This window comes from Melopsittacus undulatus, chromosome 13 (genome assembly GCF_012275295.1).
Source record: "Melopsittacus undulatus isolate bMelUnd1 chromosome 13, bMelUnd1.mat.Z, whole genome shotgun sequence".
NCBI lineage: Eukaryota > Metazoa > Chordata > Aves > Psittaciformes > Psittaculidae > Melopsittacus > Melopsittacus undulatus.
In genome coordinates, this window is record NC_047539.1 from 7,891,680 (window position 1) to 7,963,768 (window position 72,089).

General features: G+C 47.4%; 1 protein-coding gene across 1 annotated transcript; it reads left to right on the forward strand.

Annotated features, from left to right (window-relative positions):
- Positions 1-27,797: 27,797 nt before the first annotated feature.
- WSCD1 (WSC domain containing 1) lies at positions 27,798-50,638 on the forward strand. Its single transcript, XM_034069061.1, has 9 exons — positions 27,798-28,577; positions 36,252-36,910; positions 38,816-38,930; positions 39,330-39,514; positions 41,715-41,836; positions 46,088-46,253; positions 47,011-47,175; positions 47,774-47,974; positions 49,181-50,638. The coding sequence occupies exons 2-9, from the start codon at positions 36,502-36,504 to the stop codon at positions 49,531-49,533; spliced, it is 1,716 nt and encodes a 571-aa protein (XP_033924952.1). The 5' UTR covers positions 27,798-28,577; positions 36,252-36,501; the 3' UTR covers positions 49,534-50,638.
- The last annotated feature ends 21,451 nt before the right edge of the window (positions 50,639-72,089 follow it).

Below are 72,089 nucleotides of genomic sequence, written 5' to 3' on the forward strand. Positions count from 1 at the left end.
ATCATAACAAACAACATGTTTTTGACTACGATTGCTCTGCCCTTGAATACCTTTTTGTTACTTGCTGCTGCAAAGCACCAGCTATTGTGGAGAAGGCAGTAACCTGAACCTGCTCCTCACTTCTCCCACTGCCCCCCACGACCTGGTCCTCACCTCACAAATACGCACGGACACAAGAAAGAAGCCATCTCCCTGCTGCCATGAAAATAAAAAGGATACCTTATCAAGTGAAAGCACCGAGAAAGGTGGATGGGAAACAACAGGCAACAGTCGGTGTTTGTGCAGTGTCACACTGACTCCCTGTCACAAGAGATTTACTGAAGGAAGGGGAGGAATAACCAGTCAAGGTGAGAACACCCAGGAAAGCTGAAAGCCAAAGAGAAACTGGGGCTTGGAGCCGGCAGAGGAGCTGCTGGTGATCAGTATGTGCCACCATATGCTTTAATAAATTCCATTTCTTGCATGTCCCTGGGGAACCTCGCAGGGGTTTTCATGCTCTTCACTCAGTTTTCAGACTTATGGCTGCTCACATCAGTAAAAGAGTTGGTTTACTCACTGTGGCAACCGTATAATGAAACCCAGGTGCAGCTGTATAATATTTCTCTTTAATTACTATTTGTGGAGTGAAAAAGAAGAATTAATTACTCTGCATTGTTAGAACAAGATGAACCACCTACTAATTACAATCCTGGTTTTAATTCAGGTGTTGTTGCACAACATTCTGTTAGTCCAAGTAAATATTAACACTAGTTTTAATCATTTTTTGTCTTCCTCCTTGCATGAAACATCCACCTGATGGGGATAGACACGAGTTACAGTTGTGGCTTTTTCCACTCAAACACCTCATCCAGACACAGAACTTCTTTTTCCTCCTTAGAATGAAAGAGCTATCTGTCTTTTTTCCCCCTCCTGTCCCCCTTAAGCTATTTTCTCTAACATCAAGTTTGTTTTTATGACTTATGGGTGAAAAGTGTGAATTCAAGGCAAGCGGAATCTGCCATTATTTATTCATACTCTCCTTCAAAGTCAACCCACTCAAGAATTCACAAACATTTCTTTATTTTACATGGGTGTCTGTATGAATGGATGCGTCTGTTAAGCATTAGCCCTGCTAACAAGCTTCTCAGTGGTTAATTTCTAATTCCTGGCAGGGGTCTGATGTCCAAGTCTATCCAAAATCACCAAGAAACACAGAGAAATCCCTGTCCACAAAGGGGCTGTGTTAGCACTCACTGAATGCAAGTTTGTGATGAGACGTGCAGAAGGCTCTGGCATCACTAAATTATGCATGCTAAGCCTCCGCTTTATTTGTGAGAGTTTCACTTGCCAGAGCACTCTGGGGAGGAAGGGGAGGCTCTTGTCAAAGTGAATAGAGTCAGTCAGAGAGATGCTTTCACCAATTAACTGATACCCTTTCTTTGTGCTTTTCTTTCTCTTCTTTATCCCTCTTCCCCACCCCAGGGGACTGCAGGGGCAGCGAGCAGCAGGCTCAGGCTGCAGACAGCACTGGCACTGGAACACAGGGCTCTACCTACTTCCTCTTTCCAGTGTGACACAGAGCATGTGAACCACATGAGTGTCCCCAGTGCCACTGCTGCTGGGCACTGGTACAGGCAGGAGCCACTGTCCCAGCACTGAGGACATTCCCCACTGCACAGGGACAGCCACTGCCCCGGATGCAGGACACCAGGCACAGCTATGGCTATGCTGGGCTGTGCCTGCCAGGACACCACGTGCACCAGAACCCACAGCTCATCAGCCACAAAAAGCAATGTTTTTTCTGCTGGAAAATGATGTCTGGCTGGAAACAAGACTCTGGCTATTGCTGATGAAAAAAATGTGTTTGGAAAAAACCCTTAAAACACAGAACCTTGAGTCTGTCAAATGGCTCTGGTTTGACTTTATCGAACAGGAGAACCAGAGGGGGTTGTCTTTGAAACAGCTTCTTTCTTTGAAGCTGCACTGTTAGTTATCATTCAGACCATTAGAGAACACAAACCAGTACAAAATAGTACCATGTGCTGTACAGATATCAATATTCATGTAAAATACAATCGAATGAGGCACTGATTTAGTCAAACAGAATGATTTTGCTGCAGCAAAGCAACATGGTTTAGAAACATTAATAGCGCAGTAAATCTGGGGGTTTGCTGTTTTGTTCAAGTTTGGAACATTTCAAGGCTGCAAAACCCCACGAACCCAACTCTCTAAACTGTTTGTTTAAACATTTAAAATTGAGCTCCCAGTCACATCCTGAAATTGCCATCAATCAATCCAGTCACTCCAGCATATTCACCAGCTGTATGGGATACCAGCCCAGGCTGTTCAAGGATATAACTAGCTGTTAAAAACCATTTGGAAACCTCTCCACAGTCCTAGACCAACCTTCCCAATTATTAAGAACAGAGTCATAACCTTGCTTCCTCTTCCTGACATCAGACCTGAAAGGAACTGTAAGCAGTCACTGTTACCTTGGCTCCCAGGGAGATGTCAGGAGATGCCTTGGGACAAAGGAGAGCCAGTCTCTGCTCCCAGCTCTGCCCAGCACAGGCAGAAGAGCCACATCTCCCTGGTTCTCACTTCCACATCTATTAACATTCCAGTTTCCCAGCTGCTTGGCCTCCCTTCAAACCATAATCGCTTCAAAGCAGGGCCCATCCTCACAAGCTCCCTGTGATCTCGGTCGGGGATGGTCCCACTGCCCCAGGTTCACACCTCGCAGCAGGTTTCATCACTTTTCTCTCCCTGTTCCACATTCCAATCCCATTTCTCTGGCAGCCCTACGTGACTTGCTGCGCTAAACTCCTCCCACCACACAGGATCAGGATCCCAGCTTCTCAGCAGCCGTCAGCAGTTCAGAACAACTTGCTTTTTGATCCAAACTTTATAAACCTTGAGTGCATGTTCCTGGGGCTCCAAGTTCATCTCACATCGAGCCCAGCTCACACTCCTGCCTCTCAGCCGAGTTTCCTGCCTTGGATTCCTCAGATCCCATCCATCCCAGCGCTGGGGCCAGCAGCTGCTGACAGAGCGGATCTGGCTCCACTGCAGCTCCGCTCCCCAGCAGCGGATGTGGCTCATTCCGGCTAACAGAGACAATGCCCACATTGGCGGCAGGCTCCTGGGTACAGCCTTAACTCCTAATACAGATTTTATGTACAGGGAAAGCTAAGAAACACCAGGAAAGGAGGGGGAAACCCAAGTGCTCACTTGGATGGTTTGAAGCACGGTGTAGATTGATCGCAGCTCTCCAGTGCTGGAAACTCTACCCTATGAATACATAATCATCACAGTTAACTGCTGAACAAAACAGCTGTTCAGGCTCCCCATTGCACGCATTTATCATGGTGGCAATCCAGAGAACAGGATACTGCTTTACAGAGGGAGGTAAAAGTGATGCAGTTTGCAACACACACATGCATTAAACAACCATAAAGCTCCCCCACTGCACCAGCGCCGTGCTGTAATGTATGTTGGCATTATGTCAGGAAAAGCAGTTTCCTAGATTCAGCCACATTAATGTTCATCCTAATGAACTCTCTGGAGGAACTGTCATAAATGACAGAATATCATAAAAGAGCTTCGCTCCCAATAAAGGCCAGAGATAGCACACACTGTGATTGTATTCACAGGACGAGCACTGATCAGTGATGTTTCGAGGCAAGGCAATGATATTTCTGGTTTATCAGTTATTCATTGGGTTAAGCTTGTTCCTTTCATCTCTGCAGTAGCATTTGAAGTAGGATTCATGGCAAAGAACTTTAAAGATGTCCTCCAAAGTTATTAGAGATAATAACTGAAATAGTTCTTTGGCTGACAATAAAGGCAATGGCTAAAATTATTCAAGCTTTTAAAAAATCAGATAATAAACTAAGTTTCTTCCTACTGGTAATAAATTCAGCTTGATTAGCACCAGTCTCATTCTAGAAGGTTACTCAGTGTTGTGTAGCTTGGTTTTGGTGGAGTTTTGTGGGGTTTGCAGGTTGTTTGGGTTTGTTTTTTGTTAAATGCATAGACACTATGGAGAAGGAAGAGATGGGACAGCATGGTGGACCTACTGACAGAGACATCATGGGTAGCTCAGCAAACCTGGAAATCATGCTGGATTTCAGGGAAACCAGGCTGGAAGGCTTCAGTGCACACCAAGGCTAAGCTGGATAAAAGCATCCACCAAGTCACTGGGCTTTTGCATGTCCTTCATCATCCCAATGGGACACATCCCGAGTGCCAGCAGTTCATCCGCACTTCTCTATTCCAGCAAACCCTGCTTATGTAGCAGCACAGCAATCGTGCCTTAGATGCTCACAATCACATTACAGCTCTTCCTAACATCCTTTTTGCTGTGACACCCAACAGGAGAACACAATTCAGCAAGCAACGAATAAACATAACAGAAATCACCGATAGCTCACAGACCATTTCCTACTTCATCTTGGGAATGGCAGTACATGCCTTCCCACTCATAATGGATGCTGTCAGAGGACAGCTGCATTCGCTGTAGTGGTTGCTCCTCAAGCACATATTCCCCTTATCCTGCTTTGCTTTGTTCCCTTTTCAGCACTTTCCTTCCTAACTTCTGCTACTTTTGGTATTTTCTCCCCCTCCTCCCCCCAGCTTCCCAGCTATCAACAACTGGAGTGCATGGGATTTCCAGTCACACTGTCACACCAGAGACATTTGAATGACTGTAATTAATCCAAACCAGCTTCATCATTTCTTTTGGAAAAGAGCAATTTCATATAAATTGCAACTGCAGTCTAGTTTCCAGAGAAACAGAGACTCAAGTTGAGATCCAAGTGCCAGCCCCCATGCTGCAGCCCTCTTCTCCCTAGTGCAGGATATAAGCCCACATAACAGAGTACAGCAAAGAGCAGCCTGACACAGAATAGCTTCATCATTTCCATGTCCAACAAGGGACAAGACACCAGATGTGCTGTGTTTTACACACACCAAAGCCAATGACAGTGCTCTGGAACCAGCACATGCTGGGACCAATTAAACCCATCTTCTGCCCCTGTCTGACCTGCACCATACCAGCAGCACCAGCAAAGTGAGGTGCAATTCCCACCTTCCTTCCCCAGCTCTGCTCCAGCTCCTCAGGAAAGCAAACACTGCTCCATTTCTGCCATCCCACTCCTTGTTCTCTGATACTTTGCTTTCTCCTCTAACCCCTACAAAGGGTGGCCAACACGAGCTAATAGGGCCTCCTGTGAGATTAAAGCAATTTAGCAAGTAGAAGCCATCCTGATCTAATAATCTCACCATTTCCATCATCCTGACAGCACATCCTCAGCAAGCCATTATGTTCTAAAATGCAGTGGGGACAGAGGGTGGGAAAGCCTGTCACATTCCCAGTGAGTCAGTGCCACACTCACCTGCGGCTGCAATCGGGCATCGGGATATTCCTCTGCTGCAGGTCTGAAAGGGAAAAAAAGGCATAAATAAAGAAAAGTCCATCACCGCCATCCTGCTGTGAGAGAACCCCAGTGCTCAGACATGCCAAGTAATTCATCACCTCCTCATAACATGCATCAGTCCCTTGCTCCTCATCAGAAATAAGCCCACCAAGAGCTGAACATATGGAAGGCAGTCCTGCCTCCATGGAGCACTTCCAACCCCTTCCTCCCCCTGGAACCCCCAACAATAGCTATAAAACAGACACCCCAAGGAGTCAGCATGTTTCAGTCATGGAAAGAAGATACAGGAGGTTGATGGCACAGTCACTAAAGAAGGTATTCTGGGGTTAGGAGGAAGAAAGCCCTGGAGGCAGTCTGGGGCTGAATCCTTCTAGAGCCTTCAGAAGAGCTTTACCTGATGTCACCCCCCATTCTGAAGCAGAGCCCAAATTGATACACACCAGCTTTTAGCTGCAGTCACCCAGACCTCCCACAGCCACAGGAACCCAGCACAAAAACCAAGGAGGAGTCACCCCTGGCCTTTTATCCCTTTATCCACCTCCTGCCCCACCTGAACCAATTACCCCAGACTGAACCCACCTGAGACCCCCTCAGCCTCCAGAGCTGCACCACAAGCTGTGGGGCCATGGAGGAACCAAGACCCCAGCAGAGCATCCGGAGGCTCCAGGGGTGCAGACAGCAGGGAATGACCAACAGCTGGGCTTGGCTCCAAGCAGGACCCAGGCTGGATCCCACGTGTGCTGCACTGCAGGTTCATTCAATCTGTGCTGGCACCTGTGACTGAAGAGTATGGCCGGCTGTGGGATCTCCAGGTTTGGAAGCAGATCTGCCTAGGTTTAGGCTCCCCAAACACCGCAACAGAAACATAAGTGCAGGCAAAACCCCATAAGTGCTGCCTTGCCTTCCTCAGGGCTTGCTTCTGACAAATAAACCATCAATTCCTTCCAGACTGGTCCTGAATCCATGCGTTTCTCGCTTTCAGTTGCTGCTTGAACAAATGCCATGGCCCAGAATACCCTCCATCTGCTGACTGCTTGCAGAAATTCTGGTCTGCTTTTCATTTACCATCCTAATTAAATGCCCTGCAGCCTCCCTCTTGCTTCTCACCTTTCCCTTGTTTATCAGCTCTTCCTTGCCACATTTGCTAATTATTGCAGGCATTTTTGTTTAAGGAAGATTTGCTCCTTTCCTGCCAATCTCCTCTTTCCACCTGACCCTGCAGCAAAGTTGCTTCTCAAAGTAAACACAATCTGCCTGGTCTGCCCATGTAAAAGCAAAGACAGTAAGTGGGAAACGAATGGGCAATGGTACAATACATGGTGCAAGTTCTACTCCTCTAACCTCCCGTGAAGAAGGAGCAGTCAGAGGAGAACAAGAGGCACAGTCCCCCCTCCTCAGGTGCCCCATGCTGCACGTGTATTGACTCCTGTGGGGAGCAAAGGAGCCGAGGTGGAATATGAGCACTGTTTATGTGAAGCAGCAGATGGTGGAATTACATAATCAGAAATGTTATATATGTGTATATGTATTTATACACCAATTTCACTGCGGCTGTAAGAAATTACATCTTGGGGACACTGCCTATTGCTAGCTGTGGTGTGGGTCTATAAACTGTGTGACAAGTTGGACATGTTCCTGGCTGCTATGTCTCAAGAAGAAAAAAACGAGGTGCAGATTCCATCTCAAACCTTATCCCAGCCGGAGCAAAAAGGAAATGATTTGTGCTAAAACACATCAGAGAGAAAGTAAAGAAATTACCATCACTTTGCTACATGAAGTGTTTGCAAGATGAGCATTCTGCAGCCACAGCTAGAATCATCCATGGTGTTTCACAGTGATTTTCTCAGGAAGGACACTTTAGACCAATGTCCCCAGCTCTGGAGGGGTTTGGGAAAGGGGCAGAGGGGCCTTTGCTGCAGCAGAATATGCTGCACCCCCTGCACGGCCCTCGCTGCAGCTTTGCTCTCCCACCGCAGCCTTTCCAAAGGCTCCTGTCCATGAGCTCACTCCTGGAGCAGAAGCACCGCGTGGTTGACTGCCCATTGCTGGAGGGGCAGCAGAGCCACAGCAGAAATAGGCCCCAGGGTCCATCAAGGGAACTCCCTCCAGCAGCTCCCCTGCTCCTAAAAGGTCCCTGTAGCACCAGAGCTACAAACCGTGCGAGGGCAAAACTCCCCAGCACCGAGCGCTCTGTAATGAGAGCCCAATAGTGCAGCTGGTGGAGTCTAAATCTAACTGCCACTCAAAGGAATTAATGTGAAAAACCGCTTTGTCTGACCTTCCGTTTGGAGCATTTCAGGCTTTCAAAGCAGCACAGGAGGAGTACAGCCAGTCCTGCCTCTCCTCCCCGCCTCCGAGACTGAGAGGAGGAATTCTGCCTGGCCTGGACACAAACAGTTATTCACATGTATAAATAAAGCTTACTCAGGAAGTGGTCTTGAAGGCACTTGGGATAATCCTAGCTGTAAGTACCAAGCTGGCTGCTCCGTGTTTGCCAGACTGGGCTTCAAAATAGCATTTGTTTAATTTGTAAGTGTATGGCTCTGATGGGCGACTCTCCGGGGTCAGGAGCAATAAATGACTGTATGGATCCCAGCATCGCGCTGAAATGACCAGGGCACAGCTCACCACCCAGCTGGAGGCAACTGCCTTCACCAGAGAGGAGAAAGAAAAATGCTGATCCATGTTTCCACAACAAACAGCAGACTTCAACACTGATGTTTGACCTGTTCCCCAAAGCAGAGCAAGCTGCGTATCTCCACCAGAACCATGTACATTAAAATGCTTGTAGTGACTGAATGTTCGCTGCAGAGCTGGACCAAAACCACTGGTGGAGCATGAGGCCGAGCTGGATGCTCCCATCCCCAGGAGCACAATCACCGAGGCACCCAGGGACCCTTGCTCCTGCCCAGACTCCACTGGGAAGGTGCCTGACTCTGCCGGGACCCAATATCCTACTGATGAGCTCCCTGTGTGTGCCCACCTCTGCAATGGGCATCACACAGTGCCCAGTGCCATCCCCTGTGCAGCATGGCTCTGGGGGAAACCCTGGCTGCAGGACTTGGACCAGCACCTTCACATCACCAATGCTACCAGGAGAGGGCTTCCCACCTGCTCTGTTTCAGCACACAAATAGTTAATACCACAGATCTTTTGATGATAACTTGCCATTTTGAGAGAGAACCCAAACACCAGCTCTGGAAGCTGTATTGTGCTTGCAAATGGCTGTTGGCCTTTCAGTGCAGAAAGAAACAAGAGCAGGCTTTGAGCACTCCTTAATTTAAAATGTAATTTCTATCCTCTGCCTAGGACTCACGTGGGATTTATGCTATTAAATATTAAATACCAAGACCTTTATGCAATGAGGCAGCTTTATTGAATAAAATTATATCAAACAATGAAATCGCAGGCTTTGCAGATATTAACCACATAATGGGCTTTAGGACATGCTGCAGTGGAAGGACCCAGAGGAGAAGTGTCCTGCAGCCTGTGCCTGGCCTGGGATGCTCCTGGTCCAGGATATGTGGATAACCACACACCAGCGTGTGCTGGGGCCGGGCTCCTCCACACAGCTGCACCAGTGCCCGTCGCTCCTCATGTCAGTGAGACTCACATAAAATAAGATGTTTATGAAGTTCTGCTCATTTCCCACTTTGTGTAAAGTCCAACAGCAAATTACAGTGTCTGCTGGGCTGGTTTTTTCCCCTTACACTGCACTCCAGGGAATTACTTTGAATATTCTGCGTGAGGATGGTAATTGCATCGCGGAGCCTGGCTGTCACTGTGACACGGTGCGATTGCATTCCACGTCTGGATGGGAATACAAGCACTTCTTGAGCGATTACCAAAATTGACTTCTAATTAACATTGGTGCCACTAAATCTCAATTCTCCAGGGCCTGCAAATAAACAAGCACCACAGAGCCCCAGATACAGACGAGATAAGTGTGCTGCACTAAATAAATGTTCACCAAATTTACCATGTTTACAGTCTTTGGGAGGGAAGAGAAAACACTGCCCAGGGCTCAGTGGCTCAGCTTCAGGGAATTCACTTTTCCTTCTCCTTGGCCTCAGTCCTGGCCATCACCTTCTCAAACCCAGTGTTTCCAAACCCAGCCTGCAGAGGATCATGCAGCTCACCACCACCAAATAAAAACCAAGGGTGACGGGGCAGATGCCCTTCTAGGTCTGATTTTGCCATAGTCAGGAATGATTTAGGTAACAGATGTAAGCGATAATTTGGATGCACTTAAAATATTTTATATGCTTTTTGAAGGAAACAATTTTCTGATGTAATTTCTATTTCAGTAAAAACTTCCAGTTTTGATAAATGTCAGAAACTGCCTTTGAAAGCCTCTGTTAAGAAAATTGTTATTACTATTATTTTACATAAAGAAGTCTAAGCACAAGTAAGTGAAATTCTCTGCACTCCAGCACCACAGATAGACTGATGTTACTTTGAGGGGAGTCCTTGACAGTTACAAGCATTTTGGCTGCTGCACCATAAAATTAATAGTATTGACATTTCATGTCCTGCAAAGCAGCTCAATCCCTCCTGCCAGTCAAGTGTCAGCCTGCTGCGGACAGGATGCCAGCACCACTTCTCAAAGGGCTTAGTTCCGCTCCAGGAAATTCCATCCAGCAACCCTTCTACATCTGATGTATTCGGGATTTCCCACATGAGATTACTCATTCCTGCAGCACCTGCAGTGCCTTGTGAGCCCCTTCCCCTGTTGTCTGCCCTTTCCGTGCTTCCAAAACCACACAAACCTCTTAAAACCAAGAGGAGCTGGCAAAGTTAAGTGTGGCCTGGGAAGCATTAGGATACACAGAAAAGATGTACAGGCAATAGTGCCACGTAATAATGATAGCTTGACACTATGGCTACTATTTTTCTACCAATATTTTTGATGTTTTCACTTAGGGTCATTATAAATGACTTTTTCTGTCCCTGAACACCAGTCAGAGCTGCCACTAGTAATGTTCTGAGCACAGGCAGGTGCAATAAAATTGTTGGAGGTGTTGACACTTAAAGATACAAGCAAATGAACATGATAAACTGCCAAGCACTACGAGCAAGAAACACAATGTTCTTTCTTTGTAATGAATGGTTATTTTGCCTTTGGTTTTGTGTAGACAATGGCTTTTCAAACCACACAGGAAAACCATTTGCTGTCAGAGACACAAACCATCAGACCAACAGACCTCAGCTCTCCCCAGGGCCCAGCACACGACCTGAGCATGCGCTGCCTTCCCACTCTTGGAATCCTACAGCTTCACCCCATCCACCCCAAGAGGAAACTTTCATCATGTGCCAGAACCAGGACTCAGTGGCAGCACTGGGAGCCTTGAGCAGACCGGCAGCAGCAGCTCTAGGTTCCCACAGACTGCTGGGACTGGGCTGCCTGTGGGAACCTCGTCCCCCCGGCTCCATCAGGACACCCGTGGGCCGGGGCAGCCCTTGTCATCCCACTTGGCTTTAGTGCAGGAGAATTGGTTTCCATCCCTTCTGGCTTTGTGTCACCACATCCACTCCAGCCAAAGACAATATTTATGTTAAGATTTTGCTACTTAAACAGATAGCAGCAGAATGAAAACAGTGCTGTGCATGAGCACAACAGAGACAGGAAAGAGGCACTGCAGGAAGATGAGCAGGATTTCAGAGCATCTCTCCCTTGATAACGCCAAAGACCTCATGGTTCAGTCTTGCTTCCAAGCTCCCCAAACACCCAATAGCACAGAGGCAGAGCAAGAGGACACGGGACAGAGCCACCTCCCCTCCACTGAACCCTCCAGCTGAGATGGGGCTGCTTTGCCTGCTGAGACACCAAAGTGTGGGCAGCAGAGGGGCTGAGGCAGCTGCAGGTCCCTCACTGGAGGGTCATGCCCAGGACTGCAGGGGTGATGTCTTCTCGTTCTTCTTTGTTTTACAGACGGCTTCTACTTAAGGCAGCCTTAGGTTTGCAGCACATTGCACTCAAGAAAAGGAGGAAGATGCTGTTGCTAATATTTTTCCTGGGAAATCAGTCAGCAAATTCTCTGGAAAAGTGAAAAACTGTAATGGCCAATACAAAATAATGGATTGCACCAGGAGAAGTCGTTTGACAGCAACTGTTTGATTTTAATTCAAAGAGAGGAAAAAATATCTGGGCCTAAACAAGGCTGTTGACCATGAAGTAGACTTTGCTGTAACCAAAGTGAAAAGGCTAATTCATCAACCTGTAATGAGAATCTCATTGTCATTCATCTTTTATGTGAACATTTGCAGGCAAGAGCCTGGATGTCAGGGGAAAGCCCTGTAATTAATTTATCTCTGTTGTGTAAAAGGTAACAGATCTGAATGATGGGTTCTGTCCCAGCACAGCTGCCTCAGATAAAAACCAAGCAGATTTGTTAGGTCTGATTTCTGATCTCCTTCAATGGAAAAATAGCCATGAAAAATACATGGTTCGGAAGGGCAGGAGGAGAAGCCCACCTCCAGGAAATCACATTGGCAAGAGCAACCAAAACCCTCAGAGTGGGGAGTATAATTTGTTTGCAATGGGAGAATTTTATCATCTAGCCTAAGGTATCAACTTAGGATTAAGACCAAATAATGAAGGAAGTGATCAAAATAATATGCCGCGGATAATTTGCCTTCAACATATTCAGCAGACAATGTCAAGGCTCCTGCAGTTACAAAGTCCTGGCTCACTCGCTGTTGTGATTGCATTAATCAAGGTCCCTTATTTTTCTGGAAGCCCCAGAGGCACTGGAGGACCCAACCCCCTGATTACAGATACAATTAAAATGACTTCCTATGGCAGACAAACTGGAGGGATCAGTTTTAAACACAGATGCCACACTGAGGGACACAATACTGACAGAGATGCCCAGGCAGTGGTGATCTCCCATAAGATAAAGGTAACTCCGCTTAACTACAACTGTACAGTGGGCTCCCTATATCCTGGACCAGTGCAATGGAAAAGCCTTTTGGTGAGAAATGTCACCAACTCTCTCAGGAAAGCCAGAAGATTCAGAAAGAAGAAGAAAGTCCATTTTCTGGTACAGGTTCTCTGCACGTGGCCATTATCCCTGGGCAATGGGGCCCTGGGAATGTCGGGGCTTATGTGCCCCTGCACTTGGAGCAACAGGAGACTGCTGACAGGGGTGAGCTGTGGCTTAGGGCAGCTCAGCGCTGTGACAAGCCCTGCAGCTCACTTCATCTTTATCCATCACTGGAGACAGAGGCAGCCAGGGGAGGATTAACAGTGATCCCATCGAGCACAGGATTAAACCGCTCTCCTGGTAGGATGGGAGCTTTCCACTTCAGGTAGCACCAGACACAAACCTGCCAGCAGAGGTGTAATACAGGCAGCACTGGTGAGGAAGCAGGAGGGGTGGCTCCTGCCTGCTTTAGCATCAACAATTGCAGCAGTTACTCCTCCATGGCAGGGAGAAGGATCCATCCATCTCCCAGAGCAACTTCACAGAGCAAGAACCACACAAAAAAGCTTTCAGAGTGAAAGAGTTGATGTTCTCCTCATGTGTATGGGAATATTTGACGACAGAGACCTATCTAGTTGTCACTTGCATTGTCACTGTAACTCACTGGGTAAATGGGCTCACCTTTCAATCCTGTGAATGTTTTCAAAGATAAATTTATGAAGTTAAGTCCCAGTTTTCTCTTTTTCCTCTTTCTTCTTGCTTTTCTAAAGCCTGTCACACATTTCAGGTAAAACACTCCAAATCCTCTCCTCTGCTTCCACACCAGTTTCACAAACCAGCTCATTTAACTAGACAATCCCATGCAATAACCACCAACCAGACTTACTTTATTCTTTTCCCACACAGCTTCCCTGGACTTGCAGCTTTGCACCCTGCATCTTTCTGGCTCTCTCACCAGCCTGTGCCCTCCGAATGAGCTGCTTGGGACTGGCTTCTTTTTAATGCAGCGGGTGCTCTAATTCCTCTCAAAGAGGAGCTAATCCTTCCCCAGGGAGGCAAACATCCTCCTCCGTGTTTACAATTGGCACTAGCAGCTTTTTCTTAAACCCTGCTTTAAATAATACAGCAGAGTTCTCGTTAGTTCGCTTGGCAGAACAATTGTGTATGTCCTCACCTCAGACTGTCCCCACTCCTTGCTCCTCCATAGAGGCAGCAGCGCGGATGAGTCCATCTCAAGCGCAGCACAGAAGCAGCCAGGAAATATCTCCAAGGCCGTGCCCACAAGTGTTGGAAACCTTCTCTGGAAGCCCTAGAATGAGGCCAGAAGCAGAAGCCATCATGAACACAGAGTCCTGTTAATCTTCTCAATACTTGCCACAGAAAACACAAAAATGGGTTATATAAATAACATTCTGTGGAAATGTCTGTAAGGGCTGTGATTTGACATATATTTAAGATCATAAGCTGCACTCTTTTTAATGCTTTTGGTAAGACTTGTAATGAGAAAAGACAATTCTGAAGTCCTTGACATTAATAAGTCTATTGTAAAAAGGTCACCTTCCCCTAAGAATGTTTTATTATCAGTGAAGCAGAATAGCTCTGAATATGTAATGACTTTTATCTGATGATTGCCCTGTATTCTTTTCCAAAGAAAGCAAGCGTCAGATGTTGATAATTTACATACAAGTGTTGAAGGGTCTGGCAGCAGAAAAACAAACTGGTTCAGAGAAATTAATTATAAAGCAGCTACAGAAGAGACATGAAAATTAACTTCTCATCTTCATGTGTCTAGGAGGAATTAAAAAGCACCACAGGACTGACTGTCCTCCAGAACACTCCTGTACATCGCTCAGCTGGAGCACAACACCCGCAGCAGAGTCACTTCCCATGTAAATCACTGAACGCTGTTTCTCGTTTGCATTTGGGTTTTCCGCTTTGGTGTAGAAACCACCGCTTGCACCCAGCAGCACAAGGAGGATTAGGAGGCACACAGAGAGGATGCACATCACTGTTGGTGACAACAGGAACGCAGATAACAGCCAAAGCTGCCGGCCACAGAGACCCGATGTCAGCGTCCCCAGTAGCTTCCAGGCCAGGACAGGGAAGCGGGAGCAGCGCGATGGGGATGAGAGCAGAGCAAGGCAGTGCGGTGGGGACGGGGGCAGCGCAGCGCGGGGGCCGCACCGGGACAGCACCGGAGGGTGGCTGCGGCAGGGACTGCCCCCGGGGCAGCCCCTGGTTCGCTGCTCAGTTCAGACAAGGAGGCTTCTCCAGGAGCTGCGCTCTCAGAAACTGCGATGCCAAAGGCTCTTGTGTTGTTTTGAGTCATTAAATTACATTGCACTTAATTACTCCCAATCTACCACCAGTGAAGGTTTCCAACAAAAGCTGTCTCTGTTAAGAAACCCTTTTTATATCCTAATGATCTCATCTCGAGAACGCTTTTCAACGAGCATTTACACAACATCACTCCCCATTTGCCAGGGGACACAGTGGAAAGTAACTATTTTTAAAATAGTTTCTTCAAGAAAAACCTGGTCTTCTGAGGGTCATCTCCAAACAAAGGCCCTACCTCATCCAATGGCCATGCCTCATCCAACGGCCATGCCTCATCCAAAGGCCGCTTGTCTGGGGATCAATTAGCTACTGAATTTCATCAGCAAGACAAGGCTGAGCTGATTCATCAGTATTTCAAAGGAAATGCCATGGGTCTATCAACAGAGGGTGGCTCTTTGCAGCAAACCGACAGCTCCTGACTCCACACTGAAAGTCATCCCATGACTCTGCAGGAGTGCAGGACTATGGATATGCTTGGATTTGGGAGAGTTTGCTCCATTTCAGCCCAGCACTCAGAAATCACCAATGTACAGCTACTGGTGCCTGCTTAAGAACTTCTCCCTGTGCCTTTCTGTTTATCCTGGGAATATGCATTTCCAAGCTGGCTCAAAGATTAAGAGCCCAGCAGTATAATTCTCTCAGAGAGGTTACAGCATCTCCAAACATCAGGCCCTTCAGGAAAGCTGATCCAAGCACCCAGAAAGAAGCAGATTTAATTGGCCTGGCATAGGGAGGCTTTGGCAGTGTGCACCTCTCGTAAGGGCACTGAGTTCCCTTCATGTGCCACAGCATCAGAGAGGGGTGAGAAACTGAGAAAGGGGGTGAAGAAGAGTCAGAGGAGTGAGGGCAGGACAGCAGCAATAGGACCATCCATTTCATCAAGAAGCTGGTGAGATCTGAACTGCAAACAGGACTTAGCTTACCAAGGAGAAGCAAGGACAAGGGCAATTTAGCCTGCAGTGATATTGTGAGGACATAGGACTCCTGCAGGTCTTCGTGAGTCAGATTAGCTGGAGTTAAACACTTGAGGTGCTCTCAAGCATGTCCAGTGTTATTTGCACCCATTAAAGGGCTGCTGACCTGCCTGCCCTCCAGTTCAGACATTAATGTGAAACAGGATGAGCCTTAATGTCCCTGCATCAGGAAATGGGTATTTAACCTAATTTTTCCAAATCCTAATTACGTCCTTATACTTCCTAATACTGAGCTAATAAATGAGACATTTCAGCTTTTACCCTGGCACATCATCACACCAGAAAAAAAACACATGACAGATTAGGCAGCCATTAGATGTATTGTTCATTCTCAGCCAATGCAAGTCCAATGCCACATTTCACAGATGGGTTTAGCAACCGATGCTCTGTGTGGGCAGGAGCAGTAGGGTGGGCTGATTAAACCAGAGTTAACACCAGCATTTGGGGCTGCTGCTTCTCTTTTATTGTCTTAAGTGTGAGCTGGTTTGTGCTTTCTGCTTTCTCTCACCAGTGCATCATTCCAGATGGAAGAAATCCTGGTCCAGCTGCCACATTCCTCTAACAGAGTCTGGGACTTTCCCTGCAGCTACTGGAAGGAATAGGGCAGATACCCCCACACCCTCACGTGGGGCTCGAGGTGTGCCTGGCACAGGCATGGAATTTGGGAATGCTGGCTGGCATCAAGGAACTTGCAGCATTCCTTTTGTCTTGGTCTTTCTGTATAAGGAACAGCCTTGGTGGCACACACACCTGCACAGCCCAATTCCCAACTGCACATTTCAGTCAGGCCAGGATGAACAGGCTGCAGTGGTGTGAATTGTTACACTAACGTTAAAAATTCAGCAGAACTCATTATCCTGAATTTAATCGCTCCCTCTGAAATTCTGTCAGACTCATTATGTTGGTTCCCTTTTTGAGATGGTTTAAGCTCCTCCAGAGGGAAGCTGTACAATAGCAATAATAATGATTAAATTGCTGTCTAAAACTTCACTGGACATCAAAAATAAGTAGATTAAATTCACACTTACAGCCACTTTTTAAGGAAAATTATCATTGTACCGAACTGGTAGAGTTTATGATATGTCCTTATGGAGTCAGCTGAACACACTCTCACAGGGAAGCGCAGTGTGAGCCTTCTCAACCCAGGACTTTGGGGGTCTGGATCACAGCACTGATGGGAGGCCAGGCTGCAGAGAAGAGCAAAACTTGCATTTGACAAAGATAAACCATCTGGGGAAGAGTTCCAAGGAAAGCTGAAGTGTCCAAGAGCCCAGGAAGCATTTTTAGTCCAAGAGATGAAGATGGGATATTTTCTAAAGTCCTCCAGCAAAGCAAGTGCACAAAGGCTGTGCCTTGTACCAGGCCCACTCTGCCCCCAGCAGCAGGAGGACCCTCAGGACCCGTCCTGTACAACTCCATCAGAATGCACCGAGTCCCAGAGCTCCCGCGGGCTGATGCATTTTTAGATCAAGAGGCAATCAGGCTCTGACCTGACAGATGCCTTTATCTTGAGGGGTTCTCGAGGAATTCCCCACATCCAGAGGCCAGAGGCATTGTGTGTGCATGAGCAATAGCCAGCAGGAAGGGCATGAAACAGTTTTACATCTGCCAGCTCTATCAATAGGCCTAAGAAAATAATTGTTTCCCCCTTCAAAATACCCATACTTTCTGATCATACACAAAAGCTGCCACCATCCACAGTTACCCTAAAGCACAGCTAAAGACAATCCCTCTTTTCAGCAAGGGATACCATGGAGATTACTAAGATTTAATCATGTATCTGAAACAAAACACAGGTCAGAGTTGCCTTGAGGACAAGTAACATAAGCACATGCTCACTTTTCAAAGGGGAGAGGATTAAATAAAGCCTGATAGGTGAATATCATCAACCAAATTTGTAATTAATTCTAGCAACTCATTAACTGTGGGAATGAAATCACTGGAGCTTCAATAGTTTATGAGATTATGGATGTGTGTCCATTTACTTAGTAATGTATGTAAATCACATCATGGGTTTATTATGTAGTACATGACTAATGCAGAGACACTGTCCATCATTGCTGCAAGGAACCAGAACAGCATTTTTAACTGAAATTCCACTTCAGCACCCAGGAGTGAAGTGGGATATAAACGACACATAAACCCTGTGCTAGTTTCTCCTTAATTTATTGGTATTTCCACTGAGGCTCAGTAAAAAAGCCATCTGCTGCCCTGGAAATCACAGTTAAAAGAGTGGAGAGCCCGAGGTAGGTCTGGTCCATGCAATGCGCTTGGTCTTTTGAAGCATGCTGGGCATGTCCCAGTGTGCAACCCTAAATAAACCAGAACTGAACTGAAAAGTTACTTTGAGTTATTATTAACAAGCACTGCACTATTTTAATTGGCCCCCTGGTGAGTACTGGCCAAAGAGTGGGGACAATAAATTGCTTTACTGAGTGAAATTCCTGGTTGGACTCCAGAAGTGAAAAAGCCTCAAGCCCACAGAAACCACCAGTGTGTGATACTCCCTCAGACCCATGTGCAGAGTTGACAGCATCGGCTCTGTCAGCTCTTCAGACACCTGCCAGTTACATTGGTGCCAATCCAGGCAGCAGCCCCAGAGCTGTGAAATTAAGTCATTCATTGGTTCCTGTTTGAAAGGAAGAGCTTGAGGAGCAAGGTTCATCAATTCAGTGTTCCAGAGAGCCCTGGGTTAGATGAAGATGTTCAGATCTCACCAAGAAAACCCAAACCAAAATAAGGGACTAAGCTGCTGAAAGGAGTGTGGATTCACTGACACTGGGAGGCTGCTGAGTCAGCATGAGGTGAACTGGAAGGCAGGAAGAGAAGGAGCCGCAGTGTTATTACAGGAAGAATTGCTATTGGAAATCGTATAATTCCAGGAGATTTTAAGATCTCTGACTTTGACTGTGAAAATGCTATCAGAAGCAGTGCTGTCAAATATCCTGGGATGCAGTGAGTAGCTGGAACCGAACCGGGATGAGGAGATGCTCCTCTCAGGTCAATGTTTGAGCTCACTCAGTTGGTTTTGACAAAGCTGAGTTTCAGGCTGAAAGAACTGCTAGCCCAAAGACAACTGAACTGTCTCCTGATTAGGTTGAAAACAGAAGAAAAAGATTTTTTGCAGCTGATCCCAAGTATTCCAACTTTGATCCACAACACACACTAACCCTTTACCTTTGCACCTGAACCAAAGCTCAGCTTCGCACACGAGCCATTAACACCCGGGTTAGGTTGTCCTTATGTTCATTGTCGATGTTTGTTGTTTCTCCTGCAGAAACCGGCACTCGAGGGCATTGCTGGTGCTGCACCTCACAGCCACGAGGGAGGAGCAGGCAACCTCAAGTGGCCCCAGCTGTTAAAACTAGCAGCAGTGATCCAGGAGTTGAGCTTGAGGCTGAAATAGTCCAGGTTTTGTGTATCCCTGATTTCTGGAAACCCAATTACTTTGGTCTCTACAAAGGGTGTTCCTTTGCTGGGGGCAGTGAGAGCATCCTGCAGGAAAGCACCAGCTGCTGCAGGACAATGGGATACATGGGGAGCATGAACCAGCAAGATCCGCCCAGCCAGCTGATAGATTGTAGCTTGTTGACACTGGCAAACCAACCAGCCCCATAATTGAAACAAAACCTGAACTTGGTTAATCTCAAATGGCACCAGGCTGTGTAATAGCTGCTGCTTTCTCTCCCTGACAACAGGGTCAAAACTTGTGCTGCCGCTTAATAACGGAACAGAACCATAAGTCATGTAAATATCCTCAGCCCAGTCAGCAGCACAAGGATGTTCAGAGCATTTTTCACTTGAAGTACAAAGCACATTCCCAATTAGTGCTTAAAAGGAAATTTGAGTCCTTTGTTCATCAACTGAAACAAATTGGAAGACTTCTGAAGAAAAAAAAAACATCCTACAATAACCTAATACCCAGTTAAGTGGTTAAGGTTAAACGTAAGGAGAAGGGGTGAAAAGGATTGAGGAGAATAGGGCAGAGCAATACAGCACAGTGTGATCATGGTCCCAGTGGAAATACATCTGTTGATAAAGTTAAGAATAAAGAAGTTGTTCAGGAGGAGACTTTTCAACTGCCCAATCACCATCTTGCTGCTCTAAGATGATCCTGTTGTGCTTTCTGTCTTTTCCCCACTTCAATTCCTTTTTTATTCCCTGTGCCCTTTAAACACAGGGAATAAATTACCTGAGACTCCTGCAGGATTCTGCAGAGCCCCTCTGGATGTACTGCACCTTGTGCTGGATCTGGGATTTCCAGCATCACTTGGAAGTCACACGCAAAAAAAGCATCAAGTCCTCCTAAAGAAAGCAATAACTGAGGCAAATCAACCTCCAAGCAAGCTCCATCAGTGCTGCTGCCACCCCCTATTCATCAGCAACAATGAGCACAGGCATTGCGATTCCACGCTGGTTTTATAAACAGAGTGCTGCCTTTTTAGTATGTCACATTTAGGCAAGAGAACAGATTCTGGCCATAAAAAAGTACCCTTGGAACCTGCTTTTATAGTTCTTTCTTGAAATATTTCTAAACAGCCCTCTCATCACATGCATTTAAACAACTCCAGCCTCAGGAGTATAATAACCTATAGCAAATATGCTGACTTTTCCAGAGCATAAATGCAAGTCTTGCTTGCAGGTCACAATGTAATGAGTTCACCGACAACAAAGCTCCCAAATGAAAATGGAATCAATGTACTGACGATGGGGAATCCAGCATTTCCAGTGCATCTGCAGCGACACTTGCCTGCAACCACCACCTCTTCACATACTGATTTTAAGGTCAGCGTCAGGCACAGCACCTTGATGAAAGTGTGTCCTCCTGCCCTGAGATCTGCACCAACAGGGACCAGCCAGTCAGTAACTGGTAGGGAGGAAGCATCCCATATTCCCCCTAAATAACTGGAACAAAAGAAAACTCAGATTCATGAATATTTAGCAAGTTCTCACACTCTTATTCATGACAGATGTATTTTGGTTTTGAAAGAATGTCAAAACCATTCACTGCAATCCTCTTGTGCAATTAGAGCAGTCCCTTCCTTGCAGCAGCCAGTTTTGTGGCTCCACCCCATATCTCCTTTCTGAGGGTTAGTTTGGGATTGGAAACATTCTGAGAGGAAAACGGTATCCATACAGACATCTTTTATTTGGCTTTATTTCCACATTTGTCTTTGGTCTTTGAGGTTGTTTATATCTGCTGTATATCTGCCCTATGTTCAAGTACCTCATAGGCACTGCTGCCATTACTTCTTTGGAAGAACTACCAAGACAAAAGAACCATACTCAACCCAAAACATCACCTTAGGACAAAGGACAAGGGCTGTGATCAGAAGGTTATACCACATGAGAAGCTCTGCTGGTACCCAGGATCAGGTTGGCTGTTGGGAAGAAGCGGATGCAGAGCTGGCACCAAGCACTGCCATGGGCACCTCCCCATCTCTGCATGGGCAACGTGGAGCAGGAGGGCTCCAGGCTCTGTCCTGAGCCCCATCATTCCCCGGGCACCCCCAGGGGATCCCTGCTGCAGGGATGGGAGTCTTGAGCTGTCTCTCCCAAACCCAACACCTCCTCCTTAGAGGAGACCATCCTGCCCCACTGCCAGGAATAGTGGCTAGAGCACCGGAGATGCTGTGCAAGGGACACAGATACAGCAAGTGCTCCATAAGGGGATCTAATGCTTAGTGCTAAAATGCTTTAGCCATTCTGGAGGACAATATTTAAACAGAAGCTGTTAGTGGTTGTATTTCAAAAGTCAATGGGGCTAAATAAATCTAACATTTAGTTCTACTAAAAATGTTATGAGGCCAAGGGTTTTTTTTCTTTAGGTGTTCAATTAAGCAAAACCACATAGATCTGCCCCAGAATTTGAGTGCCATGAACAGGAAAGCTTTTTGGTTAAGCTTTCACCTCTTCATGTAAAGAACTAAATTGATGATTTTTAAATAATTTACATCCCAGAAGTAGTACTAAAAAAAAGTCCTAAATGGAGCTAAAAGCATCGTAAATATAATTTCCTGCCAGATTATATGAAATACTCTGATGAATGAATAGTTCTTAAAAGGACACTAAGCGTGGGCTTGGAAGGTCTGGCTCCAGCTCTCAGAGCGTGCCAGCTCTGAGCAGCGGCTGACTCCTGTGCTGCCGGTCTTGAGCAATCCCCTGCGGTACAGAGTGTGAGCGGGCTCTTCCCATTCCCTGATTTATTACATCCATGTTTATGCTTCACAGCCTCTGGCAGTGATGGAGACCAAGCGGGTGCTGCTTCCCAGGTACCCAGTTCCCACCAAAGCATTTCAGCACAAGAGGGTATTTGCTGTAAGCATTTATGGTTCTTTACATGCACAGCTCTGAAAGCCAGGATGAGCTCAGCCAGGAGCTTGTGCTATATGTTCCTTTGCCTCAGGAAATAATACTGGCAGATGTTTGTAAACGTGTGAGTGATGCTTACTCGTGTCAGGCAGCGCTACCTCCTGAGAGAGCACTGGTGCGCTGGAATTATACCTGCTTTTAATTGGGCTATGGAGCAGCATTTCTTGGTTTATGTATTGGCACTTTTTTGATGCACAGAAACTTTTATAGATTTGATGTTCATCACAGTGAAAGTCCAAATCAAATAAAAACCAATGAAAGGGAACTACCAAGGAAAGGTTTCTTCTCCTACAATTTATTCTAGAAAATCTCTTTCCTTCATCCCATTTCACCTTCTTTGAGAGTTTCAGGCAGATTTCACAGCAATTGCATTACCAGGGTAACTCCTAAGAGGCAGAGGGCAAAGGAATAAACAGAAGCTAAACTCTGTTCCTACTAACACTGCAGATTCACCACCTTCCCAAGGGTAAGCCTCCATCCTGCAGGATTGGAATGACACACTCTCACATCTCATCCCTGAAACGGTCCCCAAAGGGCCAAGACGGGAGATTGAAAGGGCTTCACTCCCGGGCATGGACACTGTCCTCTTTGTGGGACCAGATGTGAGGAAAGCAGCAGAAAAGGGAAGCTGGAGCTGAAAGACTTTTTTGGAGCACAAGTGAAATGGAACCAAGCCAGGAAAACAACAGCACCTGGGGAACAACAGCTCCTGGGGGACAACCGCTCCAGGGGACAACAGCACCTGGGAAACAACCGCACTTGGGGAACAATCGCACCTGGGGAACAACTGCACCTGGGAAACAACCGCTCCTGGGGAACAACAGCACCTGGGGAACAACCGCACCTGGAGAACAACCACTCCTGGGGAACAACCGCTCCTGGGGAGCAGCCGCTCCTTTCAGGCGCCACCGGGGCTGGCTGCAGCGGAACGTTCCAAACGCGGCTGCAGTTACCAGGCAACAGCCGAGCCCCCGCTCGCACCAGCAGTGGGGAGCTCCGGGGGGGGGGGGGCAGATCCCAGCTCTGCACCCGGTGCTGGCTCCAGAGCCCGCGGAGCCCAGCACTGCCCATGGAGCCGGCACCCTCCGCAGGGAGCAGCGGCCCCTGCACCAGGGCCGAGCCGGGGCTGCGGACCTGGTGAGGATGGAAACCACCCGGCACGGTTCCATTGACAGGGTCTGATGGAGCAAGGGGAGAAAGGAAAACCTGAAACCAACCCAGCAACTGCAGCAGAAGCGCTCTGGTTCAGTGTGGGCAGAACTACACTGATCTGGTTTATATCACTAAAACTAAGGGAAACGGCAAACAAAACCCTACATTAATGACAACAGTTCTCATATGCTTTGGACACACTGCAGTGCTTTGCAAGATTTTCTAGGGCTCTGGGAGCTAGCAATGAAAGAAGAAACCAAACCCTTCTGGGATCAAGCATTTGAAGCCTGATTCTGAGCAGCTGAAAACCCACAACTGGGCCTAGAGCCCCACGGTGCTTCTTCATCCAGGAAATCCACACACCAAAAGCATTACACTTCTCTAATACTCGAGCTGTTTTGTTGCCTCCATTACTGTTCCAAATTAGTATTAGACACAACATGTGCTTAATTTAGGCTGTGAGTTGAGCCGGCAAAAATCTTAGCTTATATCCAAGCTGTGCAAGGAGCTGAGGGGTTTGTTTCCACCCATTTGGTGAAGGAACAACACCGAAACATCCCAGCTTCACACTGCCCCAACACCCCCCGCAGTACCCCGATGGCTCCGCGCTGTGCCCTGGCTCTGAGCACCAGCAGAGACAGGGATTAGATATTGTATGAGACTGCTGAGGATGCCAGTACCAAAATGCCCATCTACATCTGCTCTGTTCATCATGTAAACAATTAGAACTGAGGACATAAACCAGTTGTCCCCCATTGTGGCATCCTGTCCCAATGCTGACTAATGCACAGCCTTTCTGAGTGCACAGAACTCTTGAGGACAGGAAGGTTCTGCTGCACTCCTCTATTCCATCCAGTTAATGGACTGTAACTACCTCCTTACACAGATCTGCTTCACTCTTCGCATGCCACCAGGTACCTATGCAAATGGTTTCTAAACTCATGAAACTCAGTTGGAGCAGTGCTGGGCACCAACTTATTGCATTGTTTTGAGAGAAATTAACTTGGCACCTCCCATTTCTTTATCAGTTATCTTCCTACATCTCTCTGTGATGCTGCCCTTACCCTTCCCCTGTGATCCCTGATTCTGGATTCACCCTGGACTGATTGCCATGTCTGTGGTTTGTGGAAGGATGGGGCACCTCTTGCCATACAAAACCTATTTGGCCACCTCAGCAGTGCTGTGAGACAACAACCTAACTCATGGGCTCCAAAGACAGCAGACTGATTGCCATGACTCAACTACTCCTCCTTTCAAAGCTAGAAGAGATGGTGTCAACTGCAAGGCCAGCTTGCAAAGGGCGCATTTAACCACTGCACCAGTGGGACCCTTGTGCTGTTTTATGGGATGGGCAGACACTGGAAACATTCAATTCTTTATGGCTCAGGTGACTTTCTCTCCACTCAGGTTTATTTTGGTCCACTAAAACCAAAGAACAAGACATTACTTGCACTTGCCAAAAGACCAAGCCTTGAAGCAGGAAACAAAAGCAGACTTAATTGAAGACTTGAGCTGGTGCCACACTGTGATTACTACAGCATAAGGTCTTCTCATCCACCGTGTTGCTCCACATGGTCTGGCTGAGCAGCTCCAGTCAAGGACCCCTGGAGCTCTGGGTCTGAATGGGAGGAGGGGGTAACATCTCAAGAGCTCTGTGGTGTGGTGCAGGACCCTGCACACCTGAGACAGCAGTGACGCAAGGTGCTGGTGACACCACAGGGACATTGGCCTCTTCAACAAACAGCTGCAGTTAAAACATAATAGCAGCCAAGAACATCAAAGGAACCACTTGGAAAAATACCAGTACTTTAAGCTGAATGTGTTTTCTGAGGCTGAAAAACACTCAAAGAGGAAGGACAAAGATAGTAAGCTAATTTGGCCTAAGACTGTCCATCTCCCTTGAGCTCAGCACAAAGGGATCCCACAGTTAGACACACAATACCAGGAAGGAATATACATTCAAGTCACATTTGGAGGCAGCTGAATAACAGGAAACACTCTGCTTCATGGGGAGTGATTGCAAACACACAGTTTCCTGCTGGTCCATGTACCTTCACAGACCTCAGTGTGTACATGCTCAGGGATCACGAGGGAAGGACAAAGACAACATCACAGAGAGATGTAGAAAGACAGAGAAACAGGGAAATGGAGGTGCCAAATTATTGGGAATGAAAACTATTTAGTCCAGCTTCCTGCAGAGCACAGGCCAGCAAATGTCCCATAAGATGCATCGCAGCAGCGTCCTGTGGCTAATGCCATAATAGAGACCATCTCTCATGACTAAGGAGGTGACTCCCCAAATCATAATCAAATCACCTCATAGACTGCAGGTATGTAGAACAGTTTCTGCACACATCATGCAATATGCTCAGCACGTTACTGACCAAAGTGCTACAATATTCCTTAGGTTCAAATCTCTGAGTGGTGGTTTTAGAAGATTTACCTTTAGCAGCCACTTAGAAACAATTCCTTTGCATCACCATCATCTCTTATCAACAGGTCAAATGATAACCTCAAATCAGTTGCTTTTGCATGAACTTACAAGCATGAAGACCAGCAGAGATCAGTAAAAGATTGACTTTTACTGCAAACCTCACGGTAAATTCTATCCCAGCACTCATGTTCACATGCCTGTCTACTCTGCGCGGTGCCTGCAGCTGATTCCCCTGGATACTACCCCATCCACTGAGAGCACCCACCCATCTTGCTCCTCGTCAACAGGACAACAGAGTCCTGTTGTCACCCGATTTTTGCTCCACCAGTTGCATTTCTCTTCCCAGGGATGCTCACCACTCCACCAGCACTGTGTGTGCAGCAGCATGTACAACTGCCATCTGTCCAGCTGGCACTTCTTCAAAAAGTATTTAAATATCTGTGGAACTTATAAAAGTGTAAATGAAACATGACAAAAACCATAACACAACATAATGTAGGCCTGCAGTGAGGGTGCATCAGCAAGTTCACAATGGGAAAACCCCTGCACAATCTCCTCCCCATCAGTTCAGTGAAGACCCCTCCATACCCAGCGGCTCCAGAGCCAGCCTGCTCCCACCTGCAATGACAGCTGCTGGCTGCAAAGCTTCTTCACTGTCCTTAAATCAGACCCAACCCCATCCTGTACCAGCATCAGGTGTGTGCACTGCTTTTGCCATGTAAAGCATCCTTCAAATTTACATCTGAGCCATTTCCCTAGTTTAACAGGAGCTGCAATAGGCACTCCTACTGGTCTTGTCAAGGCACAATTTCTCTTTGGACAGCAGACAAGAAAACAGTGTGACTAAAACAAAAATCATGTCCTGTTGGTCTGATCCACTTGAGGGAGCAGGAGGTGGTGGCACAAGAGCTAACACAGATGGATGCTGAAGGCCCATTATTCTCCATCACCTTAAAGCTTTCCAGGTAGGCTTCTCAGCCCTCACCCTTAGTGATGACTTTCCTTTGCTGCACTCAGACTGTGTTAGCACATCCAACACAGGCTGTGCATTTAAGGCATTTAAACTGCAACTGTGAACCAATATTAGAGGGGACTCTGCTGCCGGCCAAACCTACTTGCAAAAAGGATTTGGGGGGGAGGGGGGGGACACCGGGGGGGTCAAGGATCTGGGCCTGAAAGGCTGCAAGCAGAAACAGCAGAAACACAAGGTCCTTTTTTCTGTCTGCCACAACTGCAAATCGCTTCTCAAGTCCTGTAGCCAGAAAGGAAAGTTCCTGCATTTGTCTGCTTTTAAAGCAAAACACAACCTTCGGAAAGGAAACTGCCAACCTCCAGTAGCCAGGCACAGCACAGATGCTTACATGGGTCTAAGATGAAACACACACATAACTAATGCAATGCAAACACAAAGGTGGTAAAATTCATACCTTGTTGCTGGCTCCAGCTAAAGACTGAACCTTTCCAGCACCACTGCACTGGTTTTTGTGAGGTGGTGAACAAGTGACGTCCATCTGTGGCTCCTGTCTCTGGGCGCATTCCTAACCCAGCTCTGCTTCACAAATGTGACATCAGCCATGTGCAGAGATCTGAAACCACCAGCCTGGTCCCCTTTCTCTGGAATAGAGTGGAGACGGGAAAGCCAGGTGCTGCTTGAGCAGTGTTGGCACCACGTTGGGAGGCTCAGGTCCCACTCATGGGTCGTGCTGTATGGGAGACACACATTAAGCATCCCTGAAGCCTACAGGGCTGCTCAGAGTGTGATGTTCTGTGCAGCATGCAGAAGGGACACAGGATCAGTCTCCACATGGTATCCCCATTCCCTCTTTCCTCTTGGATCCAAACCCCTCTCAAGTGCTGCTCTCTCCACCACCACTGCCAGGTGGGTGCTTGGTCTGGCACTGCTGATCAGTGCTGCCCAGCATGGGAAGGAAACGAGGGTCCCCAGAACCACATTTGATTTTGGCTCCAGGAGACAAACCTCCACAGGTTTCACTGAAATATGCAAAGACCACGGGCTGCTTCAGAACCACACGCAGTGACAAACGTGCAGCCTACTCCCACTTACATGTAGATGCTTTAAGAATAATTATAAACTGATCAATCTCCATGTGAGGCAGCAGCAGGAAGGAGCCTGTGCAGTGGGGAGGGCAGACAGCAGAGCAGGCAGTCCTGAGGACACCAGCAAACGGCCGTTCAGCTCTCACATTTATAAATCATTTACTTCTATCCACCTGTGCCCAGAATAACAATTTGGTGCCTGAAACCTCCGCGCTGGAGCCAGGAGGCTGCCAGGGACTCGCTTTACCGGGACCCTCTCCAGACCTGTTGGGAAGGGGTCTGGGTCTCCAGAGAAGCGGCTCCACAGGGATCTGCCCCTAGTGGGAAGAGGCACGGAGATACAAACACAGGAGCATCCGTTCAGCTGATCGCATTAGGTCTTCACGCCGCCGCTGCCGCCGCTTCGCTATCTGCCTATGCAGCCATCCGTGCGGTTAGACAAACACACAGGCAGAGCGTTCGGGCGGCTCTGGAAACGTCTGTAGCTGCGGAAGCTGCAGAGCAGTCCGCGGAGCAGCCGTAGGGAGAGGCTCCGCTTCCAGCAGCGGGAGCGTTATGAAACAGGAGCGTGCCGGCCGCGCCGGCGGCGGCTGAGCCCCGGCCGCTGGTGCAGGAGGCCATGGAGCGGCCCCGCAGCGCCGCGGCGCAGCACCCCCGCACCCCGTGAGCCGCGGGGCCGTGCGGGGGCTCACGGGCACGGCCGCCGGAGGGACGGAGCCCCGCGGGCGCGGCTCGGCGCGCTCCCTTGCTCGGAGGACCGGGGCTGTGAGCGCTGGAAGCAGGATTAGCGGGAAGGGCAGCGGCGGCAGCGGGATTGACTGACCGCGTTACGGCTCTTTATGGTGTTTCTGCGGATTGCCTGGGACTTTACCTGGCTGCACCAGCAGCGCCTCGGCCCCAACGAAAGGTGAGCATCCTTCCTCTCTTTCCTACACAGTTGCATTGTGTGTGTCTGCAAGCTGTTTGTCAGCTGGCCTTGGCACAAGTAAGAACCGGAGAACTTTTCGCAGCCGGTGAGGTATTTGCATTCATCGCAGCCGTCTGAGCGGCGGTTTCATCTGTTACATTTATCCATGGATCTGAGCACACGGGGCTTAGCTGCATTATTTATAAAGATTGCAGCTCGCTCTCGAGATGCCCTTCCCCAAGCAGCCACAAAACATCACACTTGAAAAGTGGGGATGGATCATGCGAGTGTGTGTTGTGGCCCCAGCCTGGGGAGGCAGGCGAGAACGCTCGGGTCCTCCAACAGTTTCTGGAGCATCCTTGTGCTAAATAAATAGACCCCAGCAATTTTTAGTAGGTGGATGTTGCAGCAATTTGGATGCTGAGGGGTTTGTTAAAGACGTTTAAATACCTACGATCTAGTTACAGAGCTGCATGGTGTTTCAATTTCAGTAGATTTCCTTGCACACAGGAAAAGATCTCATCTCTAGCTCCTGTGAGCTGAGGCAAATATCAGTATAGGATCTGGTGTTTATGACAGTCTCTTACAAAACTTCAGCCTATTGCCACAGAACCACATTGGGGGGTTTGGACATTGCAGATAAAGCCTCATTTGCTGGGGCTGGAGTTCTTAATACCAAAGGGATGTACATTATGCATGAATGGTTTATTATTGATCAAAATACTTTCTAGTTTCAAGAATGCTGCTTGCTGATAGGTCTCAGTTTATCAGTGAATGGTGACAGCAGACTGTGTGCTACCTTTTGAGTGCAAACCTCTGTGTACAGAATGCACACATATATGTGCATTATACAGACAAAATGTAGGCATGTGTACATCTGCCCCTTTTCCATACTAGCACAGAATCAGTTCTCCTGATTACAACTTTATCACTGAGCTAGGTAAAAAGTATGGGATTAATGGAAGAAATCCCCTATTGCCGTGGTGTGCTCAGTCACAAGCTGTCACTGGACGCTTCCCAAGTCATCATTCTGTCTCACAACAATCCTTTTGGATCAGTTCCTCCTGCAGGCCCCTCTGCATACCTCACCATAGGCAACTGCATTCACCAGCACAGTTATTGCCTAGATTTACACCTATCCATGCTAAAAAATTGGTCTCCAAAAAGTGGAGCATCCAGTGAAAGAGCTGCAGTGACCCAATCCACACAAGTCAGCGCTGAGTCTTGACCCTCAGGCTGCAGCTCTGCTCTGTGGCACTGCCTTTCACTTCCAAAGTTGAATTATTTATCAGCTGTAAAGCCTGGATATCATGTATATTGGGACCACGGAGTTATTCTCCATCTTTTTACTGTCTCTGCATAAAAATGTTTTTTTGCTTTATCGCACTTCAACATTGAACAGTTTTAACACAATATCGGCATCAAAGATAACTTTGCAATCTGACTACATCTGGTAGCAAGTGCACTTGTACCCAGGAACAGTAAGCTTGCCAGGAAGCTCTCTCAACTGCAATGTTTGCCACTACAGCATGTAGTGAAATTGCTTCTACTTCATCTATAGTTTGCTGGCAGACCTTAAAGTGGTGCTTAAAGTAACACTCAAAGCAGCATTGTGTCAGGAAGCAGTCGTTCATGAGGGGGCATGTGCATAGAGTCAGCACAGATCCATCCTCCAGCAAGTGAATCTCTAAGTTGGAAGAAGTGCTTGTTGCTTCTGAAAGCCCAGAGTAAGGCCACATCTTTTGGGAGGGAAGCTGGCGTGACACATCAGAGCTTCTGAGTCAGGACAAGCTGCAGGTCCCTTCGTTAATGTCTCCCTGGTCACCTCATTACTCACTGAAAAGCCCTAGACCATTAAGCTTCATTTTGATGGGAGAGAAGTGGAGGAGTTAGTTTCTAGAAATATCTACAAACCAAATTATTCTCTAAGTCAGACAATTGGATGTAAGTTGAGAAGAGGTGGGAAGGAATCCTTGTTCTGTGTTCAAATACAAACCCTCCACAAGTTCTGCAGCAGCAGACCTGAGTGATGTGGTGCACCTTGCATGGAGGGTGCAGGATGAGCACTAGCAAAGCATGGGCACCAGCTCATCCTCAGCCTCACATGCCTGAACTAGACATTCCTGCCTTGGAACAGAGGAAAAAAGCAACCTCAGCTTCCCACATGCCTTGCAGGAAGGACTGGGATGGGAGAACTGGAGCACAACGGAGCAGGTCCTCCCAAGCTTACTCTGCAGGGTTATCCAAGCAGGAATGCCTGCCCAGGGTGCTTCTACCTCTCCACCTCAAGCCAAACGCTCTGGGAAGGTTGGGTGGTTGGATTCTAGATGGGTCCCTCATGAGCACTGCATTGTAACTGCCAGAAAGGTCAACGAGCAGGTTGTATTCCATAGGCCTTATCTCATTGTAAAGTACACATTTAAGTTGGTGAAGGGAATCTGTATAATTCTTAATGTACCTCTTCATCAAATACTTCCTCTCTTTTTTGGTAGAAGAATATCCTACAAAGGGCAATGGAATTACAAACTCGCCTCTTATTCTTCCCTTTGCATGAATTCCTAAATTGCAGTTAAGTTAGTGAGATGATTCCACATGACACTTCCTTAAGGAGCTAGAAAAAGTAACAGTGGACCTTAACTGAAATCCATCCGAATCAACCTGTATCGAGTGGGGTTTGGCTCAAGACAGTGGAGAACTAGGATGTTTCTTCTAAGCTGTACTTCTAGCATGTGTTGTTTTCCACACAAACAAACTTCTCTGTCAGTTCCACTGGAGGCATGAGGGGAGAGCTCAGCTTTTTTCAGCCCTTTCTCAAAATTCAGGAGGCTGCTCTGGCCACGTGTGAAAGCACCGCCAGATTCTCAGAGTGCTTTTAGTGATGGGAACAAAGCGAGCTGCAAACATCTGACAGCATCCCAACGCTCAATCCGCAGCTTCTCCAGAGTTTTACTTCCTACGTGCTTTCACACAGAATGATGCTGGCCTTGACTTTCCAAACAGCCTCAAGAAAATGGATGTGTGTATCCAAAAGAAAGGCCACAAGCCAGACTCCTTCTGCTGTGTCCCAACTAACTCCATTTGTCCTCAAAGACAGCTGATGAAAGGAAGGAGAAATGTGGAAGAGGGATGGATTTTTCTAAACCCGGTGGCTCAGGAGCCCAATTCCCTTCCATTTACAACAGCAAACACAGCTTTGCTTCCGAGCCAAGGCCTCGGAATCTGCAAAATCCTGCTGGTCTTTAGAGAAGATCAGCTATTGATGAGCTGGAGCATCAATGCAGTACTGACTCAAGAATCTGCATTGAGCAACCTCTCAAGGGGCAGCCTCAATGAGCAACTCCTTCACCTGGGAGTTGGGGCTGTTCTTTAGTGTCTTCAGACTTCCCTAGTTTATGTAGCATCACTGAAAAATTCCATAAGTATTCCTGTAGCTAGGAGAGCAGAATTGTCAAGAACTTTATAACTCTTCCTCTATTCCTCTTTACAAATACAGCAATAAGTACAGGTACATCTGGTATTATATATGTAATGCAAGAAAAATAAGGATTAAAAGAAAACCAGCCCTGAAAAGGGGAGACACCTCAGGTCTGGCAGCCAGTCCTGTCTGTGTGCTTCCCAACACCATGCATGTCCTCACCAGGACACCAGGGGAGGGGAGCGTTGACTGCACAGTGCTCCAAAACAGGCAGCGCATGCAGACGGGTCCCTCCTCCTGCCAAAGAGCTTCCCACAGCCATGTCAGTGGTTCCCTACCTGCTAAGCACATCCTTGTTATGAAATACTGATAGAGCTGGACAGGATCCATTACCCCTCACCAGGCACAGCTGCTGCTGCTGCCAGGCACACTCAGGAGCTGGGTGCTATGTGCCAGTCAGAGCCCATTCCAGAGGATGCCACCGCAGTGCCCTCGAGGCCTGGTGCCCCTGCCACCCCGCTGGTCCTGTAGGACCCCACAGGAACAGGTCCTGAGTGATGTGGCTGCAGGAAAGTTGCAGAAAAGCAAAGCAGCTTTTCTGGGGATGCTGGTTGGAGACACCTTGACCACAGATTCATGCAAGTCCTCTGGGAGAGCATCCCTCACACTGCACCAGCACTGACTGAGCAATCACTGCCCAGGAGGGCCCCCAGCATGGGGACAGGGCTCCAAAACTGGGCTACAGCAGCAAAGCCACTGGTGATCAGGTTACACCAGACCTAAAGGGATCCCTCTTCTAAGATGTTTGCTGCCCCAGGGACAATCACAGCATTGCCCAGCTTAGGAAACAGATGTGAACAGGTGAGACTGAGATTTCAGGCAAGATGCATTTCTCAGCTCTGTGTTCAGTCCTGCTGGCACACACAGCAGAACCCCCCCCTCAAACTAACTTTTGTCTAACGACGTTTCCAGCCACCAACACCTCAAAATGCTGTTCAAACAACTGCATGGTTATCTGACTTCTGAACAGTCAAAAATTCACCCATCACCTGTAAAGTGAATAGGTCAGTATTTCATAAAATCAGATCACTCAATGCTTTTCTGAACCCCATCAACTGTCCTCAATAACCAGATAATCCCCCATATTATAAAATCACAGGCACCAGACACAAGGGCTGGTGACCCACACGAGTGGTCCTTTCCTTGCTGAAGGCTCAGCACCATTGCAGCATTAACCCTTTCACTGTTCTGTCCACCCAGAGGTCCTCTCTGCTGTTTATCAGTTCTCATTTCCTATCTCAAATCCTTTCAATTACTGTTTTATGATTTCACTGATGAGCTCAACTCTCAATTAATATGGTCCTAAAAGCCCTTTGGCTGGAAGAACTGATAAATAGGAACAGAAGACTCTTAATTTTCCTCCATTTCACTTCATTTTAAATGAAACATGTATGAAAAAGACAAATGATACATTTTCTATTACCAGACACTAGTTCATATCCTCCTTACTCTTTCCTTTTTAATATCATCATCAAAAGTGATGTACTTCAATTCTTTTAGGCATACTTTGATGATACGGCAATATGCAGTTTATGGAAAATTCAAATGACATTTCTTTATGTCAGCAGCACTCTGCTATTTCCCCACTAAAAAGCAACGTTTAATTTCTGAGTTGCACATTTGCAGCAGTTGCTGTGGGCGGAGAGTCTGCTTATTTATTTGCTTGGGTTTTACTACAATGTACTGTCATGGCAACTGTACTGAGGGCGAGTGCATCTGGAGGTAATTTATATATGTCACATTGACTGCAGTGGCATTGGCTCGTACCATTTAAACTTTCTCAGGCACTGGGCAAGGGCAGCGTTAGCCCCGTGAGACCCAGAAGCAGCTGCCCCTTAGTAACTAACTAGATAATTAAGCCATGCAGAGCAACAGGAGCAGTGCCAGATGATGCTTGGTGCTTGGAAGCAGAGCTTGCTGCATACTTCAGCCTGGTCCAGTCTCGGGCAGTGACTCTCGCTCTGCTGGTGCACAGCAGGTTTTCACCTTGCTCATGTGGGAGGCAGCACACTGCTCTTTGGGCAGGCGGTGGCTAGACCTGGCAGGGGATGATGCAGCTTCCACCACTCCATAATACTGCAAACATGGAGAAACTTGACTGAAAGCTGCTGAAAACTCAAGCCCACAATGCATTAAAAGGGACTAAATTGGGGCAATGCTGCAGTTTCCCACATCACGTGCCTGACCTCCGCCACTCGGCTTTGATGGTCCCTCTCCAGCCAAGCCACCACTCAGCATCGCTGATGAGAGGCTCCTGCTGCCACAACACTGCCTTAATGCAAATGACTTGGACACACTTGGGAACTTCGGCTTTAAGTGTTTCTTGATATTGTACCTCGATCACTTTGTGAGTAAACCAAAATTGCTGCAAAACCCTGAATTACAGCTGGGCAAAGGTGACTGTGAGGCTGATGAATTTATCAGGCCTCACCTTGCTGCTAGGGGGAAATCTTCAACCTTTTGAATATCTATGTGATTGCAGCCATTCCCATCTCTCCAGAGGCTCTGCAGCAGTGTTTCCTTGGGGGCCATCCCTTTGCACTGTAGATGTGCTCAATGTGAGCAGCATGTGGCTGCCTCTACCACTGGCTAAGCCTCACCTCAGAATCCTGCGGGATGCAGGGAGCAGCAGTTTCCCTGCCAGAATCCCAAATGGCCAATACACACACACATCTTTCACATTAGACAGCCTGTTTTGGGCATAGCTGAGGTTTGCAGTAGCCCCATGTTAGAAACAACTAGTGAATCAAACCATACCTATGCTTATAGACTGTATTTCTGTAGATAAATGAAAGCAGTAACAATCTGCAGTATCTAATTATGGCCAATCTCCCTTTCATCCGCCTGGGTACTTGTGACCCCTTTACTGTAATTCTTGAGCGCTCACAATGTTGATCAGAGATTTTCAATAATTTAACTTTAAGGGTCAGCTCCTCAGCTGTGTAAATCAATGCATTTTCCTTGGCTCTGGAGCTAATCACAAGGGAGGGCTCTTTCCTGTACAGCTGAGAAACTGGGCTTCAGGTACTACAGCATTTCTGGCTTGGGAGTTCATGAGCTTTGGCTCTGGTTGCTGCTTAAGGCAGAAAGAAGTTGGAAAACTAAATGAAAAAGAGAAAGGAAAAGGGAATGGGTGGAGACTTGGTGCCTCTGTTTAAGAAAGAGGCATAAGTGAACGTCCACAAAACTGAACTCAGATATTGAAACGAGACACCCAGCAAGTGGCTGCCCCTCTGCCAGGACTGTGGATATCAAGAGCAAGCCCCAAATGCAAGTTAAGCAAAAGCCATAATATTTTCTTTTCTGGAAAACACTGCATCTTTTCTCAGCACTTGCCTGGCTCCACAGAGAGGTGACTGACTGGGAGAACAGGAACTTATGGGGAGATGCCAGCTTTTATTTGCTGCAGGAGGTTAAAGGTTCCCTAAAGCACAAAGGAGCTTTTCTTGCCCAGACAATCCCATCCTGGTGCACATCAGCACAACTGAAGCCTACGAAGCAGTCAGGAGAGATCTGGTGAAACTTGACATTTTTCCAATTGTTCTCTGGCTTTTACCCACACTTCTCTCTTTGACCACAGCACAGATACCTACTAAAACCCATCCGTATCCCTGGTGTCTGTTAAAGTGACAAGCACAGTGACTCGCACAGCCCTGCAGCAATCCCCAAACCCCTTCCAGCATGAAGCCTGACTTTATTGTGCTGCGCAGAGATTAATAATTCTGATCATATCTATTGTGAGTTGATGCAGTTTCTCCCCCCACCACCCCCCACTGTTTCCTTCTGATCTGCATTTGTAGCTTAGCTACTTATAGCTGAAAGGAAGGAATCTGATAATACCTTCCTAAAAAGGTGCCTGTACTGTGGCTGCCTGTGCCAGTGACAGAGAATGGAGGTGTTGGCTATTGGCAAAAGAAGAAAGAACTTTTTCCCAACATCCCAAGGGAATTAACCTCATCATTAAGACATTTCTTGTGCATTCCAAGTTAAAACAAAAAAAGGAGGGGGGGGAAAAAAAGCTGAGGATCTGAAACCAGCTTCTGCTTAATCAGTGGTTCCCATTGGATTACTGCTTTTAAAGTGCATCATTACAAACAACAGATGGAGGAACAGCTAGAACACGGGCGGGTGGGGGACTGTCACCCTGGTGATGGGCATTTTCTGCTCGGATGGAACCAACCTCCCCGTTGCTGTTTCAGGTCTGAGCGGCGGCTGCTGGGCAGCTCCCAGAGCACAACGATGGCTTCACCCTGGGCACATGCAGAGCCCCTCGGCTGGGCGGGCGCCTGAGGCCGGCACCAGGCTGCTCCCTGTGCTGCGGGAAGAAGGCTTTTCCCTGGGAGAAGGCACCTTAGCGATGGGCTGAACTTATGGGAGGAACCAGCACCCGGCCAGGCGGAGATTCGGGGGCCCGTCGGGAGGCGTGAAGGGCCTGGTTTCAGTAAGGGCATGGCCAAAGCTTTCTTCAGGCTACAGAAGTTTCTCCGTCGGACCCAGTTCCTGCTCCTCTTCCTCACAGCAGCTTACCTGATGGCCGGCAGCCTCCTGCTGCTGCAGCGCACCCGCCTCATTATCCAGCAAGGTTCTCGTGGGACCTCCACCAGCCAGGCCCTGGCAGTGCTGGATGGGATGGCCGGGGCCGGGATCATGGACCCGCGCCCTGCTCCCAGGCTGCTGGTGGGCATGGACGCACTGCAGGATGCGGCCCCGGGCCAGCGGCACAGCCCACGGTGGCTCATGTCCCGCAACTCCGAGCTCAGGCAGCTGAGACGAAGGTGGTTTCACAGGTTCATGAGTGACCAGGAGCCCATGCAGACAGCGGGGTTCAGAGCCATGAAGCACACTGATGAACACAAAGGTAAGGGATGCATGCACCCTGTCCCTGGGCTCATGAACTGCATCTCTTCCAGTTCCAGTGCTTCATCACCCTTTTGGCAAATAAATTGCTCCTCATTTCCATCTAAACCTGCCCTGGTGCAGCTTGAGGCCGTTTCCTCTTGCCCTGTCCCTTGTTCCTTGGGAGCAGAGCCCAGCCCCTCCTGGCTCCATCCTCCTGTCAAGCAGTTGTAGGGAGCGATAAGGTCCCCCCTGAACCTTCTCTTCCCCAGACTGAACCCCCCAGATCCCTCAGCCATTCCCATCACACTTGTGCTCCAGACCCTGCACCAGCTCCATTTCCTTCTCCAACCCCTCTCCAGCACCTCAAGGTCTTTCCTGTAGTGAGGGGTCCAGAACTGGACACAGGATCCGAGGTGCAGTCTCATCAGTGCCCAGGAGCTCAGGGTAAGGGCCACATCTTTCCCTGCCAGGGAAATTCCATAAGCGCATCAAATGAAAACAGGAATTTGTTAAGTAAAAAGTTAACATTTCCTGTTAGGAACACTTCCATGGATGGGGCATTTCATACTGCTTCCCTGGCCTGGTTATGCCATCGCACAGGATGCAGAGGAACAGGGAGTGGATCACTGACATGATGTTCCGCCCTAACACCTGGAGTCACTCACAGGACATGGTTCGGGTCTGGTGCTGTAGGAGGGATGCAGGGAGAGCACCCTCTGGCTTCTGTCATGGCTCTGGGGCTCCACACACCGAGTTCCTCTGCTGCTGGTTTGAATCCAAGTGCCCAAATCAGAAGCCCCCAGTGAAATACAGAACATCCTCACTGGAGGTGACTCCCAGCCCACCAGTGGTGTGCTCAGGGTGTCCATCACAGCCTGGGAGCTCTCTAATTGCACATTCACTAGTTACCAACGTGCAGGTCTTTGAATCTGCTCTTGTGTTGGTAATATTTTAATGTTTGATTTATTATTCCAGGCTCCAGAATCTCTATTAGAGTGCCTTAAAGTTTCCTTTTCTTGCAGATTATTTTATTGAGAATATAATACTTTTTAGGTTTTGTATCATATATTCTCTTCCTGTCCAAGCTCAGGTTATTTCACTTTCCTGTGTTGTCATCTCAGTGCTGCTAAAATCAAATTTCCTTTTCCCTTCATATTTTAATGATAAAATGTACTTATATATACACAATTGCTGTAGAATAGCGGGGCTCCACATCATCCTTCCAATCACATATTAAAAAATGGCCTGGATTTTTATAGTGTTTTGTTCATGACAACAAAAAAGAGGCTTGACATAGGATGCCGTCTAAGAGAAATATTTATCTTTCATATGCTAAGGAAAGCAAGACATATTTTAAGAGATTCATTTGCACAAGGGAGAAGGAGATAGTTGGATGCGATAACCAGCGGGTGCTGCCTAGTTAAGACTGAAGTTATCTTTCCATTATAGCTTTAATATAACTCGATGTACGCAAAGAAAATTGATTTTCTTAATATTTCTTTTGCATCATCTCATTATCAACTTTAGATTTTCAATAAAACTTGGGAGAAATCCAACAAGATTTCTCCAGGTCTTTACTGCTTTGAAGAACACCTTCTCCTCTACTGCAGAGACTCGCAGGGCATTGCCACGGAAGGGAGGGAGCAGGAGCTGCTCAGGGTGGCCAAAGTCTGGCTCTCAGCCTGCTTTAAAGAGCTGGAGGAAAGGAAAAGGCTGGTTTGCCTTCAGCTCATTTCCATTGGACACTTGGGCTTACCCCTGCAATAGCATCAATGAAGCTCGGCACCAACAGCCAGGCCTGCAGCGTGGGCAGGAACTGATGTGCACCCCGTGCAACTTCTGGCAGTGAGTGCTGCTGGATGGATTTGTCCCTTTTCCCTGTATCCATCCCATGCATGTTGTCCAACTGTGCTCTTGCACACAGGTACCTACGTGGGATGCTTCAGCGATGATTCAAGGGAGAGGACGCTGAAGGGAGCTGTGTTTTATGACTTAAGAAAAATGACAGTATCCCACTGTCAGGAAGCTTGTGCTGAGAGGTAAGTTGGAACTTTTCAGGGCAAGTTTGCTCTTTGAGTTTCAAATGGGAAAAGCATGCACACGTCAAACACACAGCATGTGTGAAAACTGATTATCTCACACCTTCAGGCATGCCGTAGCTCTGCTACCTTGCTAAGTAGACTGTTTCACTGCTGCCCAGTCTCTTTATCATAGCACAGCTACTGACAATATGTTTTCTGTTGTCCTGGTCAAGAATTACTCTTTTGTTAGGTGGTCTCTGTGGTCTGTAGAGCATTGGAACGCACGTGGTGCCTGTCCCCAGGGCCCCCTGCATCTCTGGAGGAGGGTGGCAGAAGCATGTGCCCGCATGGGGACAGGTATGAACTCAAGAGCAGCCAGAGTGCCTGTACCAGTGGTGCCTGCGTTTGTTCCCGCAGGGCTTACACCTATGCAGGACTGGCGTATGGAGCAGAGTGCTACTGCGGGAACAAACTGCCCACGACCGCCTCCAAACCTGAGGAGTGCAACAGCGAGTGCAAGGGGGAGAAGGGCTCAGCCTGTGGAGGGGTGAACCGGCTCTCAGTCTACAGGGTGGAGGAGCTGCGGGCAGGAGCCAGACGACGTAAGTGGGTGTTTGTGTGACCGGAGGCAGGCAGCCTCTCCCACGAGTGATGCTGGCCCAAACTAAGCTCAGAAATGATTCTAAACAAAGGACTGCAGAAGGACAGCAATTAGATAGTAAGTAGAGGAGGATAGTAAGTAAGAGGGATACCAAACTCTTTCCTAGGTGAGAGATACGAGACCAGAGTTTTGCTCTTCCAAGAACTTCTGTCCTAGCTGTGGTTGGGATTTCTGTTTCATCTTGAGATGTGACAGCACTTACACTACTTGTCATTCAGTCAGGTACCGTGGGAGATACAGCAGATAAACCTTTGGGCCAACACAAAGCACATAAAATACCTAACAGCTGAGCTGTCTTTACTTTTGGCAAGCTCACAAGATCTTACTATGTTATTTGCTGAGAAGAAGCACCAAGACCTTAGGTTGTGCCAGTATTGATGGTACTTCATTTCTTCTTAAAGACAAGTCAAGGTTTGTACAATAATCCACCCAGCTACATATAAATTATATATCAAAGGTACATAGACCTAAATTGCTCGTGTCAGGCTGACAGGCACATTGGCAGGTTTCCCAGGACGTGCATCACTGTTTAAATCTTAAGCATAAAATGTATATACATCTTTCACAGAAAAAGGGTGGCATTTATTTTTCTCCTAAGTGTTAATGAATTAGTCATCAAATTAGTCTAGCCTGCAGCTAGATTTGTATTTTGGTTGCCCTTAGTAATACCTGATATTTGACTGTTTGAAGAATCCCACTGACAAGCCCACAAGGTAGCTGAGAGGCCAACAGAAGCATTAATCACAATGAACAAGCACATTGGGAAGTAACTCCGACACCATCACAGCACCTGTGATGTGCATGATGCCAGGCAGAGAACAGACCTCACGTAAGGCTCCTGCTTGCACAGAGCACATCCAGTAGCACCTCCACTTAAACCTTCCCTGGGTTTGGCAGCTTCCAGCTCCATGAGCACCACAAACTGCACAGCTCCCATGCCAGGACTGTGCCCCATGTCAGGTTAAACACAGGGAAGCTCAAAGCCTGAAGCTAATGCCCCTTGGTTGATGCTGGAGAATCTGAGCCCTTCTGCTAGGAAATCTTTGCACAACCAAAATCCTCTTCAACACTGCATCTCTCCAGTCACCCAACACATTTCCCACATCAGTTCTGGTGAATGTTCTTTAAGGTAGCAAGTGAGTGCAGACCAGGAGAAGACCCAAATTCCCTCCCAGATCCTCCTTCCTCCCTGTTGAGTCATGCTAGGCAAATTCTGTCAGTAGAGTTAGCAAAGAGTGATGAAATAAAAGCATTTTCCACCTTTGTAAAGCCAAAACCAAGCCCTAGGAGTTACATGCAGGCTCTTTTCTAAGCAGCCACACCACACCATTTCCTCTGTTACCATCAGTTCATCTGTGCTGATGCACAGCCTCACTGGGGCAGGGAGTTCCCATACAGCTCTGGGTATCACCTGGTTTTGTCCAGGAACGTTGCTCTCTCAAGCAGGTACTGCTGCTTGTAATGAGCATTAGGGCCAAACCCTGAGTTCAACCACAGTGATGCAAAGCACGGGGCAGTTCTGCCAAGCTCCAAGGCACTGACACAGGAGCAGGCAGAGCAGAGGCCAATGCTGAAGACCTGAAGCAAGCCCTTCTCCCCCAGCAGCTCACAAAAGCCTAGTTCAGATTTCGAAGGCTGCAGCAAACACCCTTGGCCTCAAAAGAAAGCGAGTGGGAAGAGAAGGGAGAGCTCAGCAGGAGCAGATGTGCAGGAAGGTGGGTCCCTGCTGGGGGCTCAGGATTCATTTAAATTCCATTCCTTTTCTGGTGCAGATCATGGGAAGCTTTGTAGATTTTTATCGGGGCTTTTAAGTCTTTCAGGGGAAAGCCTGTCCTGAAAAGAAGCCTGGGACCTGCAAACAATAGCAATGCCCTCCGCTGGTGGAATGCAACCTAAACCCTTTGCTGCAGCCCAGCTTTTGGTGGTTTGTACAAAGCCAAAGGCATGTGCTCCTTTCAATACCACAGGATTTGCAACACAGTTTTCTAGTGTCTATTGTGGTTTCTCGGATTCTACAGCATTTGGAATACACAATTTATTTTATTATTTTTAGCTTCTGAACCTAAGATTGTTCTTTGTGAAAGAGGCAGGATACTATGGACATTGTTTTCTCAAGAGAAACCTATTTCATATCCCTGCAGGGAGGAATGTTATCTATCGAGGATGTTTTAGAGCTCCAGCAAATTTAACAGACACCTTCCCAGCCTCTTTGATACAGCCCAATTTGACGGTGGAGATGTGCTCTGAATTCTGCTCCAAGAAAGTAAGAACAGTTCTCATTTCACATTCTTTCTTTGTTATTTTAAATTTTAATCTACTAAGGGAATAACAAAGATTAGTGCCTTAGAGCTTTGAATATGTAAATGAGTTTCTAAAACACAAAGCTCATCACAGTAAATAGCCAGTGATGTATCTGGTCCAGCTGCTCTCCTGAGTGGGGCTGGTGGGATGGAAACCATCATGGTGATACCATTAATATCACACACAGAAAAGCCATTGTAAGCAATGAGTATCAGCCATGAGGAAATTGATACCATTTCTGTGTCACACTCAAACCAAGCCCAGAGCCAGATCTGATCCCAGGGGTGGCCTCGGTGGCCCCCAGTGCCCTCTGGAGAGCAATGGGGAGCCCCTGTGGCTCCAGGGCAGGGAGAGGCAATCCCAGCGGCCTCCTCCTGGTGCAGCCCTGGGCTCCCCACAGGCAGCAGCATGCATGGCCACAGAAAACAGGAGGGTCTAATGTGAGGCATCTACACACAGTTTTTACACTAGTGAGTAACTGTGTTGGCTGGGAACTTGAGACACTCAGATAAGCACACTGAAAGCAGGTGGACTGTCCTGGTACTTTAATGCAAATGTGTGTATTTCCACACCAGAATATATACCATTTTCACTATAACCTATGTAATTTAGATCTCATTTATTTTAATTTAAAATGGAACCATTGTAGAACTTCGTGTCAATATATAAAGCTACCAGAAAGCAAAGAATAAGGTCAGTTGTGTGTCACCTTTTGGATAGAAGGCGAGGACATACCAACATCTGCTGCCCTAGGGCACTCTCTTGGCCTGAAGCAGTGCCTTTGCTCATCCTCCACACTTATCACAGAGTAAGACAGTGGATGTAAGAACTGAAGGAGTTTGGTGAACGTGGGGGATCTTCATGGGAGGGAGCGTTCAGCTCAGGGCAGCCTCTGCTTCAGTGGCTGTTGTGGTTGGTTCCCTTCCTCCCCATCCCATAGGGCTTATTTTTTTGTTCAGAGGAGGGTTCACTGCGTGGTCAGATTCAGCCTGCAGCCGCATCCAGCCTCATGCACTAAACTGAACATTCAATCACTTTGTCTTCTAGCACCACAAAACTGATTAAAACTATTAAGGCATGAACAAAAAAATCTTAATCACTAGGTAAAGTGGGAAAGCTTTTCCCAGTCAACATACCCTCCATAGCAGCTCACCAGTGTTTTACACATGCATGATGGGATTAGCTCTGGTTGCAATCATTCACCCACATACCATGTGTATAAGCATACACGCACCCCCATGCATGTAAATACATGGATGTCAGGACATCAGGAGCAATTATGTCCAAAGTTCTGCTGTTAATCTGTTGTTTAATGGTGGGAAGAAATCTTGATCTTAGTGTCAGTTTGCCCACATACAACAATTGTATCAATATTTACTGATGAAGTGCAATTGATGAATTTCAATCTGAGAGAATGGCATGAAATACGTGGAGAAGCTCAAACACAAGGTCAGTGTTTTTAGGCACAATCGTGCCATTTTGGTGTGGGGAGATGTCTCTTCTGAATGAATGGGTTTCAGAGGTATTGCTCCTTCAAGGTTTTCTGGCCATGCAGCCAAAAACCGAAAGCATCTGAATTATTGAAAAGGATATGAAAAAGACCACAACCAAAATAGTACCACTTCAGCCTGGCTTTCAAACAGGACTTGGTTAGAGGAGAGCAGCAGGATGGAGGAAACTGTCCATCTCTGCAGAACAGCTAGTGCCTTTCCAGAGCTGGAATCAATGCCTATTTGCTTGATGAAGCTTGTGTGAGAAAGCCATGAGCAAACCAGATATTCTAAAGGATTATCTGAACAGACTCCTGCAGAGAGGGCATGGAGTGGGCTGCAGAAATGATAGCATGAAGAGAAAAAGGTACTGAAGGAAGGTGAAGGAAAGGTTTGGTACCTCTCTCGTTTACTCCTTCCCTAAAGTGGAGCAGGTAACACATCACTCCTCTGCCCACAGCCCTGCTGGACCCCAGGGCACCCTTTGGAAAGTGACTATTGGAAAGTATTCCCCTACAGAAGGGCTGACAAGATCTCCCTCCACTTCAGCAGCAGCAATTGCACATCCACAAGTCCAGCTATTACACACTGATTTGTCCTTTAACTCTAGATACCAAAAAAGGCCCTGATGTGACACTACAAGTGTTTGTCCCAGCTTTGGATCCTTTCCTTGCAAAATAACGTGTACAGCTTCCTAGCCAGTAGCAACACACTCCTGAAATCAGGAACCCCGGTATCTCAATGCCAGTGACTTTGCACACTTGGATGTTACTAGCTCCACGATGCTTTTACTTTTCCTTGTAAAGCAATAGACAGAGCACATTAATTTGCTAATTTCAGACCCAGACCTGCTGTTTTGGATTCCAGATGTAGCTATGTGCCATTATTTACCCATAAACAAAAGACCCCTGGGACTTGGCTCAAATTCCCAGGAGAATGTGGGATTCATACAGAGGGTTTCCAGAGCTCCATTTAGATACTGTCATTATTTCTTCAACACAATAAACCAAGTGGGTCAGAACCTCCGGTGGTGCAGGCACTCACAGGCTCCCACCACGCTTCATTCAGTGACCGTGCTGCCACCACTGGAGCTGTGCAACACTGGGCTGACCAGCGCTTCTGCAGGCACAGGAGCACGGGGCAGCACTTGGTGAGGTCTCTCTGCAAAGCCTCTTGCTCGCAGGGTACCTCGGCACAGGTACATTTCTATTCCAGGCTGTGCATGAGGGCTGGGATGTTTATTAATTTCTCAAGCTGAGAAATGCTGCTTCATTGCAAAGGGAAAATTCCCAATTTCAGGCAGAAACAGCCCTGGTTTGCTCTTGGATCAAATCTGTATATAGTTTCTGACAACATCATATCTCAGTCACTAAGCGAATGCTGTCTGTTTGGGCACACATGTGTTGTATTTGACTCCTTATCAGAGGATGAACATGCGGGAAAGAGCAAGAGATAAGCTGCTCAGCAGGCCTGTCACACACTCCCAGGCTCCAGAAGACTTTTAAAAGGCAAAAAGTGCCGATATGGAAGTGGAATGGAACGCTCTGCACTCAAGTAACCCCAAGCTTCCTTCAAGCGTCCCCACAGACCTGCCCTGGGGACCCTGGAAGCCCAGGGAAAACATGCCCAGTCCCCGGTAAAGAGGAGAAAACCGAACTTGAGGGGCAGTTCCAGCACAGCAGTAAGTGCACTTTTCCTAGTGACACACAAGCAACTGCTGATTTCTTCAACAAATGATCAGCACATTTCCCTCAAGGATCCCTTAGCTCCCATCAGCGCCAGCCCAGCCCCACTGCCCTGGCACCTCCTTGGGAATTGCCACCTTGCAATGAACACTCCCTGTGACTACTGTGTGGTTGCACATCTTACACCCTGCCCAGGTACTTGCCATTTGCAGCACTCAGCCTGGATTTCAGATGAGGTTTCCCTACCTAGAAGCAAGGTAGAACCTCCCTCCAGCACCAGGCACCACAGGTCCCCTCTGCCTCTTCTGGCACAGCCCCACGCTCACCCTCAGTGGAGTCCCTCTGAATACGTGTGCCAAAAATGACTTGGTACCACATTTCTAAGTGACTTCTTCAGAAGCGTTCACAGCAGCTCTCAAAGCCTCTGTTAGGCCCCTCCGTGCACGTTCATTTTTTGCTAGCTGGGAAGAAGTCACACTGAGACATGTACTTCTTTATGGACTGACTTCTTCTGGTTTTAAAATGACATTAGTCAGTGGGTCTGAATTCCCTCTTTGCTTTAATTCTTTAAGGACAAGCTTCCTCTACACAGACTCTGGTAAAAGCTGCATAAGGCAAACCTGGCTAACAGCAGAGTCCTCAGTTTGAGGGAATGTAAGTGGGACTTTAAAAGACAATCCAACTCAAAATGGGCAAGAATAAGAACAACTTCTCCTACACTGAAGTTCTGCAGATGGAATTACATACTAGGAGCTACAGGACTATTATAAAATTTTGGCTTATGAATAATTAAGAAAATCAGAATATTTTGACTTCTCGTGATTTACGAGGTTTGTGTCTGAGAACCACTCTTAAAGCAATTGCAATATGAAAAGCACTAGAAGCATAAGAAGCATGAGCTTTACAATGATATATCAAACATCACTTTGATCTTGACAGTGGCCTTGTGAAGATGTATTTCTCTTTGCATAGCAGCAGCATTCCCCACGGGCTGTTGATGTGGCATTTACACACTGCTCTGTTTTCCCCCTTCTGCAGGAGTTTCCTTTGGCAGTGCTCCGAGCACAGGAGTGCTACTGCGGATATGCCACCGGGCGCTTCTCACTGCACAACGGGGCTGATGCACTGCTCTGCAGTGGGCTGCACAACGCCAGCAGCACCACCAAGGGACAATACTGCCTGGTCTATCAGACCCCAGTGCAAGGTAGGAGCACCTGTCTCGCCCCTCAGCAGCAGTAGGGCTGGTCTCTGTCTAGAGGCTCTTTGAGGAATGGGGAGCATAATTGATCATTTATTTCCTGGCTTCTTGTTGAACCATCAGAGGGTCAGGACTGCTCTCATCCTACCCTTGCTTCTGGTGGCAGGCTACAAAATAAGGCTAGGATTTACAAAAGCATGGTAGGTTGTCATGAAGTATGTCTAAGGTATGGAGACCAGGTGCCCAGCCCCCATAGAGATGGACACAATAGGGCTCATCACTACCTTGGGCCCTTTGGAGAGGACAAAGAGAGATGGGACATTGGGAGACACAGCCTGAGGTTTAACTGAAGCAGCTCCTTGCGGTAGGAGGGGTTTCTCCTGCATTATAAAACTGCAATTTGCAGGTGTAATGGCATATTCAGGTTTCATTGAAAAGCCAACCTGCCAGGCAAATAGCCCCTAACAAACAGGCATCAAGGGCCTTTTATCACAACTTGCTGGTAAGTACAATGGTTTGCCACAGTTCTTTCAAAAGCTTTGCCTAACACAAAACCAGCAAAAACCTCTTCCGAGGATAATCTCTCTGGCGTCTTACGGCTGAATTAATTTTGGGAAGTAGCTGACTCACAACCGGACTCAAATTGATATCCTATATTTGCAAGAGAGAAAAGAAAGAAGCAATAAACGCTGTAATCAAGAGCTGTCAGGGAAATTATTAAAAAGCCACAGTGCTAACAATGAAATATCTTCTGTACTCACAGACACCCGCTGCACAGACAGGAAATTCTTAACCACCAAATCCAAAGTGTTTGTTGCTTTGTCGAGCTTTCCTGGGGCTGGGAATACGTGGGCTCGCCATTTGATAGAGCATGCCACAGGATACTACACGGGAAGCTATTACTTCGATGGAGCCCTCTACAACAAAGGTACCATGTCCCTCTGAGACACGGAGCTTTGCTTGCTCTGGCATCCTCCTGCTGGGACCCAGCAGGTGCTGCACTGCTCAGCACACTGACAGAATTCAACCCCGTGCCTGGAATGAGCATTGCTCATGGTGCTGGCAGCAGCAGGGACGGCTCCAACAGCTCCACAGGCAGCTGCTTTCACAGACCACAGCCACAATGTGCAGGTCACCTGCGCTGGTGCTGCTGAGCACACACACGTGCACAGCTCCCATCTGAAAGACTGGTCCAAAAGACCAGCTGACTAAAATACCAACTAAACTGAGCCTCGTGTAGTACAGGAAACAGCATTTTAAAGTGTTCCTGACTGTGCTGGCAGGGCAATGATATTCAGCAAGCACAAGCAGTGGCCCTGTACAAAGCAGCCCCTGTGCAGTGAGGTGCTGCCTGCTTCTCCCCAGGGGAGGAAAGCCAGGCTCCCACGCATACCCAGCTCAGACATGGGTTTGATGGGCTGCTCCTCCCACTGCAGTTTTACACCATTGTAGAGAACGATTTAGAGTATGAAAGGTACAGGCACATCATCAAGCAGAAAAGCCAACAATCCTGTCTTGCAAAACAGGTTTTAAAGGAGAAAAAGACCACTGGAGGAGTAGAAGGACCATCTGTGTGAAAACACACGAGAGTGGCAAGACAGAGATTGAAATGTTCGATTCAGCGATCCTGCTGATCCGGAACCCGTACAAGTCTCTGATGGCAGAGTTCAACAGGAAGTATGCAGGGCACCTGGGCTACGCCACCGACCGCAACTGGAAAAGCAAAGGTAAAACATCACTGCAGGGTGGGCTGGGGGGGCACTGCTGCTTCAGACACAGCTTCAAACCCAGCACACTGGGGAAGGGGAGCCTATCGGGACCAAACAAGCCCTGCAATCAGTGGGACTTGAGTCCCACTGCAGCCAAGTGCAGTCCCCAAAGCACTCAGACATGCATTTGGGGAGTGCCTGGGGTCTCGCTGCACATCCAGCACCAAACCTGTGCCCACAGGCATGCAACAACACTGCTGCCATCGTGCCGTTTGGCAGAGAAAACCTGTCCAGGTCCAGCATCCCTGTGTACAGCCCATTTGCCAAGCTATGCGAGGTGAAGAATATTTGCCCCTGCAGCATGTAATAAACATGAGAAGTCTTATTTAAGATTTGGAAGATTCAATGGAGCATGACATTTCCTGAAGGAAATTTTACAGCCCTGCACAGGTGCTACCGCACTGCAGATAAAGGAGGATAATAGCAATAAGGGAACTTGAGATTCAGTGTTCCTTGAACACACAAAGACTTCAGAATATGCCTGCCACACTTCATGCGTTTGACTGGCAAGCTGACGGTGTGACTGTGATTTCCCCACTGAGCACACTGCTGCATTCAGACAGCAGCAGAGGAGGGATTCCACTTGCATACCTCCTCATGAATATTTTAGGCATTACAGCTGTGCCTTGGCAAACCACACAGCACAGGGCTGAGGGAGGCTGGGGAAGTGTTCTCTCTCACAGCACATTTCTTTCCCAAGATCATGTATTACCTTTCATCAGTCACAACTCAAAACCTATTCATCAAACCCAGACAAAACAGCCCTTAGTAAAAAGTCCAGAGGGAATGGCTTTCCCATAACAGTTTGTAGTTTGCTGTACATTTCAGCCACAAGTGCTCTTTGTCCAGCCCAAAAGCTTTAGCTAGGACTATTAGATTATCATAAACAGCAAATAGAGACTGAGGTGTCATTCATGGTAGGCAGAGGTAGGAAAACAATTCAGTAAAACCTGCCACCATGACAGTGATGGGTGACCCGAGATCCCTCCCATGTGCCAGGCACAGATGAATCTTCTGAATGCACCCTATTCCCCAGCACGCACCCATCCAGCACCACCAGACCATGCCCAGCAGCGCCAGTCCTGCTGCACAGGTAAGGCTTGGAACACGCTGCTGTGCAGTGTGGCTGATGCTGTCTCCTCTCCCTGGTTTCCGGTGGTGCAGAGTGGCCGGATTTCGTGAACAGCTATGCGTCCTGGTGGGCTTCCCACGTCCTGGACTGGCTCAAGTACGGGAAGCGCCTGCTCATCATCCACTACGAGGACCTGAAGCAGAGCCTCATCCCCAAGCTGAAGGAAATGGTGGAGTTCCTGAACATGACAGTGACAGAGGACAGACTGCTCTGTGTGGAGAACAACAGGGATGGGAACTTCAAGCGGTCTGGCGCTAAGCAAAAGGATTTTGAGCCATTCACGCAGGAAATGAAAGATCTTATCAATAGATATATCCTGACAGTGGATGAAGCCCTGAGGGGAAGAAACTTCACAGGGCTGCCCAGAGAGTACGTGCCCAGATGATGACCTGGTGATGCTCAGTGCTGAGCTTACAAACAAGGTAATTTTTCTCAAAAATACAAAGCTAAAAAAACCCACAAAAATAGTAATAAAACAGGAACAGAGCTTGATAGCCGTTAAAGATACTTGTGGAGCCTGCTGAGCAGTGCAAATTCTCCCACTCAAGGGTGTTCTTCACAGCACTAAGTGCTCCAGAAGGCAAGCAATGAAGGATGGAAATTGGATTATAAACCAGGGCGAAAAGCTGTTAGTGTCTACCTGCTTGTGCCCCCCCTGCACCAGCGGCTCAGAACCTCACCAGGAGCAGCCCTGCTTCTGCCGTGGGCATCCTGCCCTGCTGCCAGCACAGACCTGCCGGGGGCCATGTAGGCTCCCACAGCACCGCATGGGACATGGATGCTCGGAAAGGGAGAGGGAAAAGGCACCTGGACACTGATGGACAGTTAAGGAGGTCACTTTATTCCAGCTCAGCCCACGAGCTTCCCGCTGGGGGTTGCTGGGGGGGGTCACCTGCCATGGTGGAGGCAGAGGTGCAGGGGGTGAAGGTGCCCGTGTGCTGGGCAGGGGGGGCTTCAGGACCCAGCCCAGGCTCCCCTGTGTGGCCAGGGCCAGGTGAGGCCCGCAGGGAGGTGTCAGCCGCAGCACACCCCCATGGAGAGGGGACCTGGGACCTGCAGGACAGAACCTCAGCATGGCCAGAGGTGGGTTGGGTATTGCCAGTCCCAGGGAGACCCCAGACCTGGCCCGAGGGGCATGAAGGAGGCCTCAGAAGTGTGACAGAGGAGGGACTGTGCCTGTGCCGGAGGCTCAGCACAGGTTTTGGCACCTCCATCTCTGTCACCACTCACAGCGAGCCTGTGACAGCCACGTGTGGTTTGTCTGTGACTCTCTGGGTCCCCTGTGGTTCTCTTCACACTGTGCTGTGCTGCATGCGATGCAGAGGGGGTTAGCCTCCTGGTCCTGCCTGAGCAGCACGGAGATGGTCAAACCACCCAGCCCGAGGGGCTGTCCTGCTGCGAGATGCTTCTGTTCGTGTGAAATAAAGGATTCCTTGAAAACTTGAGTGAAAATATTAGTTTTAATAAAGCAACAAGTTTCTATAAAGGGAGCTGTGCTTCCTCTGTGTGTGTATCATTAGTGCTTTGACCATGCATTCATTTCTTCTGATGTTCATTCAGAACAGAGAGGGACAAGACCTTGTGCAAACTGTTTTAGCCAGTACAGATGTTGGACCAAATTTTACAGCGACTCCTCTGCTTCATACCAGGTCAGGAGTGACACTAGCAGTAGCTCTGCTAAAATCAGCCAAATTAAGTTGCATTTGGGACTGTCATGCTCTAGATGTCTATTGGTGAATGTTCAGTTTTATTGAATTATTTTTCCCCCTGCATCCATGTTAATGGAACATAGGGGCAGATGGAGAAATCTACTAAAGAATAAAAACAGTTCCCTGTGAGGCAGGTTTCCTACACTCAACAAGCTCTGCGCTTATCACGCTGAGCTTTAATTAAGCAGGATGTTTTAGTCAAAAGAAAGAAGCTATCATGTCATTGAAAGCCATGTTGATGTTCACTCCACTCACATTTCCCTTATTTTGTACCCAGCGGCAGCATATTAGAAACAGGAACATGCATGCAATGCCCTCAAGCTGTCAGCTTTCTCCAGGAAGTTAAAGTGATGATGAGTCATGAGCACAACAAGAAGGAAACAGAGATGCTGCATTTGAAAAGAGAAGAGTTTAACACTTGAATTTTCCAAAGTGAACAAAGCTGAAGTCCTGGAAAACTTTTACACATAGGTGGGAGACAGCCTGTCCCTACAGAGAGCCTGGGTCTGTCTCTCAGAGATCTACTTGCTCCTGAAGTGCACTTACACTCATCTATGGGGGGAAGAAGTTAAGCTGTAGTAGGAACAGAGGGCATAATAGGCCAGAAAATGGTTTTGCTTCCTGGAAACACTGCAAAATAAAGCCTTTACAGCAGTACTAAAAAAGCACGGACGTCATCCCCAGCCTCCATACACAGTTCAACCATTCCACACTGCTTTATTAATTTTCCATTAAACTCATTTCCACTAAAACCTATTATTCACTGCTAAGACCAAGCTACTACTCTACTACAACAACATTAACCTCCATAAAATAATTAAAGGATGGATTATCAGCATGAGACCTTACATGCCACCTCTCTGGAGCCTAATGTGTCTTTCAAGGGCCTGGATTATAATGAGATGTTCAAATATAGAAAGATGAGTTACTGCTTTCCTCAGTTGTGGCATTTATTCAGCCAGAAAGACCCAACTTCTCAACTGCATTACTTATAATTTACTTTTGACCCTGGCAGTTATGAGCAATCTTTAAGGAACCAGCCCTTTGAATCTCCTTTTTATATTGGCATTTAATTACTCCAACAGATTTCCAGATGTACAAACTGTAATGGACTCTAAATCAGCTCTTCCCCTTTGAACCACAACACATCTCATAGGAAGGCATTTTTTACCCTTCTTCATACTCAGACCAGCAAACCCATGTCTCAGCATTTGCTCTGTTCCTTACAGCATCTATTTACCTTCAATTACTGGTTCTCAGGTCAGAGGTTTCCCCTGTCGCAGTACTCAGCCCAGACACTGTAGCCAGGCACAACCCACCGGCCTGACCAGGGGCACTACAATGCTATTTTGGTGACAAATACAGGAACTCACACATCATCGTTCATAGCTGCATAATTTTGACCAAGCCATCTGCAATAGCAGCATAGAGAAGAATGGCTGCTCTTAAGCCACATGAAATGGTGTCAAGCACTCCCATAAATGAAGAGAGATACGATTAAAGTGCATTATTAAAATGAAATGTTTAATGCAATAGTTTGGGTGGTGTGATAGGCCCAAGATTCTTAAATGAAATCAATTCTAACTGATGCTATCATTGCACCAGGCCAGTCCCTCTGCCCCACACCACAGAGCCGCAGCCCTCCCCTCGGTCTGGAGCCAGCCTGTGCTCCCCCTGCCCAGGGAGGGTGGCCACAGGCACCAGGTCAGCTCCTGCCCACCGGGGGACACCAGGTGGGACTTTTCTGAGGTTCAAGGCTCACCAAAGCCTTGGCTGAGCAGCTCCAGTCCTGCCCCATGTGCCTGTTGCTGCTGCCACCTTCCAGCGGTGCCACCCATGGAGCCCCAAGGCTTCGGCAGCAGATGCGATGCAGTCACAGGCTCTTATGGTTACTGAAAAGGAGAATCATTTTCTCCTGGGGACACAGTGCAGAGATCTCTCAAGGTGACTTCTGCATCAGTGGAGTGGGTCAGAAGAAATCCTGTGCAGCTGGAGCAGCTCCTGCAGACACGCACTGACTGGATTACAAGCAATTATCCTGAAACCACTGCAGAGGCAGAACAAACGATCCCAGCCTTTGGATTTCTAAGATATGTCAAATGTCTGCATTAACCTATAATGCCTCTAAAATAAAGCACTAAGCACTGCCTAACAAAATCACACAGCTCATTTCATAGAAGCAAATTCGTGTCACAATGGATAAAAAATACAGAGAGGGAAATGATTTAAAGGAAACACCTTGCTAATGACAAGAACATTTCTCTGACGAGTAGGGTTATAAAGGAGCAGTATGAAGTAAAACTGCACCCTTCATGAAGCATCAAATACACTGGAAAAGAAACCAAATCTTCCACCCTGGCTTCCCCGTTAAAGTGATGCTCTGGAAAATCACCGGATGCTCTCAGGTATGTGTGTGTGTGTGACCACACTGGCACCACGACCTTGGCTCATCCAACCTCCAGCTCCTGGAGCTCACCGGGGAGGGCACAGCACCACACAAAGCACCGAGCACCATGCAGAGCACCCAGCGTGGCAGGGCACGGCACAGCCGCTGTGCTCCCGCGTGGGAGTTTGTGTGGTAGAACACTGTGCAGAAGGTTTGTTTTCATTGAAACTGTATTTCTTTCATAGTCACTCATTTAAATGGATTCCGCTGCGCCTGTTTTATGCCTCTCTCCATTCCAGCAGAGACTAAATTAAGCTTTGAAGTACAGTGAGAAATCCTAATGGCATAAAACTTCAATGCCATTTCCTGAACCTCAGGGAATTAAAGGAAAGAAACCCCTCTTCTCCTTAAGTGTTTTCTATGGCTTGGTTCTGAAATTACAGACTTTGAAAACAACCTTATGGCCTTACTTCATGCATTATTCATATGTACTAAACCATGTAAATATAGTATTCAAAGGTTAAAATAAAGCTCTTTTCCTGTACGGGTTACAATTATTTAATATTAGGACACAGCAACTTACATCATTAATATTAAACAACAGAGGGTGGAAAAAAATGACCCAAAATGAGCATGTACTTTTCTCCTCTGTATGTAACATCTACACATTGCCCAGAAAACTGGCAGGCTACAAACATGCAGAAGGCTTTCCAGAAAGGAGGGACAAATTGAGTGCTTTAATTTTGCATACAACTGTGTAGCTGCCAGTTTCCCCTTGACTAAGTATGGAGTCTGTCAAAATATCTATTTGCAAGGATTTTCCTGGCATGGCAATAGTCTTAGGGGATCAAGTACCAGCAGTATCTCAGTTTTCAGGAATAATAATCACAATTTAGTCACAATCAGATGATAAATTAAGGGCTTGTATTCAATTACTACAACAATAAATAGGATGTACCTAGCGGGTACCCAGTATACCTGAGCCTGGACTAATTTAAGCCTGTGTCCCCCCATACTATACTGCAGAACTCATGTACAACTGCGTGCCACAGGAGAGCCTGGAGGTGCTGTGCAGTTGAGACAAAATCCTTGTCCCATGGAGCAGGTCTGCTGATGGAGAAATCTTTTTCCAATTATTAGTGTGTCTCATCATAAAGAGACACCCACATTTTGGGTCCTACCCCCTCCCCAGAGAACCCCCCTCGTATAAGCCAAGCTCAGCCCAGCCCTTGGCCCCAGCACAGAGCAAGGAGGGGTAGGAGGACCAGAGGGATGCTCCCTGAAGAACATACATGCATTGCAGGCAGCCTATTACATTACTTGTTTTATGGCACATTCACAACCAAGAAGGTCAACCTGGTATAGATTAGGAAAAACTGCCTTTCCTACTGAAGGTACAGGGAAGTTAACATTAAAGGATGAAATTTACTTTCAAACCAAATGGCAGCACCAGCCCTTTCATTTTCCAGTCTGCTAAGGTCAATTTTGAATGTTTAAGTTGAGCTGTATTAGTTCAGAAGGCCAATAAAGATCCATTTGCAAGGCTGAGTTTCTCCTGTAACATCAGGATCCTCAGCACAAGAGAGCATATCCCACAGCATCTCAGCTGCAAGAGGCTTTTCAACAACACCTCAAATTACCCCATCTATTGCTGCTACCTTGAGACTGCAAGCTTTCCTGTGCACAGCACCACTCACAGCACCCTCCAGTGTCACTGAGCCCACCACTGCAGATGGGCACTATCTTGTACAGCATCAAGCACATTATAAGGGTTAGGCAACCCACCTGGATCTTCTTAACCCAGTGCAGCTGCTCTCCATTCAGCCCCTCACAATTAAGCCAGGGGCCCCTGTAGTGCCTCATGCAGCAGAAAATGCCTTGGAACATCAGTGTGACATGCACAGGAGGAGTAAAAGGTTTCTGTGAAGGCACTCGCTTGTCATCACCTCAGTGAGAAGAGTTCACTGTCAGCCTCCATTATAATTAACTATGACTAATTCCCAAGTTCCAGTATGAAATTTAGTGGGCATTTTCTAACCCATTTTGTCTATAGCAACTCTGTTCTCAGGTCCTGACCATCTCCAACACGCGTATGAGACAAGCACACAAAAGGGACAGTAACAGCTTGTGATTAAAACCCTCATGGCCTGCACAAAGTATGTGTGGTGAACACATATAAAATTGCTGAATGTGAGAGTCCATGTTTCTGCTACACACAGGCAAGCTGCGAGAAAGAGAGAGGAACAAAGTAATAACAACAGGCTGCACAACTTACTGAGTCCCCGAAGACCCTGGCATGGCTGTGGATGGAGCAATTCCCAACATTGAATCACTATACAGTAGGAAAAGGCATGAAGATTTCATGGAAACTGGAAGAAATGGCATTCTCAAATGCGATTGTAACAAAAAGAACCACCCATGAGGGCAGATCAGTCCTCTTTGACCCTGAAGACACCAAAAAAAACTACTCAAAACCCAAAATACCTCCACAAATTCTGTGCTCTCATGGCAATGTCAAAGGTACCATTTCACTCACCACTGTCACCATTAAATGTCCTTATTGAAGGACAAAACAAGCCCAAGCTTTGACCATGCATTCATTACTTCTAATGCTCATGCAGAACAGAGAGACAAGACCTTCTGCCTTTGACAACTCTTTACCGGCTGCGAACAGGATTAATCCTAATTGCCAGGGACAGAAATCCTGTTAGGCTCTCCAGCCCAGCAATTTGATAGCACAGGTTATTCCCCTGGGCTGCTAGGTTATTATCTAGTGCTTCGTTTGGTGTGTCTGTGAGTTTTTTGTGGACGCCCATAACTAGCACCCAAGCAACTCTTGAGTTAATTACATTGCTAAGAAAGATCAATAAATATCATGGACCTTTCAGTTCTCCCAATTCAGGTCATTCAGACACACTAGGCCAGTGGGAAGGTACCAGATACTGGATGCCAACAAGAACATCCTGCGTCCTCTTCCTGCTCTGACAAAAACTGCTTATGGAAAAAGGCCATGGCCAAATTAAGAAAATACACTGGGGGAGAAGGGTAGGGGGAAACCAAAATAAACAGTGCCAAAGCAGCATCTATGGAAAAAGCTCTGGATTAGCTCCAAGTTAGCTTTACCACTTCAGTTTATGGTTGTCTGGTTTTTAAGCAACACCTTTTCTGGGCCCATTTTCTTCCTCAGACTAATTACATTCATGCACACACAAATTGTCCTTTCATCTCTCATTTAAAGTGGCAGCAATATGAGAGTAAAGAGATTAAAGTCTCAAATTTCTTCTGTGACAGGAAACAGAATCTTCTGCTGGTATCTACAGCAGCGTCCAGATTAAGCTCCGAGCTCCTTTAAACATCAGGGTGCATTACAAACACTTGTACAACCTCTATCTGCTCTCCAGGCACAGCAAAATTCTTCTCAATGTACTTTCTGCATTATTTGACCAAGGTCTGTTCATATTTTTTTGCCATTGCTGTCAATACATGGCCAGTCAGCATTAGAACAAAGATGCAAACTGCACACTGATGTTCTCTGGAGTCACACAAGGAACACTCTTGGTTTATAGGATAACCACAACCCGGGATCAGCACACTACTATCAAGTTAGAAAAGCCAAAATGCTTCATTTTAGCACACCCCAAGAGGTACATGCCAAGTGTGAACATGGCCAAGCTGCAAACTGCTAAAGCATTAGCATATATGCAAAATACCTTTAATCAGAACCATGCAGAGTGGAACTTCCAAAACAACTTGTTTCCACAGCATTTTAGGATACCAATATTGCTATTTGCACTAAACTAGTCTCCAAATACAAAAATAGGCCTGCACCAACAGTACTGAGAAGTAAAAGTCACACCATATCAGAACAACAATGGTCAATCCTGCCCCATTTCTCTGTCCTAATAGCACAATAAAGCTTAAATAAAAAAAAGCAGAATGAAAAATGAGAAGGGCTTTTATTTAACTAATCTAAGGATTAATTAAGATAAAGATTTGCTGTCAGCCGTGAGCATCAGACACACACAACATTATTCTAATAGAGGCTTATTACATTATTTTTCTGCTAGAATGCAATATTGATTGGAAATCCTTGAGATGGAACAAATTGAATATTTGAGCAAATTTAACAACGGTTTACTTACAAACACAGACACTGTTTCATTTGAAATGAGCTTACAGCCAAGTTCAAGATGCTGGCAAACAGGGGCCAACGCAGCCACGGGTCAGAGCTCCGGCTGTGTCACTGTGCATGGAGGGACCCAGCACAGTCATCTGAGCCAGCAGTGTTCCACTGGCACAGCATCCGCTGCACCTTGGACTCAGATTTCTGGATTCCATGACTACAACTCAATTGGTGCCAAGGGCTCAGGGCTTTTGCTTGTCCTCATTCAGTAAAACACTGCCCAAGCAGCTTGCAGAAGTTAAAATACAACCATGCACATAGCAGGAGAGGAAAATTCCCTGCACTTCTCAGCACACAACATGAAACATGTCAGTCCTGACCCTGAGAACTGTCCTTTGCCACAGCAGCACAGCTTGGCCTACATGTCTGCTTTGATCAGTATTACTAAGAGCGCAGAACAGCCTTCCTGCTTCCAGGGGGCTGCCTCCAGGTCTGAAAGAGTCAGTGCATGTATTTAAATTGGAAACAATAGCACATGCACTCTCTATAAATAATTTCCATTGTGTCAGCATATGCAGAAGGCTCAGGGGGCAGCTCAAGCCTCTGCTAGTGCCCCTGTGCAAACTGTTCCTGCTTTCTGAGGTTTTCATTCCTGTATTATTTATGTTGATTTAAATTTTACTCATCTCAGCAAGCCTGATTGCAGACCTCTAACCTAAACAAGTACGTGCTAGGTAGAAGGGGGTGGAAATTAACAGAACAATACCACAATAGACTGATTGGCTTATTTTACATGAGCTATACCCAAACACACGTTTTGTTTCAAACACGCCACAAAGACCTGAGGTTTGGCTTCTTTTTGCCCAAAGCAGACAGAAAACTTTCTCCCCATTTCAACCTCACAGTTGAACCTGGACACCACAGCAGCACCGGAGCCTCCATCACAGCCCTGCACTGCATGGGTGCAGAGAGGCTGGTCTCTGCCCTCTGGCTCCATCACCATCAGGGCTTGGTTTGGAGGTGATACCACGGCAAAGAGGAAATGTGAGGAAAGGCAGAGATGAGGCAGTGGTGCCCCAGCACCCGCTTCTAGCATGGAAAAGACCCTTAAGGTGGCCACATCCACCAAGCTGCAATGCCCTTGGTGGCTGCTGCAGCAGGTTTGCAACCAGCAGCTCTGCATTCCCAAGTATTTAATCTTACAGGAAGTCAAAAAAGAGAAGAACAAGCAGGTTTTTCATGGCAATTTGCCTCAGCACAGGCTTTAAACCCCCAATTTATCTCTGTCATTGCCAACATTTATCTTAATCTGCTGCTCTGTCCCTTCCTTACTGTTAAGAATCCCAGAAGGATACGGAGCTGATATACATAAAGAACTGCATTTCAATTAGTGCAGGCTCTTGCTAATTTTTCTGCACATACCTAAACCACTTTAACTCGCTCTCTTCTCACTGCTGAGCCCCTGGAGAAAATGCTTCTCCATATTTATTTTGCCTGCAAGTTGGCATTTATCACCCACCGTGGCTGTGTCAATGCCAGGCAGGTTTGCAAGCAACACCTCCATCTTCCGCCTTCCCAGAAGTAAATAGTTCCATTAAAATGAGCAGCAATTTAAATATTATTATGAGGTTTCCAGAGTTAAACAATGCCCCAGCTGCACAGTGCCTTGCTCCTTTGGATCAGCGTTTTAAAGAGAGCACACAATATTAACTAAACACACATGTTCCATGCTCTTTCAGCACACCACCATGCACAGGACACATGAGAAATACAGGTTTTCTGAAGAGCTGACATCGGTGGCACACTGAAGCAGAGCCATGGGTGCGTTCTTAGGCAAAGATAGGGTGAGCCGGTAACACCCGAGCAGCTCCCAAGGAAGGGGCTGCCAGGGACCACTCTGCTTCCCCAAAGCCAGCAACACCAAGCTTCTCCACACTGCTAGCAAGGACTGTGTCCTACCAACCCAGCAGCTACAGCCAAAAACTCATCCAACACAGCATGTGCAGGAACAGCTGAATTCCCAAACACAAATCACCCCTTCACAGTCACTGGAAGCTTTGTTGAGCTGCCCTTGTTAATCTGAGCCTTTGCTCAGGATGAACAACAAAGAAATGAGAACATTTTACTTACAGAGTCAAGCCAAGACCCGACAAACACGCAAAAGCCAACGGTCCTAAGGTCCTTCTGCTGCTAAGGCCCCTAAGCCAGCCCCAGGATCATCTTATCACCTCCTCCATCACCCCAGCACAGCTGCACAAGGTTAGCACCTCGTTAAGGAGAGGGCCTGCCCTGGCTGTGAAGGTCATTGGGGTTGTTCTCATCTCTGCAGCACAGCTGATGCACCAGAGCACAGGGGAGCCATGCCCAAAGTGAATAATTCAGTTAACCCTGACTAAAAAGAGAAAGGGAAATACCCCTCCCTGAGGAAGGAGCAAAGGCAGGAGTGGGAACTTTGTGCTAACTAAGAATAGCTCTTGCTGGTACTGGGCTTTGTTAAGCCAGTGTCTTGTGGTTGTAGCTCAAGCACTTGTAGCAGAAGCCTATGGACTGCTCCCAGTGCGCAAGTTACACACACATGTAACCTTTGCAAGATGCTTTTCATTACCCACATGCCCATTACTCCCTTTCTGTGCAGTACTGAGGCTTGGGGTAATACTGCCAGGAGCCCTCCTGTCAACACCTGAATTAAATCACTTTTAACAAAAGCTATAAATGGTTTTTAAGAGTCATGAGCATGTCTCCAGCAATCGATAAAACCAGCCTGTATTAACCATGGATAGGCTCCAAACACAGAAGATGATCAGGCTGGATTCCCTACACGTCAGGCACTTGCACTTTGAGCATCCTGTGGTCTGCAAACAGGCTTTGGGAAGAAGCCAGAAAGCTCACGAAAGAATGACTCCATTAATCCAAAGGTAACATGAAGGCACCGTACACTCCATATTCATCAAGGTACCTGAATGGGTGCAGCCAACAGCTGTTAAAGGGTAAATGGGGCATTTGGAAATAGATTTGAAGAATACTCCTGAGAAAAAAGTCTCCAGCTGGAGAGCTGCACCGAGACATTAATGGAACTAAGCTAACATAACAGCCATTAAGAGGCAACATCAAAGAAGCAGTGACACAGCCTGACCTTCCTGGGACCAAAAATGGTCTCCTTGGTTTCCTCTGATTTTGATTTTAAACTAAAAGCCTATTGTTATCTCCCCTTCAGCTTCTCCCAGCTTTTTGTTCTCCAGATTCTGCATCTTGCCATTTTAAACTTTCCTTGGCTTTTCCCTCATATCCTAGTGCACTTTTCACAGTGAATCCTAACAGCAACTTCTGCAAAGGTACTGTTTGAAGCAGGAGTTGAAAGGCTGCAGAACAGGGGCTGGAGTCGCACCCTGCAAGTCTATAGGCAAGAGGGACAAAATGCACTTAAAGGATGACACAGAAGTCGGGGTCCAACCCCCCACCGTCTTGTGAACACCTCCCCAGCAGCAAGGAGCTGCAGGACAAGCCCAGGAGCCACCAGAGGTGCTGGGATTCTGCAAAGCAGGAAAATGTCAGGCAGCCTGGCTGGGATTCACAAACAGGGGCAAAAAAGGGTCTAAATCTGGCGATCCCTCACCTTTGCAAGCCATGAATCCAGGGCAGTTTTTCCACCTACAGAATAAGGTTTTACAAACAGCCCTGTGTGCTCTGTGGCGCTGGATGCTTCCCATGCGGTCCCTGGGGCTATGGGACTGTCACCGCTCCCTGCTTGCCCATTTCCTCCCTGCTCCCATCAGTGTCCAGGAGCTCGGTTCCCATCAGGAGAGCACCCACAGAGGGCCCCACGCAGACGACAGGAGGTTACAGGGGAGGGCCACTGCCCCATGCTGCTTTGAGGACACCAGCCCCAGGACCCCAAAGGTCTGGCTGCTGCTCCCAGAGCAGGGGCCAGCACCAGGGTCACCGGCAGCTCCAGGGAGCAGGCTCTGCTGCAGCTCTGCTCCGGGAAACCCGTGTCACATGGTTGGTGACAAGCAGGAACATCACCCTCATAGTCAGAGACAGCAGCCTCTGAGGCACAGAGAGCTTCACTCCCAGGCGCAGGTGGCAGTGAGGGAGAGGAGAGCGGTGCGGGGGAATCCCAATCCCATCCCCTGCAAGGTGTCCCTGCTCTGGCAGCACTGTGTGCTAGGGAGCTGCGGTCTGCGTGGCACGCAGGTCTCCACATGGTCTCCATGTGGTCTCCCTGGAGGAGCAGGCAGCAGCTGCTCTTCATCAAAAGTCTCTGCAGGCCAAAACCCCTCTAAGTCTGTCTCTAGGAGTGAACCTCAGGGCACAGAATCACCTCCTGGGGAGCAAATTAAACAGCAGCAACCTGCTCAACCCCTGAAATGGGTCTGTTTGGGTTGGGTTTCCATACTTCTATTGTTCTGCTTCATGGGCTACAAAAGGAAGTGAAAGGGAAGATGGGGAAGCAGCTGCTGGGAACATCTCTGTAGAAAGCTGCTGCATAGAAAGCCATTCCTCACACACACTCATTTGTGACCCCCTGAAGGTGTTGGTGAAGACAAAACTACATTTGTTATGGCAAAGATCAGGCATGCACAGTGAGAAAACTTCTGCTGCCTTTCTGCTGGGAAGATGAGTAAATCTGTGTGCAGAGCCCTCAAAGACCCGTTTCCCCAGAAACTCTTCCAGTCATCCAGGCTGTTGAATCCAAACCCCAAAAGGGACCACAGAGCAACAATTTGATTTGGGACAAGGCTAAAAAAATGGGTACTTAAATTATCATCAAATGGTGCTTGAAGAGACCAGGTTTTAAAGAAAAAGTCTGCCAGTAAGTGTGAAGAGGTTTTGTTGCTTTCAAGACCAAATAAAAAGCATCTCATTTCCTGCTCTCACCGCCACTGAAATCACACGAGTTTTGCCATAAAGTTATATGGCCCAGGAGTCTATCATCCTGCTGTTCTGGTGCTGTCAAGGGCCATTTCTTGAGCTGGGAAAAGTCAGCATCGTTCTCTCGATTTCAAACAGATTTCTTTTGGTTTATCAACTGCTGAGGATCATCTCCTTCAGCCATTTCAGGGTAATAAAAAGGTTGCTTAAAAAACCCATTACAAGTGATAAACAGTCCATGCAAGGAAATGTTAAAACAGATTTCTAAGTGCAAGTTGTAAGTCTGAAGAGATGCTTCAATGATAGTTTTATATTGCTATTTGTGCAATAAAACAGACAAGGGAGTCATGAAACAGCTTGGGTTTGGATACACAAAAGGGCAAGTAGAGGGGAAAGCACTGCACTGATGGAGCATTGGTTTCAGAGGATTTTCGGGATAATGAGATTAGCAAGAGAAATGCGGTGTCACAGCAGTAACGGGCACTACCTCCTCCAGAAGGGCCAAGCAGAAGGAAGTGGAGGACCTACTTGTGGGCTCTGTGTGAAACAGCCATGAGAATTAAAGAGGCTGCATTAACTTACATCATTAGACATGCCAGATGTCATATGCAATAATGTTATGGAGGAACATAAACCAGATATTCATGGAAATGACATGTGCACATGCGCTTTGTGCAATATCCCATCCAAACCCACCAGAGCAGTTAAACCCAAATGCCATCACTGATGAGAGGGACAGATGGTGATTTTCATTTTGCAAAGATACTGGCAACAAGCAAGGTTCAAAGACACAGTTTTCCTTGAGCCTTAGAAAAATATCCACAAGCAGTAATGTTAAACTGGTTTTTCTGCTTGTGGCTTTGCCCCAGGCAATACCCACGTTACTGCAGAACAAGCTGTCTGCATCCTGTGGGCTGAGTTTTGAACTAATTCAGGAGCTCCCTATGCTTCTGTTAAAGGCTCAGCCCACCTTGTTTCTCTGCTCTGGACAAACACAGCCCTGATTTTCGGCTAGTAGACTTGGGCTAGGTCTGTCCATCCGGACCAGGAGAGCTCTAGCACAGTGACCCACCTTTCACCCTCGCCAAGGGATGCAGCTTTACATCAAAAAGCCTCATATGATGAAACTAACACCTGTCACTAGCTGCAGGTTTCTAACTCCAGTGTAACAACTGCCAAAACAGCTCCCAGACTTCAGCAAGGAGAATTTGTAACCACTGTGAAGGAGGAAGCATCAATAATTCTGCTGGTTTAATATCCAGCCCAGACAAGGTCACCCTTACATTTGCGTTTTGGCCAGTCCCAGTGACGGCAGTGAGAAGGTCCTGGCACCTCACACTGTGAAACAGCTCAGCATCATCAGCAAAACAGAGCCAAGCTGGGCTTTCACAAGCAACAAAAACCTCACTAAACCCCACCAGAGGACGCGAACAAATACTGTAATGGCTTGGGCCGAGTGTGAGCACTGAGGACCTTAACGATGGAGAGAGGAGAGGTAAAAGCCCATAGAGCTGTGGGTGCCAGCTCAGGCTGGCCCAGGTGATCCCAGCACCTGCAAATCCAGAGGCCGTCAAGAGATCTAACAGGCCTGAGGCAAACGCTGTGCTCCGCAGAACTCAGCCAAGTATGTCCAAGGCCAAATTCCCAGGTAACCTGGATCAGCCCCGGATCTGGCAGAAGCACACGGACTTCTGGGAACCTCCTTGCCCGGATGATGCCAGGGAGGCCAAGGATATTGTCACAATGCCAGGAGCCCTCTTTGGCCGCACAAAGCTCTTGTCCCTTCCGCGCCGCTGTTCCTGTTTCGGTCCCCGCACGCTCCGTGTTCCTCCCTCCGCGGCTCCCACCTGCGCCTTCCCGGAGCCCCGCACTGAGACCCCGCTGGGAGCCGCCGCGCCCGGCTCCGGCTCCGGCTCCGGCTCCAGCCCCGGCTCCGGCTCCGGCTCCGGCTCCGGCCCCGGCTCCGGCTCCGGCGCCGGCTCATCCCAACCGCCGCAGGGCCGGGAGCGTGCCCGGTACTCACGGGCGGTTTGAGCGCGGTGCGACCGGCGGCAGCCGCGGGGCGAGGGGAGCGCGGCCGAAGGACCGAGGCCGTGGGAAGCGTCTCTGCCGCTGAGCCCCTCTGCCTCCTGCACAGAGACCCTGGTCCCCTCGGGCTGCTCTCTGCCGCACAGAGCCCGGCGCAGCACCTCCGCGCATCAGTCATGTGCAGCAGGCACCGTCTGAAGGAACTCAGACGTTCAGCAGAAATACCGTTACGAGTGGAGCTGGCCTCCACTAAAAATTATTTACTCACCTTGGGTGAAAGACCAGAGTAATATTTTAAAGTTTGTTTCTATTTTGTTGCAGCTACAACAGATTTATCAACAGTTTTGCACTTTCTAAGACTCCAGAGCTCTTGCATTATTCAGAGGCAATCCTTTCTGTAATCATTCTTTACAGTGAATAGGTAGCATATAAGGTTACCCTCAACAGGAAAAAAATAGAGTGTACAAGAGCTGATGTACCAACAGAGCACATGCCTCACTAGGGCCATGGAATACTCGCAGTCACTGTAGATGCAGCTGGGTAAGGCTCACCCTACACCCACCTCTCTAATATCAGATAGACTTAATGCAAGAGAAGAATTAGCAAGCTTAATAGGGAATCAAAGTAAGGTTAATAGTCCCTGGGGGGAGGAATCACTCAAAGGGTTTTGACCCATTTGCTCCTGATCTGGAGCATCCACAGACACGATGCCAGGGGAGGAGCAGGGCTCAGCCAGTTACTACACCCTCCACATCACCCCACAGGCACAGCCTGATGGCTGCTTTACACTGGATCACCTTGACTGCAAGAAGAGGCCCTAAGGAGCACAGAAGTGATATTTGCAAACTCCCAAATGTCTCTTTGTGTTCCAGAACAAGGGCAACTGCAGTATAAATAAGAACAAAATCTTTGAGATAAAGAGCAAGAGAAGTTATTTTACCCAAAACAATGAGACTCCTTTTATATTTAGTCCTTTCTCAGCTCTGTAAATTATAATTGGAAGGGGGAATAAAAAAGGTCAAAGCTATTAGATAATTTATTTCAGTAACAGCTTCTGACTTGTTGCAGCCTGATAAAAAGAAGGAAAAAAGCAACCCAGGGGCCCTTTTTCACTTCGCCTTCTGTAGGTGTAATTCCTGCGTATATTCCCATTAACATTTCACTTTCAAGGTCCTTTCCAACACAAACTGTTCCATGGATTCTATAACTCTCAGCTTATCACCATCAGTGAAAAATAACTTACTTTTGCTTTGCCAGAGAAGACTCAGAGCTGTTGCCCAACAATTAGTTCAAAATCTCCCATGCCTTGTGAAGATACACATATCAGAGGCATGCTCCATGAGGTAAAATGGCAGCAACCCTGCCAGAAGTCGGGAATGCCACCATCACTGGAAAAGCAACCCTATATCTGTCATCTTATTCTTTATTGAAAATATTTTGCCTTCCCCATCTTCCATACAATTAAATTTACTACGGTGAATTGGCATGCAAAATTACCCTCTTCATATGCATTGTTGTTAAATTACTCTATAATTAGTACTAACATATTGTACTTATAGCATTTACTATGCTTGATGGTTCCATCAGTGTAACCTCACTTTGATGTAGAGCAGTAGGGATAATAATTAAAATGTTATTAGTCACTTTTAAAGAGCCACCATCAAGTTCTACCCACATTTAAAAGCATCGATTCAATCGTGTTTCACCACATCCATAAACTCTATTAATATTTCCATACAGTCTTTTTGCACCATTTTCCCTGTGTATGGGAACAGAAAAGGCCTCCCCACCCTCTTAGGCAGGGCTGGGAGGCAAAGGGTCAGGGGCCTGCCATGGAGCAAGGGTGCGGGGCTCACATTTTCATCAGTCCTTCATGCAAGTCAGTCGGATTTGGGATTCTAAGTCCTTTAGGCTCTCCCATAAATCCTGGCCATAAACCTCCGTGGGATTGCTCTGCCTCTCAGTTCCCAGAGTCAGGGACACAACAAAACAGAGAAGTGATTCCTCTGTTGGAATTATATCCCATCACACAGGCCTATTCCCTGTGCACTGTCTTAGAGCCAGGGCCAAGATTTTGTCCTTGATTAGAAGGAATATTTATACATCTACTTCACATGAGCTGAGTGCAGGACTGTCATGGTTTGAGCATTAGGGTTAGGGACCCACCATAAAGAGACAGCTTAACACTAAAATTACTTTTAGAAATGAAGTCGTGCATTTCTCATATGGAAAAGGAAACCCCTTTGAATACTAAAAGCATTCACAAGCAGTGCTTCAGACTTGCAGTCTGGAGCAGAGGAGCAGGGAGCAGAGGTACAAGTGACCTCCGTTCTGACAGTCACATCATTCTGCAGTTCAGAAGTTATTGGAACGTTTCAGAGCATAATGCCCAACAATTTGCATTCCAGGTACCTCTGCACCCACCAAAGGATTGCTAAAGGCTGCACAGCTCAGCTTTAGTGCTTGTGCCCTTTTCTCAGATTAGCGCTACTGTCAAGCTCTGATGAGATCATATCTTTGACACAGAGCAAAATTATGGTAACATTCATATGTGATCTTATCCAGTACAACTCCTATTTCCATAGGATTAGAAAAGGAAGGGAAGTCCCATTAAACTCTATTAAAGCAGGTGATATTCAGCCTGCAGCTATGGGAATACATTTGAGCACTACATATCACATCCTGTGAAAAGAAAGTAGAAAATGAAAATTCAAAAGCAGCAACAAGGATCTAAGCAATCGTGTGATACAATCCCAGCTGCAGTTTAGTGCTGATTGTAATTCTAGGTTTCTAGACATAAGTGAAGGGAACCAGATGAAGTTTGGGGGACATGTATAATTTAAAAGGGTGCCTATAGCAGCTGAGGATCTGGCCTTATTTATGAGAGGCAGGATTTGAGTACTGTATTTTGCCTACTATTTGGCAGGGTCCAGAACACACTCAATTATCCTCCTACTTCCTTAGGGGAGGGTGGGATACACCAGAAAGGGACAGGGTCTGCACAGATGGGGAGCAGGGCTCTTGCTCACACGCAGCACATCCCTGGCAGCAGCTTTGACTCCTGCTCCAGACACTGGAAATCCATGGTAAATAAAAAGCCCAGCCAGAACCCCCTCCAGAGCACATGGTCCCTGATAGCATAAACCAGAGCTGACCCACCCAGTTGATCCCAGCCCTGGAAGGGAGGACGTGATGCCAGACCAGACCCTGCTGCAGCTCCCCAGTTCTTCACAGCTCTGCAAAGCACCAGGGGTTGGCTCCTGCTGGTTTTTGTAACATGCCCATCACTGACCTCTAATAGGCTTGAGAACCCTCTTTAAATGGCCATGCAGCTAAAAATAATATTGGTTTAATTCTAGTTTCTGTAAAACAGGGCCTCATAGGTTGACCTCTGCAATGGGGATGGGACTGGGTGATGAGGGCAAGGCCAGCATCTCCATGTCCATGTCTGGCAGGTGGCATGGGAGGCCTCTGCCAGGTTGCACCAGCCACGCTCTGGCTGATGCTGGCTGCTGAGGAGAAGATCGGGCAGCCCATGGAGCAGCTCAGATTCAGCATCCAGTGGGAACTCGGATGGCTCCTCCCAGGATCAGTGAGTGCTGGAGGGTGACATGTTTGAGAGCCTTCCTCAGCACCTCCCAGTGAAACCCGCTGCTGTTCCACACTTGTGCAGGCAGAAAACATGTAATTTCCCACTTGTGCACAGAGCTTCACACAGCCCCTCCACCCCTGATTGAGGCTGTGCATCCCCCATGCCCAGATCCACACTGCCACGCAGTAATTGCAGGGTTGGAAATGAAACTGTTACTCAGCTGACACCTCTCGAGGACAGAAAACAAGAAGCCAAGCACCCTCCGCCTGTACACAGACATGCGGTGGCTTCGAGGTGGTCTTGGCTTTGAAGAGCCCAGTGCTGGCTGAGGTCAGCTGGGGACAGGGGCTCAGGGCAGCTCCTGCGTGCAGCCTGTGATCAGATTTGCTGAAGAAATACACCAACATCTGCATGAGAAGAGCTGGGAGGGCAAAGCACGAGCAAAGGGGGACCCTGATGTGAATGTACGCACACAAAAGGCAAGGCAGCAGATACACTGCCTTACTTTAAACCCCTCCAAACCTGTGGGTGAGGAATTCATGTTCTTCTCATGAGAGCCCATGGAAAAGGAGAAGGGGAAGTCTAAAAAGAGAGTGAGGTGTTACACAGAAGAATTTTAGAGGAAAATGTAGTCACAATATCCAAGGTTTCCAAGCCTTGCGCTGAGCAGGGTTTAACCTTGAGTACACCAGCACAAGGTGGGACCTTTATAAACCTGAAGTGGCTCATTTTGAATGCCTGAGGAGAAGTTAATACCACTTCTGACGAGCGGAGTCCACAGACACAGGCACACACAGAAGACTTGGTCACAGTGTCTGGAAACCTTGGGGCAAAAAACTAACCCACTCCCACGAGGGCTCCGTGTCCTGGGGGACCAGGAGCACAACTGCACTCACTGGTGCCCATCCCCACAACCACCCCCCTGCCCGAGCAGCACCTGGGAGTCACGGCACAGCCCTGCTGCTGTCCTGGCATCCCTTCTCCCAAGTACTGCATCCGTTACCTGCACATCTCAATGAGGCCCTGATTCAGCAGACTCTGAGTGTTGGAACACAAACCATCCTGGTGGGCAGAGTTAAGCTGAGCTGGGGACAGGGACAGATTTACTTGTGGGGCAACGGTGCGGGGAGGAGCAGGTCCCTTGTCATGGCGTGTTAAATGGGCTCGATAAAAGCGGAGCCATCAGACCATATATTTGCTGTGCTCAATGTCAGCCCTCATTGATCCCTGGCTGCTCGCAAGGGTGGAGTTTTGCATATTCAGTTATCAGGGGAGAACACTTAAAACAAAAGCCAGAAATAGAATAAGGACAAGAAAACTGCTGATAGATCAAACCACGGCAGATCTAAAAGCCACTCACTCTAACGTATTCCCAGATGTTTACTATGCATTTATAGGGATAGCACTTTAATATGAAAAGTTGACTCCATTTAGAAAACAGCCAGCAGTACTTTATAAGTTTCATAACCTGTCTTGTTGTGAAAAGGTCTATAAATCTTCAGTCTGGAGGAAGACAGACCAGGTGAGAGCCATACCTAGACACACAGCAGCAACTTTGCTTCATTACTATTGCAAATGTGCCCTTTCTTGGAGGGAGGGCAGGGTAATTTAAGCCTTATTCTTTCACTGCTCACCCATATTATCAGAAATTATCTTGCCCAGTATTAAGGAAGATTCTTTTCCAAACCAGAGCAAAATATTTTAAACATGTACATTTGAAACTGGGAAGAAAGGACGATAATGACAATTGGGTATGTGTTGCTGTCAGAAGTAGCTGCAAGGAGAATCACAGACTCTTTTTCCTCCGGATAGACAGCCTTGGAGCAATAAACAGGAGAAACACCCCCATTAATTTCTGCTTGCAGAGATCAATACTGCAACACCAGCGATCCAGCTCCTTTCCTCTCTGGATGCGCTGCAGGGCTGGGCACAGCCCTGGCACTGGGAACAGTGGCACCCTGCTCCAGCCCCTCGGGTGGTCATCCCTGCTGCACAGGAGACAGGTTACTGCTGTCTGGGGGGTGCAGCAGCCGGCCCTGTCATGACAATGTCCTGACACAGACGTGTTGTGTGGTGCAGCGCTGCTGCCCTTCCCACAGGCTGCCCTCTGCTCGCATTTACATCTGCTTCATTCTCAGCTCACCCCCAACAGCTCCCTAGGAGAAGGAAGCAGATATTGTGCTGGTCTGGGAAGAAACAGAGGGGTGTGCTTCTGTAACGGGAATCACTTTGGCCCTGGTCATGCAAAAGGTCACTGTTTTTGTGTCAGGACACACAAAACCTCTTTCCTTTCTAACCCATCACCCCCAAATTGCCATTTTGCTCATTCCATGTAGAAAATTCAATTTGTGTGCTGAATGTGGCTCACCATTCTTTGACCTGTTAAGCTCTGTCCCACTTCAGGTGGTGACAGGAACCTGCCACAGCCAAGGTGGACTTGCACATGTCCACCTCTTTGTTTTGCTCATTGCATTAATTGAACCTGATGTGGTGGACATTGCAGGAGGTGGATTCATCACACTCCATACGAAGGCTGCTGCTCAAACTGGAACTGATCTGCTTTCAAAATGTCTTGCTTTAATGTGTCTAGTGATATTTTGTTAAAGAGACATCTAGTATTTAATGCTCTTTATCTTTCAAAAGTGAGCAAATACTTGTAATTAAATTAATTATGGTAATCGTGCAGGTGTCTCATGTGTGTTCCAAGACGGGTTTTGATTTCCAAGACATTGCTTCCTAAAAGGAAATAGTTGATCCTTTGTTCTGCACTGCTTTTGATTGCAATGATGGTGAATAATTAATTATAACAATATTACAGGCTTGTAGATTGCTACAAGAAAGTGGCAGGTTCTCCCCATGGCTCCTCCCCTGCGAGGACTGTTCCCTGCAAGAAGGGAACAGGCCCCAGTGAACCCTGAGGCAAGTGGCTGTCTGCTGTTTTGAGATGAAAGGAGCAGGAGTGGTTGCATCAGGAAAGTGATCTTAAACCATGCCAGAAACACCAGCAGTTATCAGTGCACCTTCACCTTGGGGGTGGGAGCTGCGAGTTCCATTTCAAAAGTATTCCCACAATTTTAAAGTAGGTTCTTGCAATTAAGAACAAAACATTTCCTTTGAATTTAAACTCAGGCCACCCTTAAAAGCAAAGTCTTACCAGGTAGTGGAAACCACAAGTCCAACTTCTGTTAAAGCATCCCATGTACATCTGAACGGAAAGGAAGAACTCTCCCCAATCACAGTCACCTCTCTCAGCGCAGGTACTTGGTGGGTTTCTGAACACAGGACACTGCCTGTTGGGTTTCCTTTCAGGAGAATTTTGGCTAACCGAGGACAGCTGCTCAGGGTCCCAACCAGGCAGAACTGGAGAGGAGCAGGAAAACACGTTTGCAACTCTGGAGGAACTCCCAGAGAACTTCTGTCTCCTTCTCCTAAAACAGCTGCAGCTCAAAGTTGCATCGATAGTTTAAGTAAGTGAGTGAAATGGTAAACTGAACCTTCAGTTAAACCAGCCCACATCTGACACAATTATTGAGCAGTGAAAGAAAATAAATGGCCTTTAATTGATGCTGGAGTTGTGCTGGGTCCTCATATTGCTCAGTTTCCATTTCTGAATTAAAAAATATCTCTTCTTAATAGCCACTTGCAGCAACTGTTGCCTTCTGCTTGTCCCATAAGGTGCCCAATAGCCATATTATCACTTCTTTATTCTTCAGTAATAGCTGGATCCCTTCAAATACAGGCCTCAATTCAGAGGAAGCTCATGAAGAAGTGTAATGGTACATTAAATGATGCTGAATTACACAGGAATTTGCATGGATTTACATTTTACATTTATATTAATGCCAGATGAGTTCATTATGATTCATCTAACAATAATGAATGCTCAAGGAATAAGTAATGATCATGACATTACAACTGTGCCATAATCCTGTCTCTGCAATTTCAGTCTCCCCGCTACTTCCTGCAAAAGCAGAGCACTGGTCCCTGGCGCTGGCACTGCGTGACATTGGTCTCCCTTTGCCTCCCTGACTTGAGACCTGCATGGGTTTTCTGTGAATAAACAGCTTAAGGGTCTTTGCCAACCTCTCCAGGAGGACTCCAGGAGGCAGAGAGAAAACAGGTTGGAAGATGACCAGTCACTGAGCATGAGGGTAACTGGGGATAGTTCATTAGAAAGAGCCACTGGGGCATAGGGCAGACTGGAAAATGAAATGAGAGGGCTTGTAAAAAA

What these genes read in the sequence shown, in the direction of transcription:
- WSCD1 (XM_034069061.1), top strand. Translation starts at nt 36,502, where the DNA reads ATGGCCAAAGCTTTCTTCAGGCTACAGAAGTTTCTCCGTCGGACCCAG. An exon ending in GCACACTGATGAACACAAAG is followed by an intron (nt 36,911 to 38,815) that starts GTAAGGGATGCA and finishes TCTTGCACACAG; the next exon opens with GTACCTACGTGGGATGCTTC. An exon ending in TGGAGCCCTCTACAACAAAG is followed by an intron (nt 47,176 to 47,773) that starts GTACCATGTCCC and finishes CTTGCAAAACAG; the next exon opens with GTTTTAAAGGAGAAAAAGAC.